We start from the raw sequence: 61236 nt of genomic DNA on the forward strand, positions 1-61236 counted from the left end.
TACCTGTACCTGAAGGGACCCTCGTGGGGACTCAAGGAGAGAAGGCGTGGTGAATGTTCGAAACGGTTCCTCCCACTCAGCAACGGGAGTTACTGGTACGGCTCACACAACGTCAGAAGAAGTAGAAGTCGACAGCCAGAATGAGCTTCCCAGGGTGAGATGGACATTATTTAAAAGATGTTACCGTGTGTGTTCTTGAACATGAATGTCTGTGGTTTGTCGAAGACGTTTTCAGGGTCCAGCTGTCTTTCCAGGAGGAGAATGAAAAAGCCCTCAAAACCAGGGCCTGGAGTCAATAGCAGGCAGCATCAGTCACAGGATAAAAAGCAGAGGTGCCAGACGAGGTCTGTGACAGTGCGATTCATCGAAGGGAGAACAATGGGTTTCGTCTCCACGGATTGTTACAGAGAAATGAAGCATCCAAGGATGGGGACAGTTATTCCCAGGAAAGGCAAATAAGGATTCAGCTATAGGATTTCACTGGGGCTGTGGAGCCAAACCCCAAAAGGATCCAATAGCTGCTCAGTCTCAGTATCATCCCCTCTGCCAAGTTGCCTTTTCCAATCAGGAGAAAAGGGCAAAGACCCAGGCAAAGGACCCGTCCCACTGATGCTCTGTCATCACTGAAGCCCCCAGTGGTTCTCAAATGTCAGCGTGCTCCAGAATCAACTGGAAAGCTTGTGAAACCCATCTGTTGGGCCCTAGCCCCGGGGGGAGGTCTGCTTCAGTAGGTCTGGGATGATACCAGAGGTTCTGCCCTTTGAACAAGTTCTCAGCTGATGCTGAAGCTGTTGGTCCCAAGATCACGGTTAAGGCCACTGGCTGAAAGTGCTTTCCTATGGGCGGCAAAGGATATAAAATTGCAGAACCCTTCATACTTTGCTTTCCAATGCATGTAACCGTTGCATGGCCTTATTAATTATTACGCTCTTCTAGGACATTAATTAGAAAATAAAGACGTGTATTATCAATTAAGAATTTTATGTTGAAGGGTACCTGGGTGGCTCAGTGGGTGAAGCCTCTGCCTTCGGCTCTGGTTGTGATCTCAGGGTCCTGGGATCAAGCCTAACATTGGGCTCTCTGCTCAGTGGAGAGCCTGCTTCTCATTCTCCCTCTGCTGCTTGCCCCGCTGCTTGTGTGCTCGCTCTCTCTCTCTCTGGCAAATAAATAAATAAAATCCTTAAAAAAAAAAAAAAGAAGAAGAAGAAGAAGAAGAAGAATTTTATGTTGAAAACAAAACTCAGCTGAAGAAATCTGTTTTGAAAGTCTGTTTGACATACTGTCAAGTGAGTAGAGCAAAAGGCCTCCAAAGGCAGAGGGGGTTCCTTATTCCTCCCTCTGGTCCTTCGCCATCGGATGCCTTCCTGTGGAGACCCTTGCCTTATGTCCCCCTCTGTGACCAAGCTAGTGTTGTGCATCCACAAGAAGACTGCGACTTCCTCGTCTTCCAGACAGGAAGGCTGTAAACTCTCTTAGTTCACAGCTACATTTTCTTAATACCACACTCCTAAGAGGGAACAAAAATCCAGTTCTCATGACCTTAAATGCTGACACTTGTCCAAAATGCCTAACGAGGAGGAAGCATGTGTCATGGACTTTCACAGAGCTCAGTGATGGTAATTGGGTTGAGAAAAGCGAAAAATTTTACTGAAGTCAAAATGACCAGTTCTAGCTCCTCGGACACGATAACGTGACAAGAGGAAGCTTCGACTTCTGGGAGTTTATCTTATCTACACAACAAGCACAAGGGATGTTCTTTAAGATATGATGGAAGAGATTATTACAAGATGACAGGCTCTTGACCAGAATGTCAGGATTTATAGTCTGACCGTTACTGAACTTACATAAACCAAACTTGGTTTTTGGTTTTTTTTTTTTTTTTTAAAGGCCTCCTTACTCTTTGTTGAAATTGGGTCTTTCTTCCCCAAGGCTGAAGAGAATTTGCGGGGGAGGAGGGAGGCGTCCATTTTGCTGTCGCTTATCCCTGAGGTTTTCAGTTGCCAAGACCGGCTTCGTCCATGAAAGGCTCTCCTGATAGGGGCTGTCCAGAAAACCAGAACAGTGAGGCTCCAGGATCGTGAGAACATAGGCAGCCACACTGCATCACAAACACAGTCCATTTGAGGTCCCTGGGTTCTGTCCCTGATCATGGCTCCCGGGGACAGTTTGGTGGCTTCCTCTCTGGTATGAAACTTGAAAGATTGAAGACACAAAATCATGCTGATTTCATAGCCCCCAAATATGCAACTGACAAGTATTTTGAGTCCGTTTTCTCATCCAAATGAGTGTGCCTCCATTGGCTTGGCGTCCCCATACCATTGGTAACCACTGGATAAAATTTTTTTCCCTCTGAGAGGCTGAAGAAACATTCAACTCCAATCAGCTCTGTGTACTTCCACTACTAAAAACACACCTTTGTTGTTTAATTTTTTTTCAAAGATTTTATTTTATTTTTTTGACAGAGAGAGAGAGAGAGATTCATAAGCAGGCAGAGACGGGGGGGGGCAGGGGCGTGGGGAAGCAGGCTCCTGGCTGAGCAGAGAGCCCGATGCGGGATGTGGGACTCGATCCCAGGACCTTGAGATCATGACCTGAGCTGAAAGCAGAGGCTTAACCCACTGAGCCACCCAGGTGCCCCTACTAAAATCACACTTTTAGGAGTGCTGGTGACCCAGGAGATGCTGTCCCTCTTCCCTCCCTTCAAAAGCTGCCCTATATTGTGGCTTGGTTAAAGTTTACCCTTCTGCAAGAGTGTTCTTACTAATAAATAACTCATTTGTACTTCAGAGACAAAGCTAAAAGGATTTGGTTCTGCAGGAAGGAGGTTTTCACCCCCACATACCTTGCCTGGAGGTACATTGCTGCTTTTGTTTGAGGCTGGTTGGTCGCCAGTGCCAACAGGGACCAGGGTGCACAGGGAGCACTTTCCCAGGCGTTAGGTGCACTGGGAGAATCGGGCCCTTATTTATTTTTTTTATTAACATATAATGTATTATTTGCCCTGGGGTACAGTTCTGTGAATCTTCAGGCTTACACACTTCACAGCACTCACCACAGCACATACCCTCCCCAATGTCCATAACCCCACCCCCCTTCTCCCAACCCCCCTCCCCCCAGCAACCCTCAATTTGTTTCCTGAGATTAAGAGTTTCTTATGGGAATCGGGCCCTTATTATTTCCCTTCTATAACAGGGGGAATCAGGCAGGAGGTGGGGGGAAGTGCGGGGGGCAGGTGGGTAGGTGACTTGTATGAGGTCACCCCATAAACTGATTTTCTGCTGTGGCCACCATCAGCCACAAAGCTTCTTGAAGCAGGTCACCAGAGGAGGAAAGATGACGGGGGTACAGGGGTGGGGGGGTGTGGGTTTCAGGAAAACAAAGGACTGCTCATGCTAGAGTGGGAATGACGTGTTCTTCTCAACTCTGCTGCCGCACGCATACAGTTTCTGAAAGAATCCAGTTTTCACTATTTCTTTCTTTCTTTTTTTTTTTTTAAGATTTTATTTTTATTTATTTGACACAGAGAGAGATCACAAGTAGGCAGAGAGGCAGGCAGAGAGAGGGGGAAGCAGGCTCCCTGCTGATCAGAGAGCCCGAAGCGGGGCTGGATCCTAGGACCCTGAGATCATGATCTGAGCCAAAGGCAGAGGCTTAACCCACTGAGCCACCCAGGCACCCCCAGTTTTCACTATTTCATGCTTTAGTTCCTTAAACCATACCGATATCCCAGAAATGCCACTGAGATCCAAAGTGCATCTTTGACTGGGTTTCTTCCGGGGAGTAGGACGAAAGTCTTAGCTATACCACAGGTCCCAATTTTTGGTTTGGAATATAGTCACCATAATTTTTTTTTTAAGGTCTTTTTTTTTCTTTTAAGATTTTATTTATTTGACAGAGATCACAAGTAGGCAGAGAGGCAGGCAGAGAGGAGGGGAAGCAGGCTCCCTGCTGAGCAGAGAGCCGGATGTGGGGCTTGATCCCAGGACCTGGGGATCATGACCTGAGCCAAAGGCAGAGGCTTTAATCCACTGAGCCACCGAGGTGCCCCTAGTCACCATAATTTTCATTGTCAGTAAATATTACTGACTAAGCTCATCTGTAGGTGGCTCAGTTGGTTAAGTGTCTGTTTTCGACTCAGGTCATGACCCTGGGGTCCTGGATCAAGTCCCACACCGGGGTCACTATTTAGTGGGGAGTCTGCTTCTCCCTCTCCCTCTCACCCTCCCCTCTGCTCATGCTCTCTCTGTCTCTGTCTCACTTGCACGTGTGCTTTCCCAAATAATAAAATCTTTAAGAAAAAGATATTATTTTAAAAAAAAAAGATTTTATTTATTTATTTGACAGAGAGAGAGAGAGAGCACAAGCAGGGGGAACAGCAGAGGGAGAGAGAGAAGCAGGTTCTGCGCTGAGCAGGGAACCCGATGCGGGCTCGATCCTGGGACCCCAAGATCATGACCTGAGCTGAAGGCAGACACTCTACTGACTGGGCCGGCCACCCAGGTGCCCCTAAATAAATAAAATCTTTAAAAAAACATATTGCTGGTGAATTCGAGGGGATCTCTAGAAGCAACAAGTGTTCTGGAATCTCCCATTTGCACTGTCTGGCATTATTTATTTCTTAATTTTTTTCTAAAGTAATCTCCATGCCCAGTGTGAGGCTTGAACTCACAACCCTGAGATCAAGCGTCACATGCTCTACTGACTGAGCCCACCAGGGGCCCCTCCACTGTCTGGCATTATAACTGTCTGCACTTAGACTTGAATCTCCCAGAGTGGGGCACCTGCTTCTCAGGTTGGTGTGATGCCTGGAGAAGACTGAGTGGCCCTTGAACCAAATAGGTCTTGTTGTTTCACTTGAGGGCGTGGGGAGAGAGTGAGGAAAAGCGAGATGAGAGGAGGCATGGCCTGTTTCTCCCATGGCCCAAGACTGGCCCATTGTGTAGGCCTAGGACAACGGCTGATCTCTCTACCGAGATGCCCGGGTCTACCCTGCATACTGCATTCACACCAGCACTTCCCCTACAGTGAAGCTTGGCAAGCTCAGCTCTGCACTGCTCCAGGTTTGCCAGGAAATGCTGTTGGTCTTGTCCTCGAGCCAGCACTGTGGCTGTCCATAGGCTAGCAGGTTCCCCAACCACTTGTAGGCATACCTGGTTCATGGATAAACAATATTTTTGCCCCAGAAACAGTATCCCCATAGAAACCGTTCATTCACAAAAACAAGAGAAGGCGAGGAGAGATAGTGGTAAATGAGGTCAGAAGCAGGAGAAGAAGAGCAAACAGGCAGGGCTTGGAGTTTGTAACTGAGATGTGGCATGCATTAGATATGAAGTTAGGTCACTGAAGCCCTGGGCTGTTCCGAGATCGCTGCAGAATGTCGACCGAGTCCTCAACTGAAGAAGTATGTCCTTACAGGGACCCCTGGGTGGCTCCTTTGGTTAAGCGGCTGCCTTCAGCTCAGGTCATGATCTCAGGATCCTGGGATCCAGCCCCACATCAGGCTCTCTGCTCAGCAGGGAGCCTGCTTCCCTCTCTCTCTCCCTCTACCTCTCTGCCTACTTGAAATCTCTCTCTCTGTGTCAAATAAATAAAATCTTTTTAAAAAATTAAAAAATTTTAAAAAAGAGAGTCTTACAAAAGAGCTTTGCTATGTCATTATTGTTACAAACTTTAGAAGTATGACCACATTTTAAGAAGGCTTCGTGGGACGCCTGTGTGGCTCAGTTGTTAAGCGGCTGCCTTCAGCTCAGGTCATGATCCTGGTGTCCTGGGAGTGAGCCCCTCATCAGGCTCTGCTCAGCAGGAAATGCACTCCCCCCTCTCCTGTTCCCTCTTCCCCTGCTTGCATTCCCTGTCTCTGTGTCTCTGTCAAATAAATAAATAAAATCTTAGAAAAAGAATATACTGTTAAAAAAAAAAAAGGCTTAGTATTTTATTCCATTAGGCTGACTGAGCGAACAAGAAAACCAAAGAGAGCATACATGTTTGTCAATGTCACTGTCTCTACACACCTGTTATTGATTCTGTCACTACACACGCTTGGTTCACTGTGGATGAGAATCACTTCTTGCTGCATAGCCAGTCAGCTAGAATTACCGAATTGGGCATCTTCTTTAGAGGTTTGGGCCATCATTGTTCTTGCTGCAATTACCTCCTACCTTTTTCAGAGCCTAAACCATCCACCCTCATCTCTTGTAGTCGGGGCAGCTCTGACCACATGTAGACTACGTATTCCTGTTCCTACCCGAGGTGGGAAGTGTACACCTATTAGATGCATTATGGTTCACATCGGCCTAGAACTTACACATTCTGCTAAAAGGGTTTGCATGTGTGTTCTCTACATATGTCATTATCTATTAATAGCTAACACATTACCAATAGTAGTCTTATATACACAATCTGCCATAACCTATTCCTTAAAGCCCAAATTTTTGGATAAATCATTTCTAGGTGCTACCTTAGAGCTAAGTCAACCCAAACTATTATTTCCAACATTTTGCTATCATATTTTAAAAAAAAGACTTTATTTATTTATTTATTTATTTGTCTCGGCGAGAGAGAGCGCGCACACAAGCAGGCAGAGTGGCAGGCAGAGGCAGAGAGAGAAGCAGGTTCCCTGCTGAGCAAGGAGCCTGATGCGGGATTCGATCCCAGGACCCCAGGACCATGACCTGAGCCAAAGGCAGATGCTTAACCCACGGAGCCACCCAGGTGTCCCTGCTATCATATTTTTAAGTTATCATTTGCTTTAGTAGGATGGAAACTCTGGGTGCACCCTCTCACTCCCTGACCCTGGAATTAGTAAGGCGTTGGTTTCACAATATTTGTCCAGGACTTTTGAAACAAGGGCACACCCATGAGTGCTGCTGATTTCTCCTGGCCAAACCATGTGAGAATGGGGACCTGTCCATTCTATTAAGATAATGGAGGGAACAAGACGCATGCCGTCAAGATAAAGGAACAAAAGGTACCACAGTTACCTTGAAAACAAGTTCCAGTGTTCATTTTATGCGAACATGTGTTCGTGTTGCTTGTGCAAGAGACAAGGCTTCTGAGCTGGAGGGCAATTTCAAAAGATAACACCTGTTTCAAAATAGGGCTGAGAGTTCACAGTTGCATTTTGAAATATCAACATATCCTTTCATTTTGGTATATTATCGTAGATTTCGGGAGTTGTGAAAAGAGAACATAAGCAGACCGATGTGCATGAATCAAGATCCCATTTCCCACTTAGAATAGAGAACAGACGACAGCTGCATACCCTTGGGTGTGAAGTGGGCAGACAGATCACAGAACCCGTCTCAGGCAAGGAGGTGGGAGGACGTCCTGATACAGAGGATACTGAGCACGAGGGGGCAGTACCTAAAAGTGACTTGGGAGGATGCCTGACTGGTTCAGTCAGTAGAGCATGTGAGTCTTGATCCTGGGGGCGTGAGTTCAAGACCCAAGCTGGACCTAGAGCTCATTTTAAAAAATAACAAAATAAGAGAAATAAAAATAAATAAAAATGAGCTGCGGGGGGGGGTGGGGGGGCACACAAGTCCTTTAGCTAAGTATATAGAGGGCAGACACTGCCCTCTACTGGCAGAGGATAAGGGCTCTGTGTGTGTGTGTGTGTGTGTGTGTGTGTGTAGCCAAGATGTCAATTACAGTCCTCCATAGTCACTATCTTAAGACATAATCAGAAAATAAAAGCTTTTAAATAACTTGAAGCTTCATATCTAGGGGTACAAGGACTTTCAGGTAAATTAACAATACATTTTCATATCTTACCGAAAAGAAATTTTTCCTTTTAAATCTTTGATGTTAGTTATTGGACGGGCTCCTGTCATCAGCGCTAGTGAGAGCTCAGCTAATGGTCCAAAGGTTATCAGGAAGGAAGCGCGGGGTCCACTTATACAAGATAGTGGGGGCCCGTTTTGGAAACAACGGCTGTGACCACTCAAAAGCACACAGAGCTAACGACCTGATTTCAAAGCCTGGTTGTATCCCAGCACCAGCCAGGACAAACCACATCCTACCTGAACCAGTTTCTGTGCCACGACATTGGAGGAACAACAAACATCTGGCCAGTCTGTTGTTGGAAAAACTCAGTGAAGTATTATGTAGACAGAAACCCTTCCATCTATTGTAAAGTGCTGAATATCTACAGTGTCCGGTTACAGTGTGGTAATGCTAGTGGACAGGAGAGGAGGGAGTGACAGGTCTATTTATGCCTCTGATGTTTGTCCTCCTGATGGTTTTTGAAATTCCTTACACCAGACTACATTTCTCCAGCATTGTACTGAAACAGAAATTTGGTATGTTAATCACAAAACACCTAGATATAGATATAGATATAGATATTGATATAGATATATTTTTTGAGAGCGCGTGAGGGACAGGAGTGGGGAAAGTGGGAAAGGGCAGAGGGGGAGGGAGAACGAGAATCTTAAAAAAACAGGCTCCATGCCCAGGAAGGAGCCCTTCACGGGGCTTGATTTCATGACCCTGAGATCATGACCTGAACAGCAATTTAGAGGTGGACACTTAACCGACTGAGCCACCCACGTGCCCTGCAACACCTAGAGACTATTGAGGAAAAGTGGCTCGTTCTCCGGAAGTCAAATTCTCTGTAAGAAATAAAGTTATCTAGTCACTGATCAGTAACACCAGGCAGAAAGCATTTAATTTCAAAGCCAAGCTGAGTTAGTATGTTAATTACAATATTTAGATGACAAGGCAAGAATGTAAACAAGGGGAAAGGTTGAAAAGAATTAAAACCCCAATAGCTAGAATATCAGCCCAATTCTAAACAGGGATCTTAAACCATGTATCTAATATTTAGCTCTAAGTTGCAGGTTAGTGTAGTCCATATGGGTATCTGGAATTGAACATAATGTCTGATTTTTTAGTATAAATATTATCTTCTTCCATATATTATTGTTAAAGAATTTTGCCTTCCACAACTTTATAGCCTTGGCTGTGAACATGAGGAAAAAATGCTAACTAGGAAACCTCGTACACCCAGTCCAGTGCTCCCCCGATTATCAGAAGTTAGGGAATCTACTACCTATTCATTCCACACTTTTTAAGTATTAATTACTCCTTTTGACTTTTGAGAGAAGACATAGCCCCCCCCCGCCCTTAAAAGATTTTTATTTGACAGAAATGGTGAGAGAGAGAGAACACAAGCAGGGGGAATGGGAGAGGAGAAGCAGGCTTTCCAGCAAGCAGGGAGCCGGATGCGGGGCTCAGTCCCAGAACCCTGGGTTTATGACCTGAACCAAAGGCAGATGCTTAACGACTGAGCCACCCAGGGGCCCCAAGACATGCCTTTCTTGTCACCAACAACAGTGATAGTCACTGTTAGTTTCTAAAGAATTCATTCAGGAAGTAGTTTCCCCCCTAAAGTCAGGCTGGACTGGGAGCTGACAGGTCAAGGTCATCACTGTATCACGAGTGTGTTCGCTGGAGAGTGTTGTAAGAAGTACACAGAGCACACATCTGGGTTATAAAAGCCCTTTTATAAAGCCATTTTTAAACAAAACAAAACAAAAAGTTTACAAAAGGAAAAAAAAAAAGATACAGAGAAAGAATAACTTGCTTCATATGTCCCAAAAAGAGAAAAAAAAAAAAATAAAGGGGACAATGCCAACATGCTCAACAATAAAGGGTTCTTTTTCTTATTTTTTTTTAATACAAAATACAAGCAAAGGATACACATACTCAAAACAGAGCTCAGGAGCAGACACGCAGTCCTGGAGACCCTTCAGTAAAAGAAAGCAGGAGTTTGTCTTTTCTTTGTCTATGCAGATACATACAGAGACTGGGATATGTAAAAATTAAGTGTCACAAAAGACCATCACACAAGTCTACCAATGCACGTTGCATCTATAATTCACGAACATGGTCAACAAAATCATGTTCACTTCAACCTCATTTCATTTAAATTAAAAAAATCGTTTAAATAAAGTGGTTACATTCAAACTTTAACTTCCTTAGTACCATGCTGCGTCTGTCAGCACCGTGAAGGTATCACAAGGATGCCCATCCCCCGGCGTCTGATCATGGACCTAGCAACACTGTAGTATTAAGAAAGGGATGCCCCCCCGTCTCAGCCCATGGACTAATTAAATACATTTAAACAGGTTCCTCTCTATAATCCTTCCTGCTCAGAACACAGAAGATTAAGAACTAAAATCAGGGAAGACTGGGAGTTTTAGAGATGGCCAAAACGAAGTCTGAAAGATGAATCAAGACAAACAATCACTGAGAACTTGGCTGCTGCTTAACCTGGCAAGTCTTCAAGTCCTTCTTTAAATCTTGCTTGAATTAGGTGTATAAGGTTTGCTGCAACATGTTCATGGTAAACAAACTCTACTTAGAGCTCTTATTTACAAATCTTGTAACAAATACTTCTGGAGGAAAAGAAGAAAAGAGTTCACTAATTTCCCGAAGACAAGTTTACTGCCAGACATATGCAAACACACACTCACACTCTCACACACACACACACACACACACACACAATACTTCGGGGGGGGGGTTTATACATGTTATTTAGAGCATAAGCTGAGTACTATACCCCTACACCCCATTGAAAAAAGAACAACCAAAAAAAAAATCCCAATTTTACCCTCCCCCCATAAATCTAGAAAACCCTCCCTTCACCCCTGATGTACAAAGTGTATGCACAATGGTGGCATCCCACCAGCTCAGACAGATGTCATCAGCTCAGTTCCCCCCATTGGCATGGCAACAGGCAGGTTGACAGGACTTTTCCCAATAGTGGTTAATACACAGTCAGCACCACTGTGAATTTTGTGAATTAGGCTTTGAAAAAAGGTGTAACTTAGGGATTTGGGATTCAGAGAGTCCTTTTGTATCAAGTTTATCCCAAGATGAAGGGAGAATGGGTTGTAGATCGAAACGTGGCTATAGATACCTTGATGTCCCAATATTCAAACTAAGTCCCTTTTCTAATAAACCCAGCTCTATGCACAGAGAGGACAATTTTCTGACCCCAAGAGCAAACAGCTTGTTTTATCTTCTCTATCCTGTGGCAGGAAATGTCTATTAACTTGTTCTGCTGAAGTTATGTGACTGCCATGAAAGAGCTGAGCCCAGGTTTTGCTCTTCCCAAACTCCCAAGGGGACAGTTTTCTTCACTGTGCAGCTACTGGTGATGCAGGAACAGAAAGAACTGGTCAAATCCAACCCCCCACTCTTTAGAACAGCAACGATGGCCACATGATCTTTTATAAAAAGCTTCCCTTGTTGCTCCTGGTAAATTCTGCCCTCGCCTACCTACTACGCTCAAAGCATCTTCTAAACTGGTTTAAAGAAAAGCACCTCCTTCTCCCAACCAGTCAGCCAAAATCCACTTGATACTTGTAGGTTCATGGATAAAAGATTTTTTTTAAAGGTGTCAAGTTCAGTCTAGCGGACCATATTCACAAGTGTCAATTACTGGATTATAACCTCAAATTCCACCTTGATTTGTTACCTGTAAAAAAATGCTCTTTCAACTTGTGCCAAGGAGAAGTATGAACTGAGAACTGAAACGGAGCAAACCAATTACCGAGGCGGAGGGGGGGGTAGCAGGAGGGGGGACAATATCCAAGCTCCTTGGTGGGAAATCAACTACTCTTCTTCTGGAGGGAAACACTCCCACCTTTACCTCCCTAAAGGGCACACCCATTAATTTCCCTTCAGGGATGCCATAGCGGGTGAGGCTATGAAAGGGAGAGATGTTTCAAGAAAGCAGGACAAACCCACTATGGCTGAAATTGATGTGCCTCCTGGGGGGCCGCTCCACGGATTCCAATCTGAGGTGGGGAGAGCTAAAAGCAGCAGCAAGTTATGGATTTAAGATCCAAGCTACGCATTTCTAGCGGGGGATGTTGGGGAGGGGACGTCTGGAAATACAGAATGGTAAGAATGTAGTGTCAGTCAGCATAGCTGCCGAGATCCATGTTCCAGAGGTAAACTGAAGAGCTAAGAGAAATCGGGTACCACAAACAAGCACCTTGCCAGTGAACATCCCACTTCCTGAGCACTGCAAAAAAGATCGTGAGTGACGCTCTTGCCACTTCACCATAGGCACGCTAGAGGGAGAAACGGGAGTTGAGTCAAGGGTGGTGCCAATGGCCAGTCACTGTCAGCTTCTAGCTTGTGACCCGGTTCTGATGTCGCAATCAGTCAAGCCTGTCTATTGAGCACCTATTTCCAGTTGAGACACCACAGCTGTCCTCCTGCATGCTTGCATGATTGGAGGGGAAGACCCTAGTGTTTTCAGTCATCAATAAAAAGTGGAGAAAACAAAGGTCATTCAGAGCCTGTCTCATTTGGGGACACAGATCCTTCTGTCTAGTCCATTAGAAATATAGAAGACATTTTTCAATCTCATGAATTAATTTTTTAAAAAAGGGATCGCAACCAAATGCACAAGTCACCTAGAAGACAAGATTACCTCTAAAGAATGAGCGTATATCACGGAGATGTTGGTGCAGATTAACATATTAGAGACCAAGTTACATAAAATACCGAGGCTAAAGTTTTAAAAGACCCCCGACCCCCCATCTTCACGAAACATAATCTAAGAAAAGTCCAAATGTTACTAGGAATGTAGGACTTAAAAGTTACAAACCCCTAAAAACAGAAGTGCATGGTGGAAACACTGAGAGGTCTTTTGTTACTAGATGAACACGAACCTTCTTGTTAAAATTGGATACCCGAAAACCCACTAAAGCAAATAGAATAATCTTTATCCCCCTCATTACAAAGTTCACGACTCTAAAGTTAACCATCATGAAAGATAATAATCCAACTGAAACATACGTTCAAGTTTCGCATTTTTGGCCAAGTACTAAAGTCTCCAAATTCATTCTCTAACACACACAAGTGTGCAACAGTGAAATGACTCTGCCACTGGGTGTTATTTTTAAAAAGTCACAGAGGAAGGACAGTCTTTAAAGTGTCTTAAAAATCAGAGTAAAAATATTCCTTAAATAACCTTTTGTCCTAGGAACATCTGCAAGAAAGCCACGTGGTCTGAGAGAAAAACATGCTCTAACATAAAAGACAGAAAGAAAACCGCTTAAGATACCGAAGCAGCACACCTACATAAGAAGGCAAAGGTTAAATTTCACTATTTTTTTTTTTCAACATATTAGCACACTAAGCCCCCTAACCCTTGCTCCCATGAGCTCGTGGTTATCAGGATATGGAGGATCAAACCTACAGAACTATCTCCTGATTACTTTCGTAAGGCATGGACAGTCTGTTCTCGGCGGCACATGGGCTCCTAACTACATGGTCTCCCTGGCCTGGAGCCCCTGAAACTTCTGCTTTAAGCAAGGCGAGCAGTAAAGCAGGAGCACAAGGAGAGGGACAAAAGCAAACTGAAGGGTGTGGGAGTGGCCTTTACCACACTCCCTCTTAGTCAAGCACAGAACGTGAAGGAAGCAGAGAGAGGCTGGGGGAAATCATGTTCCAGAGCAGAGCTGGCGGGCTCTGGGGATGGGGTATGCAGTGGGACCCTAGTAGGAGCAGGAAGCGGAGATGCACTGCATGTGTCTACAAGGAAGTGGGAGGGTAGGTATGTGAAAAGAAGTGTTCTATCCCCAAATAAAAACAGAGCATGGTTCATGGGATCGGAATGCACATTTTTGGCATAAAAGAATTTCAATTTTCTGTTTTCATAAAGGAAAAATCTCAAGTCTTTGTGATTGAGTTTCACATTAATTGGTACTTTATTTGCTTAAAACCTAAACATTGTCAGTTAAGAAGAAATCCACTCTGGTGTATAGATCTTGCTGTTTAAATCCTAAAGGTTTTTTTCTTTTCTTTTCTTTTTTCTTTTTTTTTTTTTTTGATCCTTGGTAATTTTATCCAAGAAACAGAATAGATACATATATACTTAAAAACATGAACCATTAGAGAATGAAATAGGAAATCAAGACTGATTTAAGTTTTGGTGGCCCTTGCCTTTTTTTTTGTTGTTGTTGTTCTTTTAAAGTTCCTGAAAGACTGTAGCAGGATAAAAGGATCACTGGCTCCGGGTCTCTTTGAGATAACAAGTGATGAAATTTACAAAAAAACCCCAAAAAACAAAAAACAAAACATCCCCCCCAAAAACCACACCCTCAAACAAGGTCAGGTAACACCATGCCCTGCCTTGCCCCCAAGGTAAAAAATAGGAATACTTTTAGTAACAATTCAGAATTCATCTTTATGTCCTACCTGCCCCATCAGTGGGAAGTTTAACATCATGATTTTTTAGACATCTATACTTATGTATATAGACATATAAACTTGTATTAGATGACAGCTGATTTTTTTTAAGTCCAGGTAGAGAGAGAAGCAATCATTTTTAACTAAAACCCTTCTATGTTTTTTGATTACGGTTCATTTTCTACCATTTAGCAAAAAAACAAAATTTCCGTAGTGTTCATCTCAAATCTTATTGCTTTACAACTGTGGTATACCTTCCATTAAAAATAAAAAGGTAAAGCCGTCAATCCAGTGATTATTCTGACATGGCTTTCATTGGGAAGCGGTGGGAAAGATGGGTGATGGCGAAGAGAGGACCAACAGACAAAAAGGTAAATTAAACTTACAATGGTTTTCTTAAAAAAAGAGAGAGAGAATGTTATTTTCAAGAAAAGGAAAAAAGCACTGAAAGCCCATGAGTCAAGCCATAGCCAAAACCATGTTCTATCTTAAGTAGGTTTTCTTTTTTTCCCCCTTTTTCTTTTTTCTTTTTTTTTTCTCTTTTTTTTTAATAAAATCTCTCCCCAAACCATCATCACTTTTTTAATCCTCCCCAGACTGGGCTTCATCTTCGGACCCTTCGTCCCCTGATTTCTCAGGTGGAGGGCTTGCCGAGGGCTTCTTTTCTGGAGGGCTCTCTGGTTCCTCGTCTTCTTCTTTGGGAGAAGGAGTCTTTTCCTTTGATGCCTTTGAAGCTGTAGGGCGCCCCACCTTCCCTTTGCCTTTCACAGGGCTTGGCGTCACTGGGAGAAGAAAAATACCAACATGGGGAAGAGAAGAAAAGATATTAAAAAAAAAATCAGCTACAAAACAAAACTTTAAGAACTAAATGTATAGGGGCACCTGGGTGGCTCAGTGGGTTAAGCCTCTGCCTTTGGCTCAGGTCATGATCTCGGTCCTGGGATCGAGCCACACATTGGGCTCTCTGCTCAGTAGGGAGCCTGCTTCCCCCCTCTCTGCCTGCTTCTAGGTCTACTTGTGATCTTTCTCTGTCAAATAAATAAATAAAATCTTAAAAAAAAAAAAAAGAATTAAATCTGTAAGGACCACAGCCCAGCTGCCTACACATCAAGGGGGGGCACTGGTTCCCGATCACTCTTGCCAACACTCTTGGTGCTGTGTTAGCAGTGATGTTTATAATAAAGAAACAGGATGCTACAGAAACTGCATACTATCCTTAGTGGTTTGTGAACACAGGTTGTTTATGATAAAACTCAGGTTTAACAAGCAGGTCAAAAAAAAAAAAAAAAAAAGCGGCTCAAAAAGTATGGATACAACAACATGAGTAGAAACTGAAGTCATCAGATTTTTCAAAACTTTTCTTCCAAGGATTTGTCATTTATTTATTTATTTATTTTTAAAGTAAACTCTAGCCCAACACGGGGCTCGAACTCACAACCGAGATCGAGAGTCACATGCTCTACCACTGAGCCAGTCAGGTGCCCTCCTCAAGTCACTTTTGACAACCCTGTGATTCCCAGCTGTAAGAAATAACGAGTGAAAAATGTAAAAAATCACCAGTTCTATCTGTCAGAAAAAAAAAAAACAAAGCAAATGTAGCTTTCGGATTTCAAGCTGTGACTAGGAGACTGGCAGCACTCACAACGGCTCCAAGAAAATGAATCCAAGCTGACAAGTGTGGTTTTATTCTAGCACAAAGGATGGGGTAAGGATCACATCGGAGGCCTGAAATCTGTGATTACGGGTGTGCATTTTCCCCATTTCAGGTTTTTCCTAGTTGCTGGGGTTGTGATATGGGCAGGAAAAAGCACAGGCACAGCTCTACTATTGGAGTGTTTCTACCACAGGACGACGGGTTGCTGCAAACCCTGTGCTGCACCGCCAGACTCTTGCAGGGGCCACTGGCCTTCCTAACAAGTAAGACATCCCTCCCAGTGTGGAAGACGGGATCCTTGCAGAATTCTTATTCTTGTGAGGCGTGTGGTCAATGCCGAGGCCTAATGAAGGATTTCTGTAGAGAAAGTTTACTGCTCCTTGAAATGTTTCAAAGCAGCCATTTAACTGTACTTGTAGACAACTCACCTGTGGCCTTTAGCCGGGGTTTGGGCATTTTCTTTTCTTTTCTCTCAGGTTTGGACTTCTTGACCATCTTTTTGTTTTTCTTTTTTGAACTGCCATAGTCACTATCATCATCATCTTCCATTAGGAAATCTTCATCACTGCCGGAATCTTCTGAGAGGAAAGAAGAAGTTCAACGTCCAACTTAATGTATACATCCTTCCAAGGGAATGAAGGGAGACAGCGCTAAGCATGACGGGAGGATGGGATCTGGGAGTCAAACACTCTCGGATTCTGGGGGCAGCTGGGCCGCCAGCCTGGCTGGAGTCCTCACCAGCCCTACATGTAGGACGGGGCTTAGCGCCCGCATATACACACACACACACACACACACACACACACACGTTGCAGAACTGACTTGTTTAAAGAGTCGGTCGAAAACAGGAAGAGATAAAACTTAATATGAATAAAAACTGAAGATATCACCGAATATATTTTTTTTTTAATCAAACAACTTTTGGTAGTTCCCTCATTCCCCTATAGTACGGGGGAGACCAGGAAAATCAAACAGAACCCATTTAGTGTCTTTGGTCCAACTATGAATAAATGAAACGAGAAAGCTAAAGACAAAGCAAAAATCATACATTTATTAATCTGAGTAACGTGTAAAACACCTAAATTCTGCTATTAACACTTTGTTGTTGTTGTTGGGGGAGGAGGTCTACCCCTTTGGCTCCGAAGCCAAAATACAAATCTTCATCACAACACCCACCATGTTAACTGTTACTCTAACAATTGCTGGTTTAGTAGTTGAGCTCAAGCGATGGACATCAAAATCAAGAGAATCCCTGAGGCTCTTAAAATATCAACCAGTATCAAAAAGAGCCATCTCTTCTGATAGCAAATACCGAATTTAAGGGGCTGGCTGTAACGTCTGTCAGCCACAAGAATGCAGTAGTCAAGGTCACGGTCACAGACTCTGGTCCCCACCCAAGTACCAAGCCAGCGGCACGTACTCTCCTGGAATGGCGTCTCGTCCTCTTCCTCTTGTTCTTCTTCGCTGCCTACATCTTCCATGAGCATTTCTCTCTGCTTGGAAGCTGCTTTAGAGGCTGCCTGCCGTTGCTGGCGTACATTTTTATGATCTTCTTTTTCATCTTCACTGTCCTCTGTAATATCAAAGTTACAATGCAGCGATCAAGGAGTTGTGCGTTTATCGGACGGCTGACTAGAAAAGCCAGTATGAGACAGAACCTGCAGCTTCATTTCATTCAAATGGGGTAAAGTCTATCCTTAAAAATGCCTACAAAATATACAAAAGAGGAGCTAAAATACAAAGAATGAACTTGAGAAAGATTATGTCCTCATTATTGCACAGAAAAATAGCGTAGGCATGGAGTTTTAAGTAGTCATGAAGCTGATTTAGGTGTGAATATATGCTTCCTGTAATGTATTTTAAACTTAAATCACTGTGTTGCCCTAAAATTATCAATTACATTTCAATCTATATTCACGGTTTTTAGAAACTAAAGCCAGAATTTTTGGAGAGCGAGAATGCACGTGTGGGGGGGTGGGGCAGGTGGGGAGCACAGGGGTGGGGTGGGGGGTGGGTGGAGGCAGGGAAGGGCAGAGACGCCATCTAAAGCAGGTTCCACCCAGACTCAGGGACCCTGATCTCAAGATCCTGAGATCATGACCTGAGTCGAAAGCTTAATTAGCTGAGCCACCCAGGTGCCCCTAGAAAAATATTTTTATTTTTATTTATTTATCTTAAAGATTTTGTTTATTTATTTGACAGACAGAGATCACAAGTAGGCAGAGAGGCAGGCAGTTAGAGAGGGGGAAGCAGGCTCTCTGCTAAGCAGAGAGCCCGATGCGGGGCTCAATCCCAGGACCCCAGGATCATGACCTGAGCTGAAGGCAGAGGCTTTAACCCCCTGAGCCACCCAGGCGCCCCTAGAAAAATATTTTTAAATAGAAGAGGGGAAGACTGTCTTCCGATGATACTGTTCTAAGTTACAAAACACGTTTCTTTACAATTTAGGCAGGCAGGTTAACAGGCTAGAAAAGGAATGAAAGCAAACAGCTCAGTGGCGTGAATTCAGTGGAACTCTGTCTACCCCTCCATGTATCGGCTCATAACAGTGATCTCATTTAAAGGGGGACGCAGGACACAAAACCAGGGGAGTGCAGGTCAAAACGAAAATAAACCCTCAGTACTGAGAAGAGTTAAATTCAGAAATAGAAATACCAACAAGCAATCAGGATTTAACATTTTATTTGCCATGGAGTCTCTATTAATTCTTTTGAATTTAAATGCTTACCAAGAAAGCTTTCTCTGCGGCTACTGTTTCGAAGGACTACTTGCCAGCTAGAACAGGGAAGGGTGAAACTAGCCTTTGCTTGTTCTTTACCCCAGAGTTCATCTCCACCCCCTCCCCACTTTAGAGTGTTACATCACTTTGTATTTTATATGCTCTTTCAAATCAGTTTAGTTTGATGTCTGTTAATTATTCACATAAATTTTTTTTTAAGATTTTATTTATTCATTTGAGAGAGAGACAGAGACAGAGATGGAGAGAGAGAAAGCACAAGCAGGGGGAGAGGCAGAGGGAGAGGGAGAAGCAGAAGCAGACTTCCCATTGAGCTGGGAGCCCAACATGGGGCCCGATCCCAGGACCTGGAGATCACGACCCAAGCCAAAGGCAGACGCCCAACCATCTTAGCCACCCAGGTGGCCCACTTAAATGGTTTTTCATGTTAATTATGCAGGAGAATCATCTGTAAATATTTTTAGTATATGTGCTGCCGAAGCGAGCACTCATCTGTAAATATTTTTAAACAATAAAGCCCCAGTGTCCCACTGAGACCTACTAAATCAGAAATCTTGGGGTGGGACAGAGTGTGTAAGCCTGTTAAGAAAAACCCTTACAGGAGACTGCAGTAAGCCACCAGCATTTCAAAGTTCTTTGCTCTTCAAAAATAGAAAGCGGTTCGCCATGCCAGTATTTACAGCAGTGCCCGGCATTATTATGAAACCACTTATTAAAACGTCCAATGAACGAAGACATAGATCAATGACGTATTACATTAATAACTGTTTACTACCTGCTGAGTGAGAATCGTCCTTCTTGGTTTTCACATCTTTTTCTTCGGAGTCCTCGCTAGAAAGGGAAAGACGGGAAAAGTTTAAAAGTCTTAGATCAAAATCTAAGTGAACACAGATCCCCAGTGTCTTTAACAGGTAAAGAACACCTCTTCTGTAGATGAAATATTCAAACAGATGCTGAGGACTGAAACTGCTTCCATTATTTCCCTAACTTGACAGGGATGCTAATGATTAAGCACAATTTTATCTACTTTTGGAAAATACTGCTTCCAAAGACCCAAAGGAAAAAAAGAAGGTATCTCAAACATGGGCTGAAAATGTCTCACCTGTGGATAAAGCCTGGTTCACAACACCACTTTCTTTTTTAAGGTTTTATTTATTTATTTGACACAGAGAGAGAGAGAGAGAGAGAGAGAGAGAAAACACAAGCAGGGGGAGTGGCACGCAGAGGGAGAGGGAGAGGCAGGCTTCCCGCTGAGCAGGGAGCCTGATGCGGGGCTCGATCCCAAGACTTCAGGATCATGACCACAGCCAGAGGCAGATGCTTAACCGACTGAGCCACCCAGGCACCCTTCACAGGAACATTTAGTAATAAAAAAAACCTCTCTGTTGTCAGAGGCGGAGTATAAAAATACAAAAAGTAAATTACACAATGTGTGAATAGTGCGAGAAAGTAGACAATTAAAAGGATAGTGCCAATGGGAAAAACACCTAGAACATGTAAGGGCCCATTCAGCCAGAGCAGCCCCACCCCGGTTGAACTGCCATTTTGCTGTAAAGCTTAAATTCACCTTGCCCCCCAGGGGAACTTATTTAAATGCAAGTCCGGGAAACCAGTCCCGGGTAACAATGTCCACGTACAAGGGTGGGTCAGGCCAGGTGGAGGTATTCAATCAGTGGGGGCGCATACTGACTCCTAGCTACCAAGGAGTATGGGCCCCCGACCTTTGGGAGCCTTTTGGCGCCAATCCTAACCAAGGTGTGATAGGTTGGTTCAAATGTCTACTAGGGTAAATTGTAATTCAGTTGGTCACCTAGCGTCACTGTGGAGTTTCCTGTGTGTGCTGCAATCTCACTGGCCACCTGTGGCCACATGGCCTTTGCTCTATAAAAGTTAGTCTGGAAAGCAGGGAGGGGTCGTCCTCTCTGGAGGGGTGACCCCGACCGTCTGTTTGCCTGTCGGTAGGATTCCTGATGCTTGGTGCGAAATAAAGCTTTGCTTGACCTTCGCTTTGTATCAGTCTCGCTCCTTTAATCACAGATCCATTATTGGGGGACCCAACAAACACAATTATTAAAGGAAATTGGAGTGCAATTATATAAATTACAATAGCCTTAAAAATTTATCTGAAACAAAATGAAAATAAATCAACTAACTATCTCCTTATATTTCTTGCCTCCAATATTTCTAGTATATAAGAAACACCAACACACAGACCTGCCCTGTACCATGGAGAAAATAAAAGTCAGCTCAAGATCACTGCAAAGTAAAATAATAAAAGAAGGTGCTTCAAAGGCGCCTCAGTTGGTTAAGCATCTGCCTCTGGCTCAGGTCATGATCCCAGGGCCCTAGGATCAAGCCCCGCATCAGGCTCCCTGCTGGGTGGGGAACCTGCTTCTCCCTCTCCCTCTGCCTGCCACTCCCCCCCGCTTGTGCTCCCTCTCTGTGTCACATAAATAAATAAAATCCTTAAAAAAAATAAGAAGGTGCTTTAAAGGTCAATGGAAAGTTTTATAGAACAGTTTTTTAAAGGCACTTTATGTTCTCACAAATCTTAACTCAAGAATCTGGGTTCTAGTGTCCTTTGCCATTAATTACTTGTATGATCTCAAGCAAATCACTTGGTACTCTTCAGTGCTAAAATTTTATGATTCAATGAGAAATCCCAACAAACAAAAACAGAAACACTCATATGTAAAAACTGCCTTCACAGCTTTTCAAACAGCAAGACTTGTAAATCTCTTTTGGTATTTCCTGTAATCTAGACCACACTCAAATGACAAACTACCAAACCCAAGATTCCTGAACAAAGAGAAAAACCAAAGATATTTTACTAAACAATCTAAGACACTGTAATTCTGAAACTTGGGGCTGTTCCAGATGTTTTCATGCAAAATAAGCACTTAATTCACAAGTCACAATGCCGAAGAACTATTATGTTCTCTAGTTCTCTTATTATTGGGTTTATAGAGACCATTACTCCTTGAGTCCCATTACAATAAAGTCAAGTAAAAGCTGAACTTTTAAGTAGAGACCAATAAAAAAACTCAACAAGGGTTTGATGGAAGAAACTATACAAGGCAGTTAACACAAATGGCAATAAAAACTGTATTTCAAAGACTCTTGACATTTAGGAAAGAAAAATAAAACCAAATGATTAGAACAAGGAAAAGTTTAGGCTAGATATTCATTATATTGTTGAGACACTGTAACAGGTAACAGGGGACAGAGATTCATTCCTAAGAGAAAATATAAAAAATGAATATAATAAAAAAGAATCGAAGTTGGGCTGCTATATAAAACTGGATTAGAGAAATACATTACAAACCATGGCAGACTTGTCTCTCCACAGCACAATTTTGTCTTATTTTTCCTCAAAACCACGTTTCTGAAATTTTCCAGGAAAGAAAATATTGGTGGTAAATACTGTTATTTCTACAAATTTAGCATCCTGTGAATTCAAAAATGGAAAGATTTCTGTGTGGGGCTTTGTAAGATTTTAGTACTTGAAGTAAGTATCTTGGAAGAACTGGTAAGATTTCATTTCTTTGAACTCTCCTACTTAACAGTATTATTTGGAAGTAGTATCGCCTAATGGTTCAAACGTGGACTTTGGAATCCAACAGACATGGTTCCCAAACCTGTTGGTCCATTTGTAGGGTAACCCTGGATAAATCACTAAACCTTCCTCTAAGCTATTACCGTAATAAAGGTGTTATGAGAATTAAATGATAATAAATACAGGTTAGCCCTTAGTAGAGACTGGCAGAGAATCATAAACGGTAGCGATCATCACCATCACTACGGTCTTAGGGGCTGCATTGAGATCAAGAGTGTGTAGATCTGTGACAGCAGAGATAAAAATCACAATATCCTCGCCTCATGAAGCAATTACAGTTAAAATCACAACACCTGTGAGCCTGTTTATAAAACTAAAGGAAAGGGGGAAAAAAAAAACAACCAAACCCACAAATGATTAAGGTTTCTGAACAAAGGAGAATTGATTATACACAGTGAAACAAAGCAAGCTACACGGCTTAAGATTCTAGAAGCGTTAGTTATGATTCTGCCAGTGCTGGGTGACTGAATGGGAGAGATCACTCATTTTGTTATCGCTCCAGTGAAAACGTCAATACTAACGTTAGGTAACAAATTACATACTTAAACAACCTCTCAGCTTATGTTCAGAGGTTAGAGGTAGTGAAAAAGGCATTCGTGGAGACAACCTTGGATTCCAGGTTGAGTCTAAGCAAAGCTCATGACCTTATTAAAGAAGGTAGCCTCTAGACTCCAGAAGCGTTGACTGAGATAGGAAGAAATATGCAGAACAACATGAAGGGGACAGTAAGCACTTTCCCGAAGTAAACAGAGATTCCCCCAATTCAGAGATCAGAGACCACCCTCGCCTCCAGAGGGGCAGAGTAAACAGGAAGAGATTAATAATGCCTCTTACCTATCCTCCTGTGAATTCTTTCCAGATCGCCTCTTATTTTTAGCTTCTCGGGGAGATGACCGAATTTTCTTAGCTGGAGGGCCTGAATCTCTTCCATAATCTTCATCTAAACAGAGCATTTTTCAAATTCAATGAATTGTATTATGATTTTTACATAGAAATTACCACTGCTTATTTTTGGAGATAAATTATCTCTCAAGCTACTTAAATGGTGAGGGGGCGGGATTTCCCAAATAATTTTTTTTCATTTTTAAAAAATAAATTGTTTTCTACCCCAGTCCCTTTTAGTCCTCATGTGTTTACTTTAATACATTCAGAGCCCAATATCTCTTACCATTTCATATCCTGCCCTTTTAATTTATTAAAGATACTGCCATGTTTCAACATCTTCCTATTTACTTGAACTGTTAAGAGTAATAAAGCAATACAAGCATTTTAGAATGTAGAGAACCCACAATTCTACAATCCTAACGCAATTACTGTTATCAAGTAAATTACTTTTAAAGTATTAAATGCAGCGTACTCTGACATTTGAGAAAAATACCTTCAATTTCCAAAGTTCTATAGAACTAAAGAAAATTACCCAATCTTAAAAACTGATCATTTCTTTTTTTAAAAGACTTATTTATTTTAGGAGACAGTGCATGCATGTGAGTGAGAATCTTGAAGCAGACCACGCCCAGCACAGAGGCCAACTCGGGGCTCAATCCCACTACCCCAAATCATGACCTGAGCCAAAATCTAGAGTCGGATACTCAACGTACTGAGACACTCAGGTATCCCCAAAATTGATGATTTCTTTTTTTTTTTTTTTAAAGATTTTATTTATTTATTTGACAGAGAGAAATCACAAGTAGATGGAGAGGCAGGCAGAGAGAGAGAGAGGGAAGCAGGCTCTCTGCCGAGCAGAGAGCCCAATGTGGGACCCGATCCCAGGATCCTGAGATCATGACCTGAGCCGAAGGCAGCGGCTTAAACCACTGAGCCACCCAGGCGCCCCCAAAATTGATGATTTCTATTTTATTACACTCTTATTACAATTTCTATTTTATTTACACTCTTATCTATAATAGTGAAGAGATCTGGAAGTAGTCTGGAGCTTCAGCAATTATTAAATGGTTGGACACATTATAAATTCCACAATGGCATATCATAAAACCATTAACAGGAGTTTCTCAAATAACTTTTAATAACAGGATAAATATAAGCAGGAGTGGGATAGGAGGAGGACAGAACCCAAAATTCTTTTTTAAAAAAATATTTTATTTATTTATCTCATACAGAGAGAGAGATCACAAGTAGGCAGAGAGGCAGGCTGAGTGAGGAGGAAGCAGGCTCCCCACTAAGCAGAGAGCCTGATGTGGGGCTCGATCCCAGGACCCTGATATCATGACCTGAGCTGAAGGAAGAGGCTTAACCCACTGAGCCAACTAGGCACCCCCAGAACCAAAAATTCTACAGCAAGACTTCAACTACTTTTTTTTTTTAAGATTTTATTTATTTATTTGACAGACAGAGATCACAAGTAGGCAGAGAGAGAGGGGAAGCAGGCTCCCTACTGAGCAGAGAGCTTGATGTGGCGCTCAATCCCAGGACCCCGAGATCATGACCTGAGCCGAAAGCAGAGGCTTTAACCCACTAAGCCACCCAGGCGCCCCCAAATACATTTTTAAAAGGGAGAAAAGACACAGGCTTTTTAAACAAAAAGGCTAAAATGGCCATTTGCTAATCAAGGGACCTTGCATAATATCTCTGCCTCAATCTCCTTATCTGTAAGCAATAACAGTATTCCCCATTCTAATAGGACTGCTCTACTAAGGATTAAATGAATAACTGCAAGTATTTAGCAGCATTTAATAAGGGTTAGTATTTCTTCTGGGAGGCTGGATTATATGTTATTACTCTTTTTTATATTTCTGCATTTCCTAAGTTTTCCCAAAGTGCACATATTACTTTTACAAGTAAAATTGCATTAAAAAAATTAAAAAAAAAAAAAGAATAGCAAATGCATCTGGAAAATAATGATAGTAAGGGCATATTCTAAAGTAACTTTTATGGCTAAGATTTAAGACAATACTACTCAGGGATGCCTGGGTGGCTCTGTTGATAAAGCATCTGCCTTTGGCTCAGGTCATGATCCCAGAGTCCTGGGATTGAGTCCTACTTCGGACTCGCTGCTTAGTGCGGAGCGTGCTTCTCCCTCTACCCGCCATTCCCCCAGCTTGTGCTCTCACTTTCTGACAAATAAATAAATAAAATCTTAAAAAAAAAAAAAGAAAGACATACTATTAATTCCATGATAAATTAGTTGACAATCCAAGATGTTTTAGAAAGTACTTTCATCTTAGCTACTTTATGGTGCAAAAAACTTAAACTAATATAAGGTAAAAGTTTTGCTGTGATTATAGATGGAGACATTATCAATTAATAAATACTTCATCAGAATTACTACATATTTAAACTATGGAATCCAAAACCAGATAAGAAAAAATTATTTAAGTATTTATTATCAATGACTTACTAAGGAAAGCTAAAATTCATGCAAGTTCAACTTTTGTTTTGGATGACAGATCCTGACATAATTTACAATTTATTAAAATCATGAAACTTACCAGCATCATCAGATTCCTGAAACTGTGAATAGTCAACGACCTTCCTATTTCTGTAGAAAGAAGAGACTCTAATTAAGATCATAAAAATATAGGACTTTTCTATGATATTAGAACACACATTCCTATTTCATAAACAAATTTAGAACTAGCTCTGTGAAAATTATTTTTCTTTTTAAAGATTTTATTTATTTATTTGACAGACAGAAATCACAAGCAGGCAGAGAGGCAGGCACAGAGAGAGGGGGAGGCAGGCTCCCTGCCGAGCAGAGAGCTCGATTTGGGGCTCGATCCCAGAATCCTGGGATCATGACCTGAGCCGAAGGCAGAGGCTTTAACCCACTGAGCCATCCAGGCGCCCCTGAAAATTCTTTTTCTTTCTTTTTTTTTTTTTTAAGATTTTATTTATTTATCAGAGAGGGGCGGGGAGAGCTCGAACACAGGCAGACAGAATGGCAGGCAGAGGCAGAGGGAGAAGCAGGCTCCCTGCTGAGCAAGGAGCCCAATGTGGGACTCGATCCCAGGACGCTGGGATCATGACCCGAGCCGAAGGCAGCTGCTTAACCAACTGAGCCACCCAGGCGTCCCCCTGAAAATTATTTTTCAATAAGCCCCCACTTCAGCCAAAAAAACCTTCACATGTTGTTATAGAAAAGTTGAAACCAAAAGTATTTCAAACTGCAATTCTCCTACTGCTCATTTCAATGATAGCTCAAATACTATTCTCTCCCTCAAAACCTCCCACCTCCCAAAACACACTTAAACAGCAAAATGAGCCAAACCACCACATATATTCATAAGTGACACAGAACTATCCCATGTGCACCAACAAAAACTGTAAATGCTTTACATTTTTATTCTTAGTGCTATACACACATACACATGTATACCTGATAAAATTATTACTGAGGTTTTTTTAAGGCAGTGATTTTTAAATATAAGTTACATTATAAGATACAAATTATGGTGACAGCAGATCTAGCATTATATAGAAGAAACAAATAACTGATCCGTTCAGAGGATGCTTTTTATTAAAATGGTCTGTAATTAAGAAAAATATGAAAGTCTCATAAATTTATGTATCAACTTGACTCAATGATTTTAAGTACTTCTTACTAGTTAAGCCATCTTTAACAACTTGAACGAATCTTAATTTCCATTTTCCTACTTCACACTCTAAAAGTTTAAAATTCCTAACATAAAAGCTTCCCTGTTAGTATCCAAATAGCCTGGCTTTCCAAAAGAGCCTTTGAGGTACTGTACCATTTAGATACTAAGTAAGTGAACTGAAATCATTAAAAGAAACATGCCATCAACTACCCTTAAGCCTGAGCGAGGAATATTGCTGATTTTATAGATTAAGACATCATTTATATCGAAAGACAGGAAGCTCAGATCAAGCATACATACAACTGGGTACAGCCATACACTTGGCATAGGAGAAGAAAAGCTCTTAAGGGTTTTTGCCTTCTGTTTTTCTTTGGTCTACCAGCAAGGAATTATCTTTTCATGGTACTACCTCTGTAAGTTCAGGTGCAAAACTATAAAATGCGCTCTACATATGTTTTATTAAAAGCAGTTGGTTTTATAAACAAATGATACCGATGTATTAGGAAAATTGATTTTAAAAACATGACCATTAACTCCACTTGTATGAGACATCTAGAGCAGTCAAGTTCAGAGACAGAAACAATGATGGGGGCGCCTGGCTGGCTCAGTTGGTACAGCAGGCAACTCTTGATCTAGGGATTCTGAGTTTGAGCTCCCTGTTAGGTGTAGAGACTACTTAAAATAAAACCTGGGGGGGCGCCTGGGTGGCTCAGTGGGTTAAGTGTCTGACTCTTGGTTCCGGCTCAGATCATGATCTCAGGGTCTGGAGAGTGAGCCCCGCAGCAGAGTCTGTTTGAGATATCCCCCGCGCCCGCTTGTACATGCACTCCCTCTCGAATACATAAAATCTTTTAAAAAAGAAACAAAAAGGGATGCTTGGGTGGCTCAGTTGGTTAAGTGTCTGCTGTCTTTGGCTCAGGTCATGATGCCTGAGTCCTGAGATCGAGCCCCTCATGGGGCTTCCTGCTCAGTGAAGAGCCCGCTTCTCCCTCCGCCTGCTGCTTCCCCTGCTTGTACCCTGTTTCTCTCTCTGCCAAATAAATAAATAAAATCTTTAAAAAAAGGGTTAAACAAGACAACGAAAGAGAAAGGAGGGAAGGGATTGGGAGGGAGGGAGGAAAGATGGGTGGGTGGTCAGGGGCGCCTGGGTGGCTCAGTCTGTCAAGCATCTGCCTTGAGCTCAAGTCATGATCCCAGGGTGCTGGGATGGAGTGCCGCACTGGGGTCCCTTGTTCAGTGGGAGTCACTTCTCCCTCTGCCCTTCCCCCGCTCATGTTCTGTCTCTCGAAAATAAAGAAATAAAAATAAATAAAATAATAAAAAAAAAAAGAATGGGGGCACCTGGGTGGCTCAGTGGGTTAAAGCCTCTGCCTTCAGCTCAGGTCAAGATCCCAGGGGCCTGGAATGGAGCCCCGCATCAGGCTCTCTGCTCAGCAGGGAGCCTGCTCCCCCCCCCCCCCCCCGCCTACTTGTGATTTCTGTCTGTCAAATAAATAAATAAATAAATAAAACCTTAAAAAAAAAAAAAAGAATGGTGGATGCTAGGGAGAAGGGTACAGTGAGTCAACGACATATACAGTTTCACTTTGCAAGAGAAAGAGTTCTAGAAATTGGGTGCACAACAGTGTGAATGTCTTCAACATTATAGACCTGTACACTTAAAAATGGTTAAGATGATAAATTTCATGTGATTTTACCACAATTAAAAAATAAAATATTTTCTATTAAAAAAAGACTACTTGGGGAGCTGATAATTAAATGCCTACTATGTTTTAACAAAACAGTGATTTTAAGTAATAGATATTATGAAAAACAGAATTTTGACTATATTCTGCATTGTTTAGGATCAAGAAAAATGGGACATGCAACCGGGATAAGGAAAGTATCCAGAAGAGGGAGTTTGAAATCTTTTTAAAATTTTTTAAAAGAAATTGATTTATATGAGAGAGAGAAATCACAAGTAGGCAGAGAGGCAGGCAGAGAGAGAGAGGGAAGCAGGCTCCCTGCTGAGCAGAGAGCCTGATGTGGGGCTCCATCCCAGGACCCTGAGATCATGACCTGAGCTGAAGGCAGAGGCTTAAGCCACTGAGCCATCCAGGCGCCCTGAAATCTGAATCTCTAGTAGGTAATGTACAGGTTCTGAAATTGCAGGCCTGGTAATTCTAGTTTATCCATGTTGGTGGGAAAGCAACTAAAATAATGGTATGATTTCTGGGTACCATCTATCAATCGATCTATTCTATGAGACTATATAAAGAAGGCTAACCAGAACAGTGAAGAGTATATAATATGTAGGGCAACTAAGTAAACAGGAATTTTTAACCTACAAAAGAGAAAACGTGTTAGCTACTTTAAGGCTTTGAAAACAAAGGAGCAATAAACATACTGGTTTATTAGCTTCCTGATCAGATTAAGTGTGGGTTCAACATAAACAGCTTTTTAACAGTTTGCTAATTATAGTTACTTCCTTAGTCTGGTACCAGGAATACTCCAGAATGGAATTACACAATAAAGTATAGAATCTTTGTTAAGATTCCTATTAGGTTCTGGTTCTAGAACTTCGGGCAAATCACATAATTTCTCTGGGCCTCAGATCCTTCTCTGTTGGAACCGATGGCCTAAATTGCTGGACAGATCCAAAACGTTATGCCAGAATATTTTTTAGTTTATTTAAGTAATCTCTACACCCAATAGGGGGTTTGAACTCATAACCCTGAGATCAAGAGTCGCACATAACGAAGCCGGCCAGGCACTCCTATGAGATAAATTTAAATAAAATTACTGTTAAAGTTCAAGGAAGAGTTTTTCTCAATTGCAAATGGTCAGCTATTATTATTCTGTGTATCATACTTCTTACCTCACGTGGCTGTTTTCTTCACTAATCTGAGCTTCCTGAGAGTAACAATGGTCTTGTAGCCTTTCCCCCACATTTTACCCCCTCCTTTCCTTGTTTCCTTCCTCCCCTCCTTTTCAACCACAGAGCAAGGTAAAAAGCAGACACTCAAATCTGTTGCTCTTAGGGCCAAATTTAAGAGCTCTGTTAGAAACCCAATTTTATAAGATACTTGAGAGGATAATATCCAATCTCCTTAAAGTCTCTGAAGGCCTTATCTTTTGCCACTTAAGCAACTTGGAAATTTGTAATTCCTCCAATCAGGTTGTTTCATACCAATTGGTCTACACTGCTGCTCGCATCACTCCCGCTCATATCGGATCCAAACTCACTTCCTCTCAGCACCTTTAATCCTCTACTGATACTGGATCATCTACTGAATTTCTGTCTTCCCTACTAAATGTGAGGTTCTTGAGGACAGGGGTTGTTTCTCCTTCATTCAGAACATCAAAATCAAGACTTTTTTTTTTAAGGATTATTTATTTATTTATTTGACAGAAGGAGAGAGAGAGATCACAAGTACGCAGAGGCAGGCAGGGAAGGGAAGCAGGCTCCCTGCTGAGCTGAGAGCCCAGTGTAGGGCTTGATCCCAGGACCCTGAGATTAACACCTAAGCAGAAGGCAGAGGCCCAATCCACTGAGCCACCCAGGTACCCCTAGACGTGTTTGATGAGCAAATGGACTTGGCATCTGCAAAGGGTCACGGTGGGAAAGGGAATCCTGTGGTGCGAGAGGATGTATGCGGGAGCCTTCAGCCCATCAGGCATTTATTTTCCACTGCCCTAAATGACAAAATAAAATTTAGTTTCCTCCATAGGAAGTAACTAGTTATTTTAAATTGAAGAAATTAAAAGGGCAACTATTTAGTACATTTTCTTCTATCATGGTTTTTAACAAGCAGAACTACTAAAAAAAAAAAAAAAAAAAGCCATGTAGACTATACTGATATTACAGGAGTAATCAAATTTATATTTTTCAATATTTATTTTTCAATAAATTCAGAAACCATTCCCTCATTTGAAAAACACAAAATATTTTACTCTCAATTTTGTGAAAATGGCCAAAATTATCAGATCTTATATAGATAATAAATGTTACTTATCACAGACTTTAAAATCCCAAGCAAATCTGTCTAAAGGCTAACTACGTCAAAAAAAAAAGGGGGGGGGGGAAGCATCCATCCATAAATGTTGTTAGAGGGAAAAGAAAAAATTATTTAAATAAAAGATCTATGATAACAAGGGTCACTCATAATAATTCATTTAATGACTTAGAATAATAATTTGGTTCATTTCCTGCCTTCTGAAGATACTTCAAAACAACAGTAGAAAAATACTATTCCATTACTTGCAGATTCACCTTATTTCAGGTAGAAATCACTTAAAAAAAAAAAAAAAGATTTTATTTATTTGACAGAGATCACAAGTAGGCAGAGGCAGGCAGAGAGAGGAGGAAGCAGGCTCCCGCCTGAGCAAAGAGCCTGATGTGGGGCTCGATCCCAGGACCTTGAGATCATGACTTGAGCCGAAGGCAGAGGCTTTAACCCACTGAGCCACCCAGGTGCCCCTAGAAATCACTTTTTATGAACTTACTCCTGTGTAAACTAAATACTGAGAAGATATACTGGGATGAAAACACACCATTTATGAGTAATACTTAAGTTGAAGGGCATAGAAGTTCTACTTCAAGTCGAAAACAAAGAAACATTCTTATGTCCTCAAAATACCCTTTCTTAAAGGCCAAAGTTACACCAACTCTTCAGGGTAAAATGAGCATCAACAACTAGAACTGGAAGGACAATACAAAATTTCACTAGAGCACACAAGGTTAAAAACACACATTTTTGAACTGGGTTTAAATCCTGGCTCTGCCACTTACTAGTTGTATGTCATTGAGCAAGTTACTCCCCCCTACCCCTCACCTGTAAAACAGCAGTAACAACACCTAATCTCTCACGACTGTCCAATGAGGAGCAGCTATCATTACATGGAACTTCTACTTGTTCCACCCAGGATACCACTGCAATTATGAATACACACAAGCAACACTTTTTCAATTATTTGAACATGATGATGAACTCACTGTTCTAAAATATGTCTTAGGGAAAATCCATGTATAACTTTGGACTCCCCCCACCCCCACCAACTTAACCACGTAATAGCCTACTGTGGACCGGAAGCCTTACCAATCATACAGCCAATTAACACATATTTTGTATGTCACATGCATTCTTACGATAAAGTAAGCTAGAGAAAAGAAAACGTTATTAAGAAATTCCTAAGGATGAGAAAATAGATTTCTAGTACTGTGCTGTATTTACTGAACAAATCTGCATAAAAGTGGACCCAGTAGTTCAAACTCAGTGTTCAAGGGGTCAACAGGATAGGAACACAAAAACTTCAATTAAGTGCCTGCTCTTACTTTAACCAAAAGCATACATGGGGGCACCTGGGTGGCTCAGTGGGTTAAAGCCCCTGCCTTCAGCTTGGGTCATGATCCTAGGGTCATGGGATAGGGCCCCACATCGGGCTCTCTGCTCGGCAGGGGGCCTGCTTCTCTTCCTCTCTCTCTGCCTGCCTCTCTGCCTACTTGTGATCTGTCAAATAAATAAAATATTAAAAAATAAAAACTAAAAAAAAAATACATGATCTCTCCGTCTAGATTCTAAATGCACTCTGGCCACAATGAGCCAATTCCTGACTGATGACCAGAGGGCTCTGGGATGAGAAGTTCTCACTTCTGCATCAGGTTAAAGTGCAAAAACAAAGGGTAAAGTGGGAAGCTAGACAAAGAACTTGAAAAGATCTGGTTTTGGTACCAAATGTGGATAACTCAGGCAATTCAGAAGCAATAGGGACTTTTCTCTTCCATTCTCTTAAACCTAAAATGCTTTCTCATAGCAGTGACTGTCTAAGACCAAAACATGAAACATGAGGCCATTCTCAAGAGTCAATAATCAGTGTTTGAGAGGAAAATGATCACACCTTTGAGATGACCTTATCTAACCTTCCCTCTCTTGCTTGGGGGGTGGGGGGTGGGGTGGTGGCTGGGGAAAGGGAGAGGGAGAATCTTAACTAGGCTCCATCTCACAACCCTGACATCACGACCTGAGCCAACATCAATAGCCAGAGGTTCAACCAACAGAGGCAACAACAACCGACCTCCACTCGCCGGAGCCCGCCATCTCTTTTTTAAAAAGTAAGCTCTTGGCCCAATGTGGGGCTTGATCTCATGACCCTGAGATCAAGAGTGGCAGGCTCAACCAACGGAGCCAGCCATGTGCCCCAAATCCTCTCAACTTTACAGATGAGAAAACGAAAACCACATACTCCAGCTCTACTTTGTAACAAGCCTTCACATCAAAATATGGAGACCGGTAACAAGCAAACTCTGGGGAAGGCAGCAGAACTTACAAATATAATTAAATATTGACACCCTAAGCTTTATATTACTCGAAGAGCACAAAACCATTTTCTCAAGGCAAATGGGAGAGCCTTTTAGACAATCTATTACATTATTAAGCTCCATCAACAGACTATAGTACCTTTTTTTTTTTTAAAGATTTTATTTATTTATTTGACAGAAATCACAAGGAGGCAGAGTCAGGTGGGGGGTGGGCAGGCTCCCTGCTGAGCAGAGAGCCCGATGTGGGGCTCCATCCCAGGACTCTGGGAATCTCAACCTGAGCCGAGGCTGGAGGCTTAACTCACTGAGCCACCCAGGCGCCCCTATACTTCTGTTTTTACACTGAAGTTGTTCTGGTCAATGCAGGGAGGAAGAATAAAGAAAAAAAATCCACCTTGCTAATTTTCTAGAATTTAACAGGTTCTTCATTAGGCACTTAAAGCACATTTGAAATTAGAGTTCTGAGAAACCTAAAATAACCAACACTGCTCTTTTCACTAATCACCTGGGTGGTATACACATTTGGTCAGATGAACGAGATCCTAAAGAACAATGTTTTTCAACTGATAGGTCACAACCCACGACTGAGTCCCTAAATGAATTTATTGGTGTATAACCAGCATTAAAACAACAACAATGCAAAACAAAAAAATCACAGAAAACTATACCTAAATAATAGTAAGTTCCAGAAACTTGTTTCAGATGTTTGTGTTCTTGTGTGTAGCGACCACATCAAACAAGTTCGAGACCCACTGCTTTAGAATAAAAAGTGGTCACAAAAAGAAACTCATTATTACTTTTGCCTTCACAACAAAAAAAAAAAAAAAAAGAAAGGAAAAAGTGTTACTGATCCATGGCAGAAAAAGAATAACATTTCTTATTTTAATTTCCTTTTTTTTTTAAATATTAAGCAGGTGCCATGCTGGGCATGGAATAGGGCTTGAACTCACAACTCTGCAATCCAGATCTGAGCCGAGATCAAGAGTTGGATGCTTAACTGACTGAACCACCCAGGCCACCACCACCTTTAAAGGTTTTATTTAGGGCGCCTGGGTGGCTCAGTTGGTGCGGCCTTCGGCTCAGGTCATGATCCCAGGGTTTTGGGGTCCAGTACCACATTGGGCTCCTTGCTCAGCAGGGAGCCTGCTTCCCCCTCTGCCTGCTGCTCTGACAAATAAATAAAATCTTTAAAAAAATAAAATAAAGGTTTTATTTATTTACTTACTCAGAGAGATCACTCTTGGGTGGAGAGGAGCAGGAGAGGGAGAGACAGAATCTGAAGCAGGCTCCACGCCCAGTGCAGAGCCTGACCAGCACGTCTTGGGACTGGATCCCACAAACCTGAGATCATAATCTGAGCTGAAATCAACTCACTAAGCCACCCAGGTGACCCAGGTTAAGTAACCTCTACCCCCAATATGTGGCTTGAACTCACACCCCGTGATCACGAGATGCACGCACCCTTGATTTCCTATCTTTTTAAAAAACTTAACTTTTTCAAGCTTAAGCACTTATGAAACCTACTCAAGCTTGGTGGCTAATGGTGGGGCAGGAGGTCTGGTGATAACGATGATGATGAGAATATCAGGTGTATTATATGTACTTGAACTACTAGACTTTAGACAATCTAATCCAATCTTATCCCAAACTTACTATCCTGGCAACAAATGTCCCTAGAAGGGAATCCCAAGACCTCTCATGACCTCCCAAGGCAGCCTATTTTAAGAAAACTCCAAAAATAAAGTTCTTTTCAAGAAGGTGAAATCTGCCTTTGAAGTCCTCTCACAGGTTCTGTCGTCTATCTCCTGGATGTACCATGGTTTCCATCTAACCCCTCCTCCAGAGTAGCCCTTACACTTTATAGGAGTTTCTGCTTTTTTCTTAAAGGCTAAATATACTAGGGTTCCTTCAACCCCTCCTCATTATTTCAAGCACCCTCATGACCTAATCGTTACCCTGCAACCCAGTAACCTTGGACTTAGTGAAGTCTATCAAGCAGTGCCCCAATCTAATCATAACAACATAATATGGTTTACAAAGGTATTATGTGGAGGACAGAGGGAGATCACGATTACAAATTTCCTCCTCCTATTCTACTCTGTATTTGTACTAATGCAATCCAAGAGCTCAGCTGCCTTTTGGGCTGTTATATCACACAATGCAGGAGATGTTGCAATTCCAATAATTAAGCCTTCTTTTCCAGAGATTGAAAATCTTTTTGTACCTCATTTCAACATACTATTTACCTTTCTCAACTTCCTATAATCTGCAAACTTAATCAACATAGGCCAAGAACAAAGTCCTTTAAGGCATCAGTGGAAATGTTCTTTTAGGCTGACCTAAATCTATTCACCTGCCTTCTCTGGGTCTGGCTACTGAGGTCCAAGTCCATGACAGTGAATCAGCATTCTGCCTACATTTCACTTTTCCCACAAGGACCTCATGTGAAGCTCTGTCAAAATCCTTGTTGGAAGAGAAACCCAGGGGGCTCGTGGGTGGCTCAGTCAGTTCAGGGATTGTCATGATTTTAGGATTATGAGATGGAGTCTCAGATGGGGCTCAGGACTGGGGGTGGAGCCTGCTTAAGATTCTCTCTGGGCCCCTTCCCTACCCCACCCTACTCACTCACTCAGTGGGGAAAAAAGGGAGAGACTGACTCCTGGGTGGCTCAGTGGGCTCAGGTCATGATCCTGGTGACCTGGGATCAAACTGCATATAGGGCTCTCCCTGCTCAGCGGGGAGTCTGCTTCTACCTCTGCCTGCTGCTTCTCCTGCTTGTGCTCTCTCGCTGGCAAATAAATAAAATCTTTAAAAAATTTATAAAAAATTAGAGAAAACCAGTGTTTTTACAGTATTCTTTTACTCTTAAAAAAAAAAAAAAAGGTGGGGCACGTGGGTGGCTTGTTCAGCCTCTGCCTTTGGCTCAGGTCATGATCCCAGGATCCTGGGATCCAGCCCCACATCTGGCTCAGCGGGAAGCCTCTCCCACTCCCCCTTGCTTGTGTTCCCTCTCTCAGTGTCTCTGTCACATAAATATATATTTTTTTAGATTTTTTTTTTTTATTTGACAGAACAGAGATCACAAGAAGGCAGAGAGGCAGGCAGAGAGGAATGCTGAGCAGAGAGCCCGATGAGGGACTCGATCCCAGAACCCTGAGATCATGACCTAGAGCTTAAGGCAGAGGCTTTAACCTACTGAGCCACCCAGGTACCCCATAAATAAAATCTTTTTTAATGGGTTCATTTAAACCAATGACATTAAGCTTTTAAAAAATAAACCTTGGGGCACCTTGGTGGCTCAGTGGATTAAAGCCTCTGCCTTCAGCTTGGGTCATGATCCCAGGGTCCTGAGATCAAGTCCCGCATCCAGCTCTCTGCTCAGCAGGGAGCCCGCTTTCTCCTCTCTCTCTCTCTGCCTGCCTCTCTGCCTACTTGTGATCTCTCTCTGTGTGTCAAATAAATAAGTAAAATATTTTTTAAAAATAATAAAAAATAAACCTTTTCTGTTTCAATGAAATATCCCCAGGAAACACAAAATAAAACACAACTAGTAAAAAGTAAAAGCAGCATTTTAAGAGCATGAAATTGTCTTATAATTTCAAATTTAAAGAATTTTCTCATTACAGATTTTCCCAACTGGTGTTGACATAGGTTTTCTGAAGATTTTCTGGCCAAATGAATTTGAATATTACCACCTCCTTAAACAAGTGAAATCTTCCAAAGTCCTGCATTAAAACTGCTTAACTTTGATCTCTAAAAATTACCAACATTTTAAAAACAAAATTTGAATCCAATGCTTGAGACATCCCCAAAAACCCAGCATTAAGACTACTGACCTGAGACTTTGTGAACCCATGCTGAATTTATAATTATTACAACAGCAGTTAGTATGATGTTCCAGATACCTCACCTAAATTCTCATTTAATCCTCACAATCTCACAAGAGGAGCTCATTAACATGAATTCAATTTTATCTGAATCTAATGCTCAAATAGGCTAAGTAACTTTCCTACCACTGCAAGTTATTACTAAAACCAATCTTTCAACTCAAGCCCATTTGAACCAACACCCCACAGGGCACTGTTGTTGCCTGTAACCTCTCAAACCTTCCCTTCCTGATTGTTCACAAAATGAAACTCCTCTACAAAACATAGCCCAATATAGATTCTGCCTATCTAGGTAAAGATCCTGTGTCACTACTCTACCCCATTAAAACTTAGGACATCTGTCTCTCTCCATTCTTCTACGCTCAAAGACTATTCTTCACATGCCGAATCTGCCCAGGAGACATTAAAAACATTAGTTCACGGGAGTCAGGATACCTAAACTCCATTAAGAGTAACTTCTTATAATTGTTTCATTCATCTTCAGCTTCAAGTTCCTGGCTAAAATTTATTCCTTTGTATCTTGCATCATTCTGTTACAACTAAAGGTAAAATTTAAAAAGTCACAAGATGAGGGGTGCCTGGGTTGCTCAGTGGGTTAAAGCCTCTGCCTTTAGCTTTAACCCAGAGTCCTGGAATCTAGCCCTGCACTAGGCTCTCTGCTCAGCCCGGAGCCTGCTTCCCCCTCTCTCTGCCTGCCTCTCTGCCTACTTGCGATCCTTCTCAAATAAATAAAATCTTTTTTAAAAAGTCACAAGATGCAAGAAATCAGAAAGTAATAAAAAGAACATTCTAGGAAGGCATTCCTAGGTTTTTCACATGGAGTTTCTAATCTCTGCAGAAAAGGGGAGGCAGGGAAGGCGTTTTGAATAATGAACCAGGCAGGTGTGTGCGGTTTCATTCTCACCAATTTTAAACAGCAGAGTTTCTGATAGTCCCTGCTTTTAGAGAATCATTTCTTACTAGGAACGCAGTAGTCACTAGGAGGACTGGTATGTCTTGGAGCTGCAGCTTCTCTGTGGAAGGTAGCTGGCCATATTTTGTTATCCCAGCCTAACGAATGGCAGAGTGGATTTTTTATTTCGAAGTGCAGCTAATGTTTACTTTCCAAAGTAGTTCATCTTCTGGGTCATTTTAGCTTGAAAGATGAACTCTCCTTGAAGATCACCTTGGGCATACAACTCAAAAAAAGACATGCAGGAAGCAGCACCTGAAAATACCCAACACCCAGTAGAAATGCTTTGGTCTCACAGCCTCAAATATTTCAAAGACCTGTAATTGTGGCTAGGTAGATAGTAGTTATCTAAATATACGGCAATGCAAGTCTCTAACCATCAGTTCTACTTCTCAGAATCTAGATAGAAGTTTTTTTTTTTTGTTTTTTTTTTTTAAACAAAACAAAACCAATCAAAGGATGCTCCAGTTTGACTAAAGTGGGCCTGTGCTAAATCCGAAGGTTTCTATTGTGCACAACGTGGCAGTGTTAAGTGCTCGCTCAAGTCTCAACAACCCAAGAAGCTACTTCTTCATCATCTGGAGTAATGAGGTCATATTTATTTCCATCTTTGCAGCTGAGAATTTAAAAATGCAAACAGAAGTAACACTTCACAGCAGACTCAATAGTTTCCTTTATATCAAGTTCAAATAGTGAAAGTTTGCAAAGCAAAACCCATCTGGCTGTGCGGGCTCGAATTCTTACGAAGTCCAGAGGAGCACCATTCACATGGTGTCCTAGAATTACACAGCACGGTGGTGACCTTGTTTTGTATTTCTGGGAAAAACAGGCCATTTACACAAATAAAACCAACTGCCCTTTTTTCAAAATGGTTTTCCTTATTAATTTTATTTCTCCAGTTGAAAGAAGCCTATGAAAACTGTAAAAGGCTTCGTGAAGGCAAGCTATTCTTCTTCTAATGGAGTGCAAATATCTCCATTATATAAACCTAAGTAGAAACCAGAGCCTAGGGACACCTGGGTGGCTCAGCTGGTTAAGCAGCTGCTTTCAGCTCAGGTCATGATCCCGGCGTCCTGGGATCGAGTCCCACATAGGGCTCCTTGCTCGGCGGGGAGCCTGCTTCTCCCTCTCCCTCTGCTCGATCTCTCTCTGACAAATAAAATCTTTAAAAAAAAAAAAAAAGAACCCAGAGCCTACATCGCCTAATCCCCGGGTTTCTTTCACTGCACCAGGTTACCTCCCCCCAACAATTAGTTTTATTTAAAACACTAAAAATTCAACCACTTACCTTAGTTTGAAACTTTTGTCAAGTTAAATCAACTGCAATTTTTATTAATCTTAATTTTCCTTCTAATTTTAATATACTAAATTTTACAATGGGTGTTGAACCTTTCCATGCCATGTTTTTGCTTTGTCCTTTATTTTTAAGTGAGCTCTATACCCAATGTGGGGCGTGAACTCATGACCCCAAGATCAAGAGTCACATGCTGTACTGATTGAGCCACCCGGGTGACCCCTCTTTTTGTCTTTTGATATGGTGTATCCGTTATAGATTTTAAGTTTTGTTCCTGGGACAAATCCCATTGACCGTCTTTATTTTTAATACACACTGGACTCAGCTAATATTCTGTTTGGCGGTTTTGCATCTATACTTGCATGTAAAATGAGTCTTGTTAATTTTCCTATAGTGTCCTTTAGGTAGCTTTGACATCTATTCACTTAATTTAGTCAGGGAGCAAATGCCCTTGTATTACAATGTATACACACTGAAAGCAATGCCACTTATCTAATGTTCACATTTCCTCCCCCAAGTGCCACACTATTTCCCTCTCCATTCAAGTTATCTTCCTTTAACCCCTTCACATATTCTCCTATTCCTTAAAAATAATAATTCTTTCACCCTCCTCCCCCATTTTCAAGTTGGTCCTCCCCATCAAAGTCCTATTATGAACTGTTAACCCCTTTCAAAGATGGCAAAATGCGCTACTACCATGAGAAAGAGTAATACCCTGTGTAGTGTGTCTCACGGGGAAGATCACATTGGTTGTGGGCTGGTCACATGTGGATTTGAATTTCTGCTTCACCTCTTCACAGGTGAACTGGGCCAGTTAATTTAGCCAAGTCTCAGCCACCTCACATATGAGATGGGAATAACATACACCTTGCTTGAAGAGTTGTTTGAAGACTGTGAAGTATGTGTAAAGTATCTGGCAGAAAATTTGGCACAAAAAAAGTTGCTCAGTGATAGCTCTTTTGGGTTTCAATGTGATTTTATTTTTTCTAAAATTGAAGGTTGAAAAAATACTTCTCTTAAAGGTCCACAATCTCTAATCCGTAATTTAGAAATTCAGAAAGTTCTGAGCACCAAATGTTTCAGGTTTACCTGAACAATAGGAGGGCTTTTTAGCTGTATTTTTTTTTGTTAGTGTGAAAATTCAGTTTTATTACAGAGACATTAAGGTGTTTGATTACAGAAGTACTACTGCAGAACTCAATGGTGATAGCCCGTTAATTCACAGTAGGCCCCATTACTTCTAAATTTTTTGAAAATAACTGAACTTCCAAAACACACATGGCTCCAAAGTTTTCAAACTATACAGGGACTGCGGACCTGTACTCCTGTCTATGTGGAATCAAATACAGGCAATGCAGATCTAGCAGAAACGAGAATGGTTAAAACTCATGCAGTTTAAATACAGTTTTGCTACTATTTTACACTTTAATTCCTTTGGCTTCAAAGTCATTACTGGTAAATTGAAGGAAGTGGACTCAATCTCTGAAGTTCTTTTTAGTTTTTCAAAAACGTACTTTCAGTTAAAAAGTATCTCTGAAAATTATTTTAAATTGAGTTGAACAAAACTGCTCTTATTTAGAACATTTATTTAAAATAATTATCAACCAATATGAACCTATGCTTTCACATCTAAACTTTCAAGGTTTAAAGTTCCTTGCAGTCTCAAGTACTAAACAAAAAAACAACCAGATTATTAAGTGCACTTATGTTCTGAAGAAAGGAGCAAACATTGATCTGATGACTTGGGATCATTTTCAATAAGGGAGGAGGATCTTTGGAGAATACATTAAGCTGAATTTCAAGAAACCTGGTTTCTAGTCTGGGCAAGTCAGTCAATCTCTGATTTTTCTTTCTCATCTTTACAAGTAGTAACATTTTCCTTCCTTCCTCACAAGAATAGTGAAAGCACTCTGAAGAGTTGAAAGTGCCGGTATACTACAGTTAACATCAATACTTAACAGGCTGAAGGTAAAGCAATTATTATTCACAAAGGGTGAGGGTAAGCAGGCCTGAGAATTAAGAAATCTTAGGTTTAGCCCCAATCTCTGCATCTAGTATGTGATGCAAGACACTTCACTTGTCCAGGTCCCCATTAAGTCACTTGTAAAAGGAATTTGCCTAAATTTCTTCCTAGCTCCATGACTCTAACTTTATGCTATAAAACTGAACCCAAGGCCTAAAATATTTGAGCTCTCATTTATATACCATGAGTCAGATGCTGTAAAAGGTAGGGACAGCAACACTGTATGAGTGAACTACTCAGAAGTGTTGCACACATCTCTGGAAAAATCTGCTCCGGCTTATCAGTTCATCATTCCCTGCACATGGAAATTGGTGTCAAGTAGCCATTAGTACACTGCTAATTCTTCTTTTTATGCTCAGGTTAGTATTCAAATGAAAATGAGTAATGCTTACAATAAATATGAACAGCAGAAAAACCTCCAAAATTATAAATATGCCCGAAAGGGCAGAAATGTCCTAAAAGAAGCAGCATTCACACTTATTTCCCAACTTGTGCTTTTTTTTTTTTTTGGTTTTTAAACAGGTCGATCATTCTGATATCTGGTTAATGTCTACCATTAATTTTTTGTCAAATGCCCTCAGGTATACAGATTCTTCATTTACACCTTGGAACAAAGGCACTTCCCTAAGACAGGACTTTATTGCAAAATTTAACAAACCACCAAACTCAAGTTTAATTATTTCTGCTTTATTATTGGTCATGAGTATATTAAAAACTTTTTAAAGGTACAAAGAGACTTTAATCACTAAAATATATAATCAGAAACCAAGTTGCTTTAAAATAATATGAACGTGACCCCCAAAAGCCAATATATTTTCATTCTTCAATTAGGGGCAAAGACAATTAAAATTACTTTTAACAACATAATGAACAAGAAAAAAGTTTAAGTCCCAAAGCCTCCAAAAAACGGAGAGACCCATGCTCAATATAGTCCCACCTGGTAATATTTTAAAAAAAAAAAAAAAAAAAAAGAAAGAAAAAGAAAAAAAATCAAAGTTTAAAGTAAAAAAAAAAAAAAAAAGTTTTGTTCGTGCTCCCATATCTAAATCTGGGAACACAAATTCAGGCAGATGAATATAGTAAGTCACAATAATATAAAAAGTCATCAAAACCTAGTGAACCGAAGCTGAAAGGTAGAAAAATGGTCCAATTTCACCACACAGTAATTTACTTCCAGAGACAGGAGATCCAATCCAGATGAATCAAATCTTTATTACGATATTGTCTACTTAACCTGATCCTAAAGAAAATATTCTACATAAATTGATGGGATACATTGATCATTTTCATGCCAAAAAAGGTATGCATACTATCATCTGAAAAATCTATCCAGACTCCTTGCCAGAAAGCGGGCAAACTCTTCCCGGTGGCGATGGTGAGTTACCAGAGATGCGGGCAGAAATTAGAAGGCAGAAAAGCAGTCAGGTAGTGAGTTAGCACTCTCCGCATGCCCACCCCGAGCGTGGAAGTATGCAGTCCCATACCACCACCAGTTGGAGACGGAGGATCTAGTCAGGAGCTAGAACGGTGTGGCCCAAAACCCTTTCCCGGGTTCCAAACCTCTCCTTAGAGCTCTAGGTCAAAATACTTCCGTTTCTCACAAAACTTGGAATGAAGAAGGGGAAGCAACAACTGTTAAAACATTTAAAATCTAAACCTTTACCTATTTATCTAGAAAACCCTATGCGAAGCAGCCAATTCCTTAACATCGAAAGCGTCACGGACATTACATGAAAAGTAACAGTTATTTGCAACAGCTCTCCCTTTAAAGGCCTCAACACATTGGATTAAGCCACACCCCTCCATAAATGGCACATTCCATACAATAGCCAGGAGGACGGCAAAGGGCGAGTCCACCGTCCGCTGGGGAACTGCAAACTTGTGGAAATTCTCAGAATCGCGTCTACTGGTTACCTGAACCTAGTCCCTTTATTATTAGGTTATTGGGGGGGGGGGGGTTACAAACACATCCGAGACACGTACGCCGAGGGAGCGTAGACAGGCAGCGGGAACGAGAACCACACGGGATTTGGGTCGTGCTGTTAACCCGCACCTTCCTGAGTAGGGACAGTTCCCCGAGAAGGACATTTCTAGTCGGAGGGAAACAGCGAGCTCGGTGTGGGGGGAGGGGGAGCAGTTAACCCGCTCCGAATTCCGAGTTGGGGGAAAGGCAACAGTCATTATTTTCCAGGGCCCCGTCCCGGGCTCTCACTTTTGCCGGAGGGGAAAAGAACGGGTCCCGCCCACGCCCGGCCCAATCCGGGAGGCGGGGCCCTGCAGCGACCCTGGAGGACAGAGGCGGGGCCGGGTGGCAGTACTGCCCCTCCCCCTTTGCATGGAACACCCCCGTCCGCTAGAGAAAGAGGGCTGAGTTCCCCCACCCCCACGCAAGCAGAGGGGGAAAGGGGGACACACGGGCGTCTCGGCCCCACCTCACTTAAAGTGGGGTGGGGAGTCGAGCCCGAGTCCGACTCGGCCGATCTCCCCGCAGGCTGCAAGGGGTCGGCCCCGAGGAGGTGGGGCCTGGGTGGGGGCGCTGACTTCACACCCCTCCCCCTCCAGCCGCTGGCGGTTCAGGGAACACCCCGCCCGCACCAGTGCGGCGGGTGGGGGAGGCAGCAGAGCAGCCTGGAGCCCTGCAGCGGCGCGGGGCGGGGAGGAGCGCGCGCATGGGCGCGCGGCCGCCACCCCCGCGCAGCCCCGCGCGCCAGCAGGGCCCCCCACGCTCAAGGGCGCGCGCGGGCCCCGAAAGGGAGGAGGCCGCGCGTGGCACCGGAGAGGGCCGACTGCAGGCTTCTGTCCCCCAGTCCTTCACCACTCACCCACAACCCCCTCCATCCCGCTCCAGGCCTCGGACTCCGCACTGACCTGACAGGCCGAGACATGTTCGCTGTCGAAACAGGACCGAGTCGAGAAGCCAAAGACCAGGACCCCCCCCACCCCGCGCGCTCGGCGCCCCACCCCCCCCAACTTCGGCCGATGGGGCCGCTGCCGCCGAACCCCGAGCTGCAGGCTTCTCAAACTCCGCTGCTTCTTGGTTCAGGGCCCCTTAATCAGACGAGCCCCCCGCTCCCCCGTCTCTTCAAAATGGATGAATCAAACCAGCCGAAAATGCGCCAAAGCCGCGATGCACCCAAACCCACTAGGGCCTATGGGCTCCGCCCCATCACGCCCGGTCATTGGCGGTTTCTGCCAGATGCGACGAGCTCATTAGCCTGTTTGAATCATCACGTCTCCCAGGCCCCGCCCCGCGCACCGATAGGCCCCGCCTCCTCCGTGGGGTCCTGTTAGTCAAGATGCTCTGAGAGCGCACGGCCGCAAAACAAAAATGGTCGCTGGTTGGCCCGCCCCCTGGTTTCCACTCCGGAATTGCAGATTCGTTTTGGGTCGCATCTTGGAAAGACTAGAAAAAAAAATTTACATAGGGTTCAATGTCATTTAGTGGTAGTTTAACGATGTTTCATTTCGCCTGCCTTGATCATCTAGAAACTTCACTAATAGCAAAACCCGTGGGATAGGCAGCCGATTCGTCACTAAGGCACTGCTTCAGAATTGGAGGGAAATTTCATAGGTTCAAAATTTTTGACCTTAAACACGCAAGCCCTTTCCCATGCTTCCAGCAACAGCCCTCAGGGGCCCCACCCGCTGTTGGAGCGGCGAGGCAGGATCATAATTAAGAAATACCTTCACTTCCAATTTCCATTCTTCATTTTGGACCTTGAGATCCATTTCAGGGTCATTAGAGTCCCAGTCTCCGGCATTACTTCAGGGACTTAATGATTAGAAGCATGTGCTCTGGGGCCACAGCGCGTTTTGGTTTGAACCTCAGGTCCACAGCTTAGTAGTTGCAGAACTTTAATCACTGTGCCTCAGTTTTCTCAAGTGCAAAATGGGGACCAAAGATAATTACCTCATAGGGTTATTAAGATTAAATGAGTTGAAATACGAAAAGCCCCTAGGACAGTCACCAGCGCACAGTAAGCAATATCTTAAGTATTTGTTAAATTCAATTTTTGAAAATGGCCTGATCCTTGCATTCTTCTCTTAGGGAAGAGAATGGCACAGTCCACAAGCGAAGTATTAAACAAGTTATCTTCTCCCTTTAGCCATGTCACTCTACCCTTTCTTCCCTGAATTTGTGTGTGTGTGTGTGTGTAGTAAAAAAATGCAATCATTAAATTCACCATTTTAACTTTTTAAGTGCATAGTTCAGTAGCATTAAGTACATTTGCATTGTTGTGCAACTCTCACCACCATCCATCTCCAAAACATTTTCACCTTCCTGAGGCTTTGTACCATTAAACACTAATTCTCCATTCCTTGTCTCCCCAGATTTTGGCACCCATCATTTTACTTTCTGTTTTTATGAATTTGACTACTCTAGGAACCTCATATAAGTAGAATCATGTAATATTTATGCTTTTGTGTTGACAGATTTCACTTAGCCTAACGTCTCCCAGGTTCATTCATGTTTTGGCATGTATCAAAATGTTCTACTTTTTTAAAGGCCGAATAATATTTCAATGTATGTATATACCACATTTTGTTTACCCATTTAACTGTCAGTGGACACTTGGGTTGCTTCCAGATTTTCATCATGGTGAATAATGCTACTGTGAGCAGGGGTGTACAAATATCTCTTTGAGCCCCTGCTTTCAGTTCTTTGGGGTATACACCCAGAAGTAGAATTGCTAACCATATAGTTATGTTGTTTTTAATATTTGGGGACTCTCCATTCTGTTTTCCACAGCAACTGCATCGTTTTCATCCCCATCAACCCTGCACAAGGGCTCCAGTTTCTCCACATTCTTGTCAACACTTTGGGTTTTTTGGGTAGTAAGCTTCCTCAGTGTCTGAATATATTTTGACTAAGCGTATCGTCAAGCATATGATTGTCAAAATGCCAGTGCAGAGACTGGGGCAGTGTAGTGATCACAAGTGACTTTACTGAAGGTTGTTTTCTTAGGGCAGATTGCTATTATTTTAGAAAATACCTTTCTTTAGTACTGTGAGATGAGGCAGATATATATATATATATATTTTTTTTTAAGATTTTATTTATTTATTTGACAGAGATCACAGAGAAGCAGGCAGAGAGAGAGGAGGAAGCAGGCTCGCTGCTGAGCAGAGAGCCAAATGCGGGGCTCAATTCCAGGACCCTGGGATCATGACCTAAGCTGAAGGCAGAGGCTTTAACCCACTGAGCCACCCAGGCGCCCTGAGGCAGGGATATTCTTGTTACTCATTCATTAGGTAAAGAAGGGAACTGGCCATAGTCAACATGTCCAGGTCTTCCAGGCCTTGCCCTCCTAGTTTAGTTCAAGGCCAATTGATAGATGGCCACTGAATTAAGGCTCTTCCTCTTCCAAGGTGAGGGTCATACCCTACTCTCTCCTCACTTCAGCTTTAGCTAACATCTTCCCTCCATATGCTTCTTCATTCACTGAATCTTTCAACAAACACTTTCTCTTAAGAAGAAAGGAACTGAATATTTTAAACTTCTAGTTTACTTTTTAGTGGACAAGTACTGAATTATGCCTTCAGGAGCTCCAGCACTGTGTCTCTGGATACCAGAACCGGGAATGCAATTTTCAAGGTCAGTTCCCTCTTGCCCATCCCCAAGTGCTCTGCCTTCGGCACATGTCTCAGCCACAACCCGTTTGTTGGAAACTGAAGACATCATACGGCAGGCTAGACTTTAAAAGCACCATCAGACAACACTGAACAGACAATATACATCATAAAACTATAAAGAACTATGAAAAGAAAAAGAAGCTAAGGAGACAGAAGAGACAGTCATTCCTTTCTCCTGGAAATTGATATTTAATGGGCCTTTTATTTAAAAGATTTTATTTATTTATCAGACAGAGATCACAAGCAGGCAGAGAGGCAGGCAGAGAGAGAGGAGGAAGCAGGCTCCCTGCTGAGCAGAGAGCAGATTTTGAGGCTTGATCCCAGATCATGACCTGAGCCAAAGGCAGAGGCTTTAACCCACTGAGCCACCCAGGTGCCTCTTAATGGGCCTTTTAAACTCAATGCTTTATTTCCCTATGATTGTAGTCATATCTTGGGAAGCAGTCTTTTCCTTCTCCCGTTAGGGTTTAAGATGCTAAGAAATGGCAGTGCTAGGGTGGCAGACTGAGGACTCTTTCCCTGTCCCTAACAAAGACCCATTTCCTTCAAGGCTATGCTATAGTAGCTGGAAGATGTGTAACAAATTTTGAGCACTTACTCTGTGCTGGGCACACTTTTAGTCCTGTGACTCATGAAAGTCATCCAACTAGATCTAAAGACAGACACTACTTCCATTGATTACAGGAGCACACAAAGCTACCTGTCTTTGAAGACCCTGCCAGGAAGTTAAAGAAAATTTCTCCTAGGCTTTTTTTTTTTAAAACTTCTATCTCCAATCTGCTGACTCTTGCTCACCATATTCATAAGAAAGGATGGGACACAAGGGCTGTGTGTCTAGTTCGTCTGTCTACAACCCCAGAGGTTGGGTAGCTTCGGAGACATTTTCATGGTTAAGGAGGATGGTCCTCTGCCCTCAGATCACAGCCAGAAAGACGGGGCCCCAGTCAATTTAAACGTTTAATTTCATTTTCTCGTTTATATTTCTTCTGCCCCAGGCTTCTTTCTTCCTATTTTAAAGTGTTAAGAGCTAAGGTTAGGTGGATTTCTGTAAATAGAGGTTTTGTTTGGGTTGTGGGACTATGGGAGCATTCGATTTTTCTTCTTCATTTTCCTTCATGAGATTTAAAATTTTTCGTGACAAAAGTATTTAAAAAAATCTATGTACCCACTTAAAAAATTACTCTTTGTTTCTGTCATACTGAGCATTTGTTATATGGAAAAAATTCAAGGATGCCAGCACCAAAACACACACGTAAAAAATGAGAAGCAGTGTATTCTGTAGTGAAGGGTCATTTTCTGGAGTCACACTGCTTGAGGCCAGCATACTTGCTTCGTAACCCTGGGCAAAGGCTGAAGTTTTTGTGCCTGTTTCCATATATATGCCTCTCATAGGGTCACTGTGAAAATAAAAATAATCCACGTGAAGTGCTTAGGGAAATACTTAGCACTCAGCACTCAGATGTTAGCTACTGGCAGCAACAGTTGAAAATGGAAAGGTGCTTAAAATCCCGTACTTGCAAATCAGATAGCTGATATTCAAAATTAAATGAAAAAAAATTAAATGATAGTCACTGCATTTGGGTGACTTTATCTTAGAAAGTGAAACTTGTTGATTAAATATCTTAGGGAGGGCGCGTGGGTGGCTCAGTGGTTAAGCCTCTGCCTTCGGCTCAGGTCATGGTCTCAGGGTCCTGGGATCGAACCCCACATCAGGCTCTCTGCTCAGCAGGGAGCCTGCTTTCCTTCCCCTCTCTCTCTCTGCCTGCTTCTCTGCCTACTTGTGATCTCTGTCTGTCAAATAAATAAAATCTTTTTTTTTTTAAAGATTTTATTTATTTATTTGACAGAGAGAGATCACAAGTAGACAGAGAGGCAGACAGAGAGAGAGATAGAGGGAAGCAGGCTCCCTGCTGAGCAGAGAGCCTGATGCGGGACTTGATCCCAGGACCCTGAGATCATGACCTGAGCCGAAGGCAGCAGTTTAACCCACTGAGCCACCCAGGCGCCCCTAAATAAAATCTTTAATAAATAAATAAATAAATATCTTAGGGAAGGGGAACCTGGGTGGCTCAATTGGTTAAGCAACTGCCTTCAGCTCAGGTCATGATTCTGGAGTCTCCAGATTGAGTTCTACATCAGGCTCCCTGCTCAGCAGGGAGTCTGCTTCTCCCTCTGACCTCTCTCCTCTCGTGTGCTCTCTCTCTCTCTCAAATAAATAAATAAAATCTTTTAAATAAATAAATAAATAAATATCTTAGGAAATAGCGTACTGCGTGCTACTCAAACTGTACTTACTGGGCCCCCAAATTTACTACGGAAACATGCATGTCTCCATTCCATATATGAACATGGTCTCAAAAGCTAACATAAACCAGAAGCTCCAAACCCCAAAAGGGTCAGTTCTGTTTCTCTAAATGTTAGGACAGATTTTCCTTTTTTTTTTTTTTTTTTAAGATTTTATTTATTTATTTGACAGAGAGAGATCACAAGTAGGCAGAGAGGCAGGCAGAGAGAGAGAGATGAGGAAGCAGGCTCCCTGCCGAGCAGAGAGCCCGATGCGGGACTCGATCCTGGGACGCGAGATCATGACCTGAGCTGAAGGCAGCAGCTTAACCCACTGAGCCACCCAGGCGCCCCCAGATTTTCCTTCTTTAAAGATTTTTTAAAAAATTTTTAAGTCATCTCTATACCCAACATGGGGCTCAAACCCATAACCCCTGAGGTTAAGAGTTGCATGTTCCAAGGACTGAGCCAGTGAGGAGCCCCTGGGCTTATTTTCTAAAATAGGTTTTTCAGGTCCAGTGTTCCCAGAAACCTAACTGACAGAACGGAGATGGGAAATTCAGACTTGCAGTTAAGTCTTGACTTTATTACAAATTCAACTGGCTGCCTTTTGGTCAGTCAAATTTCGAGACATTCCCTCAAACATAAAATGTGAAGAACTGTTCGTTTTCTTATTTCAAAGATGGTATAAGAAGCATACACAACTCACAGATCTGAAGGAAGAGTTTATATCATATTAGGTATTAGCAGCCAGTACTCCCGGGCTGCCCTCCTCACAGCATGACCAATTATAAAATGCTTACCTTATCTCCTTGCTTAGCCTATCTGTTCTCTCCTCTTTATTCTCATTACTGTGTGGTTAGTTCCTAATCCCACACACTTTGAGTGTGAATCAAATTTTGAGTGTGAAGAGGGATCAAAACACTACCATCGTGGGGCACCTGGGTGCCTCAGTCGGTTGAGTGTCTTAACTCTTGATTTCGGCTCAGGTCATGATCTCAGGGTCATGAGATCGAGCCCTGTGTGGAGCTCCTCACTCAGGTTGGGAGTCTGCTTTCCTCTCTCTCCCTCTCTCTCCCTGCCCCTCCCCCACCTCCCCTCTCAAATAAATAAATAAATCTTTTTAAAAAAAATATTTTATTTATTTATTTGACAGACAGAGATCGCAAGTAGGCAGAGAGGCAGGCAGAGAGAGAGGGGAAGCAGGCTCCCCACTGAGCAGAGAGCCTGATGTGGGGCTCGATCCCAAGACCCTGAGACCATGACCTGAGCTGAAGGCAGAGGCTTTAACCCACTGAGCCACCCAGGCGCCCCAATCTTTAAACAAAACAAAATACCACCATTACACAATGAAATGCTTTGAAGGTTAGGTGATAGTTAGTCAGTTTGACTAGGCCACGGCATGTCCAAATATCTGGTCAAACATCATTCTGGGTGTTTCTGTGAGGGTGTTTTTGGATGAGAGTCACAGAAATCCGTAGACAGAATCCGTAGATAGAATATAGCGGATTATCCTCCATAAATATAAAAAGGTCTCATCCAGTCAGTTGAGGGCCTTAAGAGAACAAAAGATTGACCCTCTCTTGAGTGAAATAGAATCCTCCTGGGTCATGGCTTTCAAGCTGGAATTATCAGCTCCTCCAGCCTACCAGCTCTGAGACTCGAACTGGAACTCCAGTCTGCATGTTGGACCCACCAGCCTCCATAACCGCACGAAACAATTCCTTATAATAAATCTCTTTACGTATGTATCTCCTCTTAGTTGTGTTTCCTTGGAGAATCCTAATACAGAGCCGTACCGTTACATACTGAAACCCTGCAGATTAAATTTAAGAGGATTCAAATTATGCTTGAAAGCCAGACATAAGGCAGGGTTTCTCTACCAATGAAGGCCATATATAGATATATTCTCAAGTCACAGGTATTTATGGCCGAAGCAAAAATACATGTAGTACTTTCCAACACATACCATTTTCTAGTGGCTTCCTACCTATTCCAACCTGCACCTCTAGGGATTACTTGGCTTTCATAAATGAGTCACTTACATAGCTAAAGCTTCTTCAGGAGGGTACCGTGACCCAAGAGGGTAAAGGGGAAAAGGGCACTGAAGTTTGTTTCCTTGGGAAAACTGCCAGTGGATCTTATAGAATACCATGGAGACATTTACACCTTCTAACCACAGCCTGAGATCGTGTCAAAAGCAGACTCTGCTTACAAAAGGCACAGCAGACAGGAAAAGCCTCATGTTAGATGGGACAGTGCCCTGAGGACAGATGACAGACCACTTAAAGACGAGTTAAATCTGGATATTATAGGACAGATTTTTTTTTTTTTTAAGATTTTAGTTATTTGAGAGAGAGAAAGCACTAGCAGAGGGAGAGCACCAGTGTGGGGGAGACGCAGACTCTCTCCATAGCAGGGAGCCCAATGTGGGGTTTGATCCTAGGACTCTGGGATCATGACCTGAGCCGAAGGCAGCCACTTAACCAAGCCACTCAGGCACCCCTGGAGATGACAAAACAAAATGAGGAACCCAAACATATCTTAGTAATAGCTAAGGCAAATGAATTTGGGAAATCATCTGGGGAGTAATTCTGGCTCATTCGTACTAAGTAACAAAAGAGCAAATATTATCACTTAGCGCAGAGGGGCCTTCCTTGACCTGTAGTCTCTTTTTCTCTGCTTGTTTGGTCATTCAGCTATTCTGTTCAAAGTCCAAAGCCAGGGCAGGGTTGCTTGGGTGGCTCAGTGGGTTGAACATCTGACTCTTTATTTCAGCTCGCTTCATCATCTCGGGGTCCTGGGATCAAGCCCCACATCAGGCTCTACACCCGGTGGGGTCTGCTTGAGGATACTTCCTACCCCCTCTTAGCTTCCTCTCTCAAATAAATAAATAAATCTTGATTTTTTTTTTTTTTTTTTTTAAGTCCAAAGCCAGGGCAGTCACAATCCCATAGCTCTGTACTCAACCTTTCCTTGGGTCTCTTAAAAACACTTTGCAGGAAATGCTTGTTTTCTTTTTGTCCAAAGACCAGCTGAGTGGCTGGAGGGGTATACTGTCTGAAATATGGAACCTTCTCTAGGGAAGGGCCACAACAATATTCATGTCCCAAACAATTATACCAAGACGTAGCATCCGAATAACAGGATATAGTTATTTTTTGTATAATTGTATTTCTTTTTTTTTTTTTTAAGATTTTACTTATTTATTTGACAGACAGAGATCACAAGTAGGCAGAGAAGCAAGCAGAGAGAGAGAGAGGAGGAAGCAGGCTCCCTGCAGAGCAGAGAGCCCGACGTGGGGCTTGATTCCAGGACTCTGGGATCATGACCTGAGCCGAAAGCAGAGGCTTTAACCCACTGAGCCAACCAGGTGCCCCCAATTATATTTCTAATTACATAAATATTTCCCTCTTTTTAAAAATATTTAATTGCTTTCCTTTTTTTTTTTTTTAATGGAGAGAGACATAGAGAGGAATTAGTTATATTTCAATTTCTTCCTTAATTAGTTTCAGCCCTATAATGGTCACTACTTATGAGAGAAAATCCAGAACGGCCAGCAATGCTTGAAAAAGCAGGTAAATCCTGAGTCAGCACACAGAAAAAGAAAACATATTCCATTTCCCACAATGGTCATATTTCCAAGTGGTATTTGGAATGTCGTGTACTGAATTAGTAGTAGGCAATTGATAGCAGTAAATTAATAGATAGAATAACATTTACCTTCATTTTTAAAGAAGGTATTTAAAAAATAGGGGTACCTGGGTGGCTCAGCTGGTTAAGCGTCTGCCTTTGGCTCGGGTTATGATCCCAGAGTCCTAGGATCGATATCTGCATCAGGCTCCTTGCTTAGCAGGGAGCCCTCTTCTCTCTCTCCCTCTGCCTCCTGCTCTGCCTACTTATGCTTTTTCTGTCAAATAAAATCTTTAAATAAAATTAGATAATAAATAAATAATAAAGTCTCCATTTCCCTAATACTCTTAAGTTTTAATAAACTCACATTGAAAGCCAGTAACCACCATGAATAGAAGACTTATTTCACCTTTATTTGTGAGTCTGCAGAGGTTTAAACCAGTAAATAAAAATCAATTTTCTTTTCATGTAAAGGAAATTTGCTATTCCACTCTTATCTTCAGAATCATTGTAATAAAAACCTATTTGAAAAGGGTAATACAAAAGGTCTTAAAACACTGTGCAAAAGTTAGTAACTGGGGGTGCCTGGGTGGTTCAGTCATTGAGTGTCTGCCTTCAGCTCGGGTAATGATCCCAGGGTACTGGAATCGAGCCCTGTATCAGGCTCCCTGCTCAGTGGGAATCCTGTTTCTCCCTCTCCCTTTCCCACTCCCCCTGCTTGTGTTCCCTCTCTCACTGTGTCTCCCTCTGTCAAATAATAAATAAAACCTTAAAAAAAAAAAAGTAACTGGTATTAAAAACAGACCAACCAACCAACCACTGAAGGCCTGACTCCTGTTTTCCTTCTCATATTTGGCTTCTGATCATTCGCTTAGGAGAGTAGTTTCCAAAGTGTGGGGTGTATCAGAACCACCGGGAGAGCAAAGAGAGCAGAGGGAAACCCAGGATCATTTACACAGGGAATGCCTGGGTCTCTGCATCTTTCCTAAATTCTCCAGCAGTGTCTTCCAAACCAGGCTGGTCAAATGACACGGGCAGGTTTGAAAAACAATCACAGTTATGTTCCCACACTATGCGCCTGGAAGTTTTGATTCAGTAGGCTTGAGTTTTGGACCCAGAAATCTTAAAATGTACTCATTTGATTTTTTAAAAATTTGAACAAACTTCCCAGGTGGTTCTGGTAAGTCTGATTGGGGAATCACTTATTTAGGACAATGTATTTAAAATAAGTGTCTTTCAAAGAACTCTAGGACTCTGAGTTCACAAAGAATATTCGTAACTTTGGGTGGGTTATAAATCACCATCCTGTGAGAATTCAACAAATGAAGCTGTCTAGAAGTGATTTGATACTAAAAACCCTACCCGATTTAGCACTTAAATTGCTTAATGATTTTCTGTCTGTCTACTCTCCCCACTCAGACAAAGGTCTGCACATAAAATGCGTTTCCTATGGCTGGTAAGTGGTAGGCACCAACGTGCTAAGAAGGAAGTGGCCCCGTAGGATTTTGTCCTGTTAACCTCTCCCTCTTCCATTCAGACTCCCCGGGCTGTAAAGAACAGATCTATTTCAGGGCACCACTGCCCAGCGATGTCACCTGCAGCCTTAGGCATCAAGACATCAACCCTGAAACCTTGTGAACCCTGCTCCCACCCCACTGGTAGGGAGATACTAGAAAACCCTAATGGGACAATTGTTTCTTTGGGGAAAGAAAGGCTCTCATCACACACCACAGATAGTTTAAAAGCTTGACTATTCTTGAAGCCAAGACAAGAGAAAGCCAATTATGACTTCAGACGTTTCAACAATGGTGTGACTTTTGGGTTACCTCCTGTGACCCATGACCCATGGATATCCAGCCCCACTCCTTGCCTGTCTCAGAATCAAGAGGTTTAAATTCAAAGTCCAAGACAGAAAGGATCTGAAAGAAATAACCTACACTGAATTTGGAAAATGCCCTTTGTTCTCATTTTCCTCGAAATCTGAAGTCATATAAGACTGAGATACCCACATACAACAAATGGAAAAAGAAATGCAAAAACAAGTGGAAATTAGGATCCTTAAACCACAGGTGCTGATCCCTAGTGCTCCCCACAAAACCCTAGATCACAAATTGGGGGATGAGGTGATCTTCTTTATATGGAAGGGACTGAGCCCCGGGAGCCAGCAGCAAGCGGGAGCTTGTGGACAGATGCAGAAACACACACAAGTCCCAGGTCTTTCCTTAGTGATGATGGTCCTCCTTCTGGACAGCTTGAAGGAGACAGTTCAAATGTGCTCAACAAGATTGCTGGGTGGGCATCAGAAGGGAAGAGATGACCCCCTAAACATAGGAAGAAAAACAAGCCGGATGCTATGAGCAGCAGGCCCAGCTGGAGGTGGACTTGGTCTGTAGATTGATATAGTCCCCTTGGGTGGATAAAGACAGATCTTCTCTGGAATTGCTCATCATCTTCTCAATGAGGACTCTAAAAAACAAGGAAAACAGACAGAAGACGGATTAAATGGATAAAACAATGGGAGAAATGACAGACCTTGTCTGTCTTATCAGCAGATGGCATGCAGTCAAGCCATGAGGTTTAAATGCCCCTCTGTCCCCCGTTGGGAAAGGAGAGCATCCTTGACCTTCAGAAGCTGACATTCCAGTGGCTCAGTCTGCTCTGGTTTGCTCAGGAAAAGGAAAGAAGGTCCCGGGGCGTGGCAGCAGAAGGCAGGTAAATCTGTGTGCCTAACTCCCGAACAACTCGAGCTACTCACCTCATGGCCTCATTAATATTTTTGTTCTCCTTGACTGATGTTTCTGTCCAGCCCGTGAAACCATTCTCTTTACTGAACCGGTCAACCTGGTCTCTGCTCACTGCCCAAGGGGACAGGTCACACTGGCAAAAAGAGAACATAAAAAGCAACACCATAAACTTCCGGCAAAGAGGAACACTGCTCAGATGCTTCTGGATGCAAAACCTTTCTGCCAGTGGCTGAGAACACCGGCATCTAAAATCTGGCCAACATTCTTCCCAAAGAAAGTCCCAGCATCCCTTGAAAGAAGGTAGAGATGATTTTGCCAACTTGAGAGGGGGAAATGGATGCCCGGAATTGGAGAGCCTTTTAGACATGCTTACTCTCCGACCACAGAGAGAGGCCAGGGCCCATTTTCCTAGATTGACCACATACTTTGTTGGCCAAGAGCAGGCAGGGCACGGGCTCTCCGTTAGGCAGGGTGAGCTTGCTGTCCAAGTCCTGTTTCCATCTCTGGCTATTGCTGAAGGTCGTGGCGTTGGTAACGTCAAACATAATAACGCAGGCTGACGCATCCCGATAGTACAGTCGAGTCATGGAGGTGAAACGCTCCTGCCCTGGGAAGAAAGGAGGGAGCCCTTGAGCAGGTAATACTGAGAACCAGTCTCAGAACGCCCTCCAACACCCTGCCCTTTCTACCTTCCTTGTTGGGGAGGGCAGTGTGCGCTATGGCTGAGTCCAGACCGCCCAAGTCCAAGTCCCTGCTCTGTTATTTACTATCTGTATGACTTTGGGCAAGGGAAGCTTCCAGTGCTTCAGACTTCTCATCTGTAGAGCGGGCATAGAGGCAGTAGCTTTCCTCTCAAGGTTGTGATGAGGATTAATGAGTCACTGAATCTCAAATGCTCAGGAAAGTGCTTGGCACATAGTAAAAAAGTCACCTATTGTTATTATTGTTTCTATTTTCTGGGGATCCTCTTTCTCCCCAAGGTCAGCTGAAACGCTGGAAAAAGCACCCACCTATGGTCTGGACAATCTACTGCCTTGCCAGCCATTCCACCCACAGAGAGACGGCTTGACATTTATTCATGGCAAAACATCTACAAAAAATATCTACAAACACTCTCCATCCACCACAACTCAACTATTCTGGCTCCAGAAAAACATCTGCTGGTTGTGGGACACCTGGGTGGCTCAGTCCATTAAGCATCCGCCTTCGGCTCAGGTCATGATCCCAGGACCCCCCATCAGGCTCCCTGCCCAGTGGGGGTCTGCTTCTCTCTGCCCCTTCACCTCTCTTCCCACTCCTGCACTCTCTCTCTCTCTCTCAAACAAATAAATAAAATCTTAAAAACAAAACAAAACAAAAAACCTTCTGGTTTTGCTACCCCCCTTTTTCTGAGAGCTTGCTGATTAAACCAAAATGTCTTCCCTGGTTCCTATCCCATCTCCCCAGCCTACCTGCAATATCCCACAGCTGGAGCCGCACCATCTCAGAGTCAGACCACTGGAGAACCTTCAGAGCAAAATCCACTGAAAATACATGTACAATTGAATAAAATTTACCTTTAAAAAAATCCGTGAATAAACTCAGATCAAATATGCGGTTACAACCCTAGAGACATACAACTCTGATCCCACGTATCTATTTATTTTTAGGCTCTCAATGGGTTGAGATGAGCCCACAGAAAGGCTTTTAAGAGAGGAACAGACAATTGTCTCTTTTTAAAACACTTTTATTTTTAAAGTGAACTCCACCTCCAGCGCGTGGGATTTGAACTTACGACCCCAAGATCAAGATTTGCATGGTCTTCTGACTGGAACAGCTAGCACAGATAACTCATTACCACTCTCTGAAGGGGTCCTCAGCTTTTACTCTCTCAACAGACTAATATATTTGATACTACTTGTCCCTAAGGCTAGGGTTAGGAGGTATGGAAGCAATTATGAAACCAACTCCTGATCTCAAGTGAAACAGTTTCTGGAAGGTCTAGGGGGGTTTTCTGGGGGAAGGGATGTTAGGGCAAAAGGGGGAAATGAGGTAAGTGTGGCAGCTTTTGTATCTTCCACATTCAATTTCACTGTTGGTTTCTAATCCAACTGTATTAGGAGAAAAACACTGGGGGAATTCGACACCCTCCACAAGGCTGTAGGGATGACTCTGGGTGGGAATAGGATCAAGGGAACAGGTCCCAGAGGATTCTAAGGAAGAAGACCCCTATGGAAGGTGCCTGGGAGCTGTGCTCCGATGCTGAGAATCCAGAAGCTAAGCCGGAAAGAGTATGCCACAGGGACAATCTTTTGAGGAGAGAAACAGAGGAACTTCCCAGAATGGGAAACACATTTTTTCCATATCTGTGACAGAAATGAAAGCTAGGGGAAATTGAGAATAAACAAACACTTGAAAAAAAAAATTAGCCAGAGCCATTATTCTTTACTAAAGGAAAACTAAAGTCATTGCTAAAAACTAATTAGTGAAACACTTTTAACCAAACCCATGAAATAAGAGCCCTCCTATTACTTAGAGGAGTTTGGGGCAGAATGGTAGGGAAATCCTAAATGTTGCTGGATGTTTTCATTGCAATGTTCATGCTTGTTAATTTTTAAATTTAATTCAATTGATTTAATTCCCTAAGGAACCATCTTCAAAATTTACATTAGTGTAGGTTTCTTTCCTTAAAAAAGGTTCTCTTAATGTTTGTTAACTCTCCCCTTTTGCCAACTCTTCCCAACTAAAGACCTTAACAAAAAGGCCGTTCTACTTCTGGGAAAGACAGAAAGTTGAGCCCAAGGCCGTCCCTAAAAAGAAATGAATGAACTTGGTGTTTCCTTCCTTCCCACCGCTTGCAACCCCACACCCCCCCAACCCCGCAGCTTGAGAGAAAGGAGGGTGGGAAGACAGGTCGGATACCTTAAATAATTTCTAGCTGTCTTTATTTTAAGCAATCCATGGACAAAAATACACAGAGCTCCTCAGCCTTGGTGAGCATCAGAGATAGTGCGGCTCAGGGGCTCTTCCACGCAGGCATCCCCCAAACAAAGGGAGGCTCCTTAAGGCCAGGCGACACCTTCCTGTTCCTTCATCAGCTACCTGTGAGATGCGGGTCAAGGGCCCCAGCTGGCACCCAACGAGGCCTCCCCGAGGGGGTCCCAGCGGCCTGGGCTAATCGCAGGGATTTGCGGGTGACCGCTCGGGAGGCTACGGGAGACCCGAGTTCACGGTGCCCCCCGAGAAACGAACCATTGCGTATTTCCTCAACCTCCCTACCCCATTCCTCCTCTTCACACCTTCGCCCAGTCCCTCTCCAGGCGGTCAGCTCCGACTGCGTGAACCTCATCGGGGGAAACCAAGGGGAAACGTGCAAATCGAACCCCGGCAGGTACTACTCCCTCCAGGCTCCCGGACACCGACTTCCTGAGCCGAGTAAGGACCCAAGGCCACCGAGCCCCCGGAGGGCTCCTCACCCGCGCGGGTCCACCCCGCCCCCGCGGCGACGTCTCACCTCCCACGGTGGACTTGTAGTGTTTGCTGAAGCTGTCCTGCGAGTACCGCTGCACGAGCGACGTCTTGCCCACCGCGGCGTCCCCCACCACCAGCACTTTGAACAGGTGATCTCTGCCGCCCATGGCTGGCGGGCCGGACGGGTGCAGGAGGCGGCGGGGTGGGTGAGTGGGTGGGGAGGTGTGTGTGGAGGGAGTCGTCTGTTTTAACCCCTTCGGCGCCGGACCCCCTACAAACTGAAGTTCGGCATTGCAGCCCACCGCCGGTTGGGGCTGCTCTGACGAGAAAAAAGAAAGGGAAACTTCGCACTCAGCCTTTACGCGCTTCCTCCCCGCGCGGCCTCAGCCTGGGTGGGGCCCAGGGCCCGAGCTCCGAGCCCCGGGGCTGTTTGCACCTTCTCCCCCACCCCGCCCGGCTGCCGGGAAACCGGACCCGACGCGGCCGTGCCTCGCCCACCGGGACTTCCCCGGAGCGGTGCCCGGGGCGACTGAACCCGGGGCCAGGTCATTTCACAGTCGGGGTCAGGTGATGGGGTCTTCCCCGCCCGGCACAAACCAAATTCGGGGGAAAGAGCGGCTCACGCTTGGATTCCCGAGACCCTGGACCGCCTCAGGCTGCGCGGTCCCAGTTATCCGCACGCGTCAGGAGCGGGGCAGCTTGGAGCACTACGTTTCCCAGGTTACCACGCGGCGAAGAGACCTAGAAGAGTGCAGAAACTCGCCGCGAGGCCACCTGGGAAATGTAGTTCATGAACTCCCCCCAAAAATCTACACCTAATTTCAAGGCTTTCAAACTCCTTCGACGGTTCGAAATCTTATTTTAAAGTCATTCTGTTATAGAAGGATCATTTGGAGGCTCTTTGTCCCACATGATTTCACCTGCCTGAATCCTTCTCCAAATTGATTTCTTATGCATGATCTAAAGGTTTTATGGAACTGAGGCATCTGGGTGGCTCAGCCGGTTGGTCATCCCAGAGTCGTGGGATCGAGACCCTTGTTGGGCTCCCTGCTCTGCCCTCTGACCTTCTCCCCTCTCATGCTCTCTCTCTCTTTCAAAAAAATAAATAAAATATATTTTTTTTAAGTAAAGGTTTTATGGAACTAAGATTAAAAATTATTCCATAGGTTCCATAAATTATTCTACTAATAGAAACTCAAGCCTCATCCTTCATGTTCCTAGCAAAGTCCATTTGCTATTACTTTAATATATTTATTTATATATCTTTAAATTTATTTATATATTTATATTATTTGTATATTTATATATTTATTTATATTTTTTACTTATATTTACTTTAATTACTTTAAGATAGACATGTCCAGGATCCTATGAATATGAAGGTTAGCTCTTTTATTTGCCATATGACCCAGTATCAGTCAGGTTCGGGAACATCTGATCAAGAGACTGACCCTTAGGAAATCTCATGCCATTAAATGTCAGTTATTATCATTTGATAAGTGGCCACAGCAGTAAAGGTAGAAAACAAAAGACAGTTCCTCATTCTCACTTCCACCATTCCTAGCGTATCACTTGAGCTGGATGGAAGTCGATTAGAGCACACTGGGAGACCTCCTCCATCTGTTGTTGCTGTTGCTCATAAATAATGATTAACCTACAGTTTTGCAATGACTTAAATTTTTCAGCCCATAATTTTTCTGACCTGTCCCATCGTTAGTTAAAGAGTTAAGGGGACATGAGTTTCATGGCAAGCAAAATAGCTCTGTTCTCTGGGCTGTTGGCCCAGAGGAGAAGAGAAAAAACAACAAGGCTATGGGAAACACAGCTCTGCCCAGGTCTCTTGACAGAGAGGCTATAACTTATACTCTGGAAGGAAAGAACATTGGCATGGTTCTCAAGGTATTTAGTCCAAAATGTTTGTAACCCAGGTATGGGAGGTCAAGCTGGCTACCCATCTTTCCAGATGTCTGAGACCCCTTTCCAGCAGTCTCTTCTCAGTTCCCATTGGCTTTGACATTAACTACTCTGTGACATTTATTTCTCACATGGCCTTCTTGTTCATCTTCCTATCTTTCTGATGATAATCACCTTTTTCTTTTATGGTTTCTTTTGCATCCCACAGCCCCCAAAAGGGGCTATTTTCTAAGGCTTGGCTCTTAATCCCTGAGTTAATCATTCTTTAAACTCTTTCTCTTTTTTTTTTTTCTTAAAGATTTATTTACTTATTTGAGAGGGAGAAAGGAGAGTGTGCACACTAGCAG

At 42.9% G+C, this 61236-nt stretch overlaps 2 protein-coding genes across 5 annotated transcripts; both read right to left on the bottom strand.

Annotated features, from left to right (window-relative positions):
* Nucleotides 1–13712: 13712 nt before the first annotated feature.
* On the bottom strand, nt 13713–44366 carry NUCKS1 (nuclear casein kinase and cyclin dependent kinase substrate 1). Of its 2 annotated transcripts, none has more exons than XM_004756438.3 (7): nt 44100–44366; nt 25671–25720; nt 23059–23164; nt 19384–19439; nt 17292–17444; nt 16300–16446; nt 13713–14999 (listed from the first exon to the last, which is right to left on the bottom strand). In XM_004756438.3, exons 1-7 carry the CDS (start codon nt 44114–44116, stop codon nt 14800–14802), a joined length of 729 nt encoding a protein of 242 aa, XP_004756495.2. In that variant the 5' UTR covers nt 44117–44366; the 3' UTR covers nt 13713–14799. The 2 variants fall into 2 exon arrangements, with proteins under 2 accessions (XP_004756495.2, XP_004756496.1); XM_004756439.3 differs by having other exon boundaries at nt 16300–16449; nt 44100–44363.
* A 10149-nt stretch (nt 44367–54515) lies between these two features.
* Nucleotides 54516–59695, bottom strand: RAB29 (RAB29, member RAS oncogene family). Of its 3 annotated transcripts, none has more exons than XM_004756442.3 (6): nt 59573–59695; nt 59019–59289; nt 56977–57048; nt 55951–56132; nt 55537–55658; nt 54516–55247 (listed from the first exon to the last, which is right to left on the bottom strand). In XM_004756442.3, exons 2-6 carry the CDS (start codon nt 59140–59142, stop codon nt 55133–55135), a joined length of 615 nt encoding a protein of 204 aa, XP_004756499.1. In that variant the 5' UTR covers nt 59143–59289; nt 59573–59695; the 3' UTR covers nt 54516–55132. The 3 variants fall into 3 exon arrangements, with proteins under 3 accessions (XP_004756499.1, XP_004756498.1, XP_004756500.1); XM_004756441.3 differs by having other exon boundaries at nt 59019–59294; nt 59573–59688; XM_004756443.3 differs by having other exon boundaries at nt 59599–59664.
* Nucleotides 59696–61236: the final 1541 nt, after the last annotated feature.

Source organism: Mustela putorius, unplaced genomic scaffold (genome assembly GCF_011764305.1).
Source record: "Mustela putorius furo isolate JIRA1106 unplaced genomic scaffold, ASM1176430v1.1 tig00000508_pilon_pilon_pilon, whole genome shotgun sequence".
Lineage (NCBI taxonomy): Eukaryota > Metazoa > Chordata > Mammalia > Carnivora > Mustelidae > Mustela > Mustela putorius.

Excerpts from the sequence above, each read along its gene's own strand:
- NUCKS1 (XM_004756439.3), bottom strand. Across the intron at positions 17,445-19,383 it reads GGACGATTCTCACTCAGCAG|AGGACAGTGAAGATGAAAAA; the intron begins GTAGTAAACAGT and ends TTGATATTACAG. Across the intron at positions 16,450-17,291 it reads CGAGACGCCATTCCAGGAGA|AAGATTCCGGCAGTGATGAA; the intron begins GTACGTGCCGCT and ends CTTTCCTCTCAG.
- RAB29 (XM_004756442.3), bottom strand. The coding sequence starts at position 59,142 with ATGGGCGGCAGAGATCACCTGTTCAAAGTGCTGGTGGTGGGGGACGCC. Across the intron at positions 57,049-59,018 it reads CTACAAGTCCACCGTGGGAG|TGGATTTTGCTCTGAAGGTT; the intron begins GTGAGACGTCGC and ends ATGTATTTTCAG. Across the intron at positions 56,133-56,976 it reads CCAGCTGTGGGATATTGCAG|GGCAGGAGCGTTTCACCTCC; the intron begins GTAGGCTGGGGA and ends CTTTCTTCCCAG.